The sequence below is a fragment of the Onychomys torridus genome, unplaced genomic scaffold, assembly GCF_903995425.1.
Source record: "Onychomys torridus unplaced genomic scaffold, mOncTor1.1, whole genome shotgun sequence".
NCBI lineage: Eukaryota > Metazoa > Chordata > Mammalia > Rodentia > Cricetidae > Onychomys > Onychomys torridus.
The window spans coordinates 1-63,594 of record NW_023412932.1 but is presented as its reverse complement, the minus strand read 5'-3'; the positions used below and the strand labels follow the sequence as shown (position 1 = coordinate 63,594).

The window sequence follows — 63,594 nt, the reverse complement described above, 5'->3', positions numbered from 1 at the left end:
GTAGTCAAGAGTATGTTCCCCTCGGCTATTTTAGTTCCCAGGAATGGAAAGTTGAGTTTTGGGACTTTTCCTAAAGGCTAGTGTGCTTCTTTTAAAGATAACTGCTCCCTATCACGTTGTTCTTTTTGTCTCACCCCTTTCTCTGTCTCTCTCTTCTGTGGTGTGGTTGTGTGTGTGTGTGTGTGTGTGTGTGTGTGTGTGTGTGTGTGGGTATGTGTAAAATAGAGACATGTGGAGTCCAATGCATATTGCATGTGGATGACATTTAGAGGAGACCACTGGGTTTCTATCTTTTTCAGGCTCGCCATATGAACTTGAAGCAGGCTTTCTATATCCCATGAGCTTGACATTTGGTGAGATTGACTGACCAGCAAGCTCTTGGAATTTTTCTGAGTGTACTTGCACTTGTGTGAGATTAGATTGACTATACTATACTCAACCCTCCACTAGGACACAATCTTCTAATAACAGGAGAAGCAAAGAATGGAAGAGAGACTTCAGAGCATGCTGAAGCAGAGGAGCTGGTCACACAGCAAAAACACTTGGCAATAAAGCTGGAGCATCATTTGAGTGTCTCACAGATGAGGTATGAACCCAGACTGAATTTGGGGTATTGGAGCCAATGGGTCCCCTGCACCAGGGCTCTCTGTCCTTTTGTGGATTTGCTTATCTGAAAGACTCTCTGCTCCAAGCAGTGGTAGACCAGCTCAGAACTCAGTGTATTATGCTGGTCCTCACAATAAGAACTTCTGTCCAGCAAACAATATGTCTGATACTCCCGGGTCTGCAGAATTATGTCCCATCCCTCTCTTCTGATCTCTCTGGTATAGTCTCAGCATGCTTTACTTGAACTCACAGAGCTCTACCTGCTTATGCTCACAAGTGATAGGATTTAAAGTTGTGTCTCACTATATTTGAAATTAACATTTATTTAGAATATCACCTATAGGGATGATAGTCACACCCTTGTCACTATTTGATGTGTGTGTATTAAGTCTATGTATAAAAATGAGGGGTCTTTCTAAAATTAATTTTCATTATTATACATACTGACCAAAGATCCCCCTTTCTTCCCTCCTCCCACACCTCACTCACCTTCTCCCCTAACCCTTCATCCCCTCTTCCAACAGGGAAGTTTTTCCATGGTAGGACAGCTAAGACTGGTACATTCTGTAAAGGCAGGACCAAGTCCCTCCCAACTTTATCAAGCAAGAGCAAGTGTCTGACCATAGGTAATGGGATCTAAAAAGACAGCTCATGCACCAGGAATAGATCCAGATCACCACTGCCAGGAGCCCTCAAATAGACCCAGCTATACAAAGCGGCCCCATATGCAGAGGTTCTGGTGCAGTGCCATGCTGATTCTACAACTTTCGTTCTTAAATTTCCTGAGTACTTTTGAGTTAGGTCAGTTGTTCTTGTAGATATCCCCATCATGATCTCTACCACTCTGGTTCATGTAATCCCTCTAAGAAAGACAAGAAGGAACACAGCTTGAAATTTAAGGTTTTCTATATCAAACAAGTGATTAAGCATTATACAACATGGAGAGAAAAATAAAATAATATCAATTAAAAATCAGAAATAAGGGCAGGTGTGTGTGATGGTGCATGTCTTTAATCTCAGCTCTTGAGAGCACATGCAGGTAATCTGTGGCCCCTTGTAGCCATCCTACAATATATATCAAGACATCCAGAAATGCATATTGTAACCCTTGAACTAGTGGAGATGGTTAGAGAATTTTTTACTCTTGAACTCAAAGTCTGTGTATAGCAATCCTCCCATCACAATGACATGTAGCTGTGTGATAAGTGATTGACCTGTTTCCCCCTTTTGACTACAGCTTCAAGAAGAACATCAGGAATTACATGCCAATGACCAAGATTCTCAGAGGAGACTCACTTCCCAGAAATACTAATGCACAGACACAGAATTAACAATTTTATGTCATTAAGTGGGTGGATTGCTGTGTGGATGGATGAGGAAAGTGATGAGATAGAGCACAGGTGTCTAGAGGGATAGACTTGGTAAGGTTACCTAATTAAATGATGCTGGAACTAACTGTGATCCAGATGCCAGTCCTACATGCTGTTGCTGTTTCTGGAGGTCACTGGTCTATTCTTGGTTCTTACTGAGCATGTGCAAGTCACTCAAGTGGTGCTTTACCAGGACCCAATACTCCAGTAGTTTCTCCCTGTCTTGCCTCAGCATCTTCAACTTCTTTTTCAACTGACTCTGCTCCACCAGGAGCCGGCTTTGGAGATCACTGGAAACATCTTCTGCATAGTAAGATCTTGCCAGCCTCCTCTGGGAACCCCTGACTCCATGCCTCAGCAACCCAACCCTATCCCAGGTTCACAGGAAGATATAAACAAAAACCTTTGACAACAATGAGAGTGGCACTCGGTCCAAAAGCAGAGAAGAGTTATTTCCTGCAAGAATCAAACTATTTCTGAAAACCCCCAAAATTACCCCTTAATGCACCTCAAAAAACAAGAGGAATACCCCACCTGTCCTAATCGGTCCACTGTCATGAGGAAACACCAGCAGGTAATGTGCAAGTACACTTGGGGAAGTAGGAGACCCAGAGGGTGCATAGATCCCATAGCAGTCAGCTCCTGCCTAACAACCCTCTTGTGATGTCCATTACTCTTCTAACAAGTGGTTCTCAGTATGTGGGTTGTGAACCCTTTGAGATCTAAGGAGCCTTTCTCAAGGGACACATATTAGATGTCCTATGTAGAGATTTATATTAAAATTATTGACAATAGCAAAATAAAATTAAGACAACTCTACAAATTAATTTTATGGCTTGGGGTCATCAAAACAATGAAGGAATGTATTGAAGTGTCACAGCATTAGGAAGGTTTATGACCACTGATCTAGAGGCTACAGGATATGACAACATGGTGCTTGGAAGAGCTAATAGTCTCTTTAACCCTTAGCAAAACTGAGTAAAGAGGCATAAGTCTGAAAGCTGCTTGCTAATGCTGCTGCCTAAGAAGCAGATAAACTAGAAGCAGATCTAATGACCCAGCAGTCCAGAGACAAAGAAATCAGAGTGGGCAATTGTACAACAGTTGGCATCCCTGCCAAGACAAACACTTACTACAGGAAGACTTTGTCCTTGGTCATCTCACTGAGCTTCTGGGAGGCCTCCATATTCTCATTCTCAAAATTCTGCAGGTCTAACAACACATACTGGGAAAACTAACTAGGAAGAAGAACTGATTATTTTTATTATTTGGACCATTTTGTGACCAGAAGTTTCTGTATGGCTAGACTTCAAAATGTACAAACAAATTGGAGCATTGCTTATTTTATTAAATATTTTTTAAATAAGACTTTTCAGGAAAAGGATTTCAGTGAATTACTTTAGAATATGAGGATTAAACAAACAAAGGTGTTGAAAAATGTTGTCAGTAGGATAAAAGCTGCAGCATAGAAGGTGGAATGGATGCATTCATAAACACCAACCATGATACAAGAAACATTTCAAAGACTACATCCCAAAACCTTTCACCCATCTCAACAGCTCACATCACCAAACTGTGTAAACCAGAATGGTCAGGTGACACTGACTGAACTGATCATGGACTGAGTGGATTTGGTGTGTGGGTAAAGCCTGAGGTAGATGGGTGTGCCCTTTTGTTTTAAAACACTGCTGAATGGGCTTAGGATGAGGTCAGATGACTTCTCAGCTATGATGCCGCAGTTTCATCTCTAGCACTGGGGAAAAAAGAAAATTAAAATGCATAAAAGCAATCAGCAGATTCTTTTGCAGATATAAAAATGCTTTCTTTTTTCTTTTGCAGCTATCTCTAACTGACAGCAATATGGTAAGAGCTGGTGAAATGGCTCATTGATTTGGTAAAAGCACTTGCCAGCAGGTTTGAGGACCTAAGCTCCATCACTGGAACTCACTGTGGGAAGAACTGACTCCTGAAATTTGTCCTTTGACCTCCACATGCACACTCTAAGACATGTGCATTCACACTCATGCATGTGTGCACACACATACACTAAATATAAGAACAGAATACAGACAGTAACTTATGTACTTTATCCATCACACCTTTAAAAACTTAAAAAGTTGAGCCAGGCATGGTGGCACAGGCCTTTAATCCCAGTACTTGACAGGCAGAGGCAGGAGGAGCTCTGTCAGTTCAAAGTCATCTCAGTCAACATAGTGTAGTGGATAGCCATCTCAGCATTGGCCTGGAAGTTCCAACCCCCATTGAGGCTTCGGTAATGGTCACGCCCACAAGGCAAGGCGCAGGAGGAAGCAGAAGATCAAGGATCGGGAAGAGGTTTCACGCTTGGTTGCCGGGCTCTGGATGCTGGAGGTAGACCAAGCAGAGTTCTCCAGAGAACACTGACGGACTGCGCTATACCTTTGCCAGACCCTGCAACCTACCCCTTCATTTGTAAGTTAGCCCACAAAATAAACCTCCCTTTTAACTACGTGGAGTGGCCTTAATAATTTCACCAATATCTGGCGCTCATGTGGGGCAAATTCCAAAGGCCTAGGCGGCTCCCTCCCTCAGCCTCCTCCCCGGCTGGCGGATACCTAAACCCGCCTGCAAAGTTCCATTTAACCAGGGGACGCCTACACGGTTCTATTCCCGAAAAAGGGAGCAGCTAGTCCGGTCTCAGTTCCCTAGCTTAGCCCCTAGACCAGCGAAAACCTCTGTGAGTGAGGCATTCCCACTCCTCCCTGAGTGCTGGCTCCCCGCCATCTTGGCTCCTGCCTTCAGCTGCCGCCAGCCAAGGTCGCCAGCAGGCCTTGCTTTGGAGCTATACCAACGCCTCCTGCTGGGTGAAAAGTGCTACTGCACCACCCAAAACCACGGAAAGGTAAGCTTCATTCAAGTAAAAGTACTTGGTCATTTTACACCTTAAAACTGACTAACAAATTTTGAGTAATTCTTGTAATATGGCTGACAACATTACCTCACAAGAATTTAATAACCTTTTTGCCTGTATGATGAATGACATTTTCCTGGAAATATACGACCTCCGTAAGACATATCTGGCCTGTACCATTTTGACATTCATTGTAATAATTCACAGAGTTTTCAAACACTGGTTTAATAATAAGAACAAAGATGAGTCATTATTGGGACTGATACAGGCTTTAAAAGATAACAATGAAGGCTTACAGAAAAAGATTCTGTCTATGGAATCTGCTGACCAGGACTTACATAAAAAGATTCTCTTTCTGGAATCTGCTAACCAGGATTTACAGGTTTTAAAAGATAGCAATGAAGGCTTACAGAAAAAGATTCACTTTCTGGAATCTGCTAACCAGGATTTACAGGCTTTAAAAGTTAGCAATGAAGGCTTACAGAAAAAGATTCTGTCTATGGAATGTGCTGACCAGGACTTACATAAAAAGATTCTCTTTCTGGAATCTGCTAACCAGGAATTACAGGTTTTAAAAGATAGCAATGAAGGCTTACATAAAAAGATTCTCTCTCTGGAATCTGCTAACCAGGATTTACAGGTTTTAAAAGATAGCAATGAAGGCTTACAGAAAAAGATTCTTTCTCTGGAATCTGCTGGCCAGGACTTTCATAAAAAGATTCTCTCTCTGGAATCTGCTAACCAGAATTTACAAAACAAGCTTGTACCCAAATTTGCTTTTATTGATAATAAATATGAGTATTTAAGGGATAGAACACTAACTCTCCAGAGTGAAGTTGTAGCTACTCAGACAATATATAAGGAAGAAAAATTATCATTACTTGATAAGATAAGGTCCATGGAATCATGTGTTTCAGAAGAACATAAAAACTTCCATGATTCCATGAAAAATCTGGAATCCCTTACAAGAGAGGAGGTTTACTCCCTGGAACAGACCCTAGGTGCTCGTTTACAAGCCCTGGAGGAAACTCTAAATAAACATGACAAGGGACCTAATAAGCAGAAGGGCAAGACCATACAGGTTGTAACATCTCCAAATGGCTCTCATACAATGGCTTATCCTGTTATCATCCATGAGAAGCCAGCAGATGACACACACCCTGAGCCATATACGACATATACATTACAACCAATTTCAACAAGGGACTTTAAAAATATAAAGGAAGCAGTAGTTACATATGGGATACACTCCACATATGTAAAACAGATGTTAAATTCGTGGTCTACCTCACATAGAATCATTCCAGATGACTGGCATCAGTTAATTTCAGCTGTTCTAGAATATAGCCAGCAGTTACAGTGGAAAAGCTGGTTGAGAGAAGAGGCAAGAAATTTAGAACAACAAGGTAAACTCAGAGGTTTTGAGATCTCCCAAGATCAAATACTTGGTGAGGGATGTTTCGCTGACAGGAATGTACAAGCCATTTATGATGAGCATACAATATCCCTATGCCGTACAGCAGCTCTAAATGCTTGGGAAAAAATTCCAGAACCTGGAAAAGCAACTGAGGTATACACAAAGATATTTCAGGGACCACATGAACCCTTCACGGATTTTTTACAAAGGCTGAACACAGCTATAACAAAAGCTGTATCAGATAAAGAATTAAGAAAAGTATTAACTGAGTCCTTGGCATTTGACAATGCTAATGCAGAATGCAAAAGAATACTTACACCATTAAAGATCAGATCAGCTCCTTTGGAAGAATGGATTCAGTATACTAATAGTGTTGAATGTCTTAACTACAGTAATGATGCTTGGATAGGAGAGACAAATCCCAGAGGTGAAAGAAGACCCCGTTGTACCAAATGTTTTAAATGTGGTACAACAGGTCATATAAGTAAAAACTGTACATGGGGTAATCCTAGAAGTAATACTCCTTCTAGGAATAGCCTAAACAGAAGACCCCAACCACCTCCTGGATTATGTAGAAGATGTGGCAAAGGCCGACATTGGACCAGTGAGTGCAGATCAAAAATAGATATACGAGGCAACCCTTTAGTAGCGGGAAATGCCTTAGGGGGCCTCTTGCAGGCCCCCAAATCAAATGTGGTAAAAACATTCCCAGCCACTGTGGAAGACATTCCTCTCCAGGACAACTGAATAAACCAATGCCTAATGTAAAAACCGATACTGCAATGGATGATAAAACAGCTCTGATAGATGAATCACAGTTTACAAAGAACACAATAAAACAAATATTTTGGCAAATTTCCATAAATGAACAAAGACCAAAGCTTAGAATTCGAATTAATGGCTTGGTTCTGGAGGGCCTGGTAGACACAGGTGCGGATGTGACTGTAATTACGCCAAAATCATGGCATCCAAATTGGCCTCTTCAAGAGGTAGATGTCCAACTTTTAGGAATTGGCACCCTATCTCAGATAAAACAGAGTTTGAGATGGGTTGAATGCATAGGGCCAGAAGGACAGAGAGGAAGGCTGAAGCCATATGTAGCAAATGTAGCAGTAAATCTATGGGGCTGAGATCTGTTACAATAGTGGAATACCCAGATTAAAATTCCTACACTCTCAGAAAAGGAATACAGGCCAATGCATGTTTCTAGGAATAATATCATAACATGCTATAAAAAACAGTCACCAACCATTCAGGCTGTACACAAACAGAGCACAATTGCTGTTGAACTCTCAGAAGTACCAACTGCCTTACCTTTAAAATGGCTAACTAATAAACCTGTCTGGGTTGGACAGTGGCCTTTGACAAAAGAGAAGCTACAAGCTTTAGAACAGCTGGTTCAAGAGCAGTTAAATGCTCAACACATTGAAGAATCTACCAGCCCTTGAAATTCTCCTGTATTTGTTATTAAAAAAAAGTCTGGTAATTGGAGAATGCTGACAGATCTGAGAGCTATTAATAAAGTAATTCAGCCAATGGACTCCCTACAGACTGGGATGCCCTTGCCATCTCTGCTATCCAAAGAATGGCCTATAATAGTTATTGACTTAAAAGACTGTTTCTTTACCATACCCTTACAAGAAAATGATAGAGAAAAATTTGCCTTCACAGTTCCTAATTATAACAATTCCCAGCTAGTCAAGAGATATCAATGGAAGGTCCTCCCACAGGGAATGTTAAACAGCCCTACCTTATGCCAATACTTTGTGCAAAAACCATTGGAGTTAATTCGTGTAAAGTTTCCACAATCCATAATTTATCACTATATGGATGATAGCCTATTAGCTGATCCAAAGTTAGACTCATTAGAAAGTATGTTTGAAGAAGTAAAAAAAGTTTTGCCTCACTGGGGACTGCAAATTGCTCCTGAAAAAATACAAAGAGGAGATTCTATTAATTACTTAGGATATAAGATAGAGTTACAAAAAATTAGACCCCAAAAGGTACAACTGAGGAGAGATCGATTAAAGACTCTTAATGATTTTCAAAAGTTGTTAGGAAGCATTTCCAACTTATTGGGTATCATGGGAATACCCAAACATGGACTACAAAATTTGGCTAATACTCTAGAAGGGGACAAAGAATTAAATAGTCCAAGAGAATTATCAGACGAAGCTGAGAAGGAATTGGCTCTAGTAGAAAAGACAATTCGAGAAGCACATGTGGATCGTGTGGATCCAGAACTTAAATGTATTCTTGTCATATTCCCCTCCAGACATTCCCCCACAGGTATTTTGATGCAGAGGGAAGATATTATATTGGAATGGATATTCCTACCATGTAAACCAAATAAGAAATTAAAGACTTATATAGAAAAGATCTCTGATTTGATTCAAAAAGGTAAATTAAGACTTCGTCAGTTGACAGGAATGGACCCAGCAGAAATTGTAGTACCTTTAACTAATGAGGAAATTTCGTCACTATGGAAAGATAATGAATACTGGCAGAGAGCCTGCAGTAACTTTTTGGGAGAGATTAACAACCATTATCCCAAAAGCAGGAGAATAGAATTCATAAAGAAGACTGAATGGGTCCTTCCTCACATTGTATGACACAAGCCAATTTCTGGAGTCCTCACATTCTATACAGATGCAAATAAATCAGGGAAAGCAGGATACAAATCAGGAGACTTAAGTAAAGTGCTACAAAGTCCATACAGCTTTGTACAAAAGACAGAACTGTATGCTGTTCTTATGGTACTGATGGACTTCACAGAACCCCTCAATATAGTCACTGACTCTCAATATGCAGAGAGAGTTGTTTTACACATTGAAACTGCTGAATTTATTCCTGATAATACAGAATTAACTTCATTATTCATACAATTGCAGGAAAACATCAGAAAAAGGGAACATCCTATATATATATATCACATATCAAATCCCATACAGGTCTGCCAGGACCTCTAGCACAAGGTAATGATGAGATTGATCAGTTACTAATAGGTAATGTGCTAGAAGCCTCAGAACTTCATAAGAAACACCATGTAAATAGCAAAGTTTTGAAGAAGGATTTCTCCATTACTTGGCAACAAGCTAAGGATATTGTGAAAAAATGTCCTACTTGTTCCTTCTATAACCAAACTCCATTACCTGCAGGAAGCAATCCAAAGGGTATACAAAGAAATGAAATTTGGCAGATGGATGTGTTTCATTTTGCAGAATTTGGAAGATTAATGTATGTACACCATACCATTGACACCTATTGAGGATTTCAGTGGGCAACTCCTATGAGTTCTGAAAAGGCTGATTCTGTGATTACACACCTATTAGAAGTTATGGCCATCATGGGAATACCTGTACAAATTAAGACAGACAATGCCCCAGCATATGTCTCCAATAAAATGAGACAGTTCTTTGCTTATTACAATATAAAGCATGTTACAGGTATACCACACAATCCCACAGGCCAAGCAGTCATAGAAAGATCCAATTGAACTTTAAAGGATATGCTAAATAAACAGCAGCAGGTAACAATGACTCCTAGAAATAGATTGCATAGTGCTTTATTAACCTTGAATTTTCTTAATGCTGATGAGAAAGGAACAACAGCTGCGGAGAGACATTGGACGACAGACAAAACTCCTGAGCTAAACCAACCGGTTTATTTCAAAGATGTGTTGACCTCAGAATGGAAACTTGGATATGTCCTACGTTGGGGAAGGGGTTTTGCTTTTGTTTCTACAGGAGAAGAAAAGGTATGGATACCAACAAAATTAATAAAAATTCGATTCGAACAGGAGAAACCCCTTGATGAGGAGAAGTAAAAGATCATCCACCAATGTTACATCTCTTCAGGTTGTAAGAAAAATTTAACAATCAAAGGTTGGGGTAGGGTTCTGTTTTTGTCTTTCCAGGATAATGAAAATACCCATCTTCCAGAAATCATAAGGCCTTGGATATCCGGATGTTTACAGCAGAAAGAAAGAATCTATTGGTACCAATCTACACAGGGTAAGAGATCACTGTCTAACATCTATATCTCTATCAATCTAGAATAGTTGTGGTTCCAATTTAATTATAAACCAAGCTGGCTTTGGAGATGGAATTAGCTCACTCCTTCTCTAAACCCAAGCATATTGATAAAAGAAAAGGTTGAGAGATTCTTCAGTCCCATATCAGAAGAGCCCTCTGATGTGAGACAGAAGGAAACCAATTATAAGGGACCATTATCTTCAAGATTCTAATTCTCTCCATGCTTACTCTTGATTTCTTGGAATCCTTTCTTACGTGTCATGACATCTTTAAATCCAAACCTTCCATTCTGATAAAAAATAAGTTTTTTCCAATAGCAATCTCTGAAGTCTCCAGAAGGAAGATGGGGCCCCAAAATCGACAACTCTACCCAATCCAGAATGATGCAATGGTAATCATCATCATACTACACTTCTTGCCAAAATTTCAGACAATCTTACCCATTAATCTGAGAGTTGCTGCAGAATCTACAGTTAGTCTAACTGAGATTTAACTATCTGAGCTTTCTCACAATACCCAACAGAGATACCATCGCTCCCTAAACAGCAGGAAGCAATTCTAAGAAAACGACGCCCCTTCTCCCTAAGGTTTCATATTTTTCAGGGTTATGGATAATGGTTCTAGGGTTGGGGGTGGAAGAAACTGTTAAACTCAGTACTCTCTTTAAGGAAAGAAAATATGTCTCAAAAAAATGGAAAAGAAGAAATGGAATGGATAGGTATAAGATATTATGGTAGACTATCCTATACATTAGTAAACAAATTTAGTAATATAGCAGCCTTTGCACTATTATGAATTCTTATATGTTGATACAAATATAAACTTTTTACATTCCTATTTAAGATAATTTGTATATTGATACAAATACAGAACTATGTTTGTTATATTGTACACATATTTTTACTCTTATGTGAAATATTTGTATATTGATACAAATGTGAATTTATATCTGTCATACTGTATGTATGTTCTACTTCTGTTTAAGATATTCTGTATACTGATATATATTTAGGATTATTATCATATTGCATATTGCACTATACATTCCTACCTCTGTTAAAGATATTTTGTGTATTGTCACAATTTAAAGTCATTGTCCTTTTACTGTACATTTGCTTACAGACTGTTTGCCTTATTTGTAGGAAGCTTAGTCCTTAGGTTGTTTAGGTAGATAAGACTTACATAGTTATTGTCACCTATGCTTGTCATCTCTATAATTATGTTAGTTAGCTTATCCAGATTTATAAATACATAGGTCAGATGGACAGGTAATCTTCAAACACTTCATGGACCTAGAGAACATGGCATTTAAATAACTTAGAATTCTGTTGACATGAGACATAATTGCTCCTGGCAGCACCAATTTGATCCCGAGAGAATGTTGGGCTTCTAAGACATTTCCATTTGGAAGTTTGTCGTTTTGGCACAAAATGGCCTACTGGGCAGAGAACTGCCCTTGCCTCAACTGCTGACAGTACAAATGCTGTCCTTTCTGGACAAGCGGGACACAAGGAAAGCAACCACTATACTTTGCCAAGACAGGGTAAGATGGTCTTTCAGAATTCCTGCTTCTGAAAATGGTCTGTCAGATACTCTAGGCCTGTAGCCAATTTGAATGCACCAATGATGCTGAGAAACATTAGGTGACTGTCCAGGCTGCTAGCTGTCTGTGTCTACTCTTGCAAGACTCCCGAAAGTTGCTTGTGTCCTTCTCCCATTTCTCAGGTATTATTATATCCCTTCTCAGGTCTTTGATGAGGTTGGAGATTTGCAGTTATAGTTCCAACTTAGTATATATACATATATAATATCTTAGATAGGATATATTAAGTATTAGACTCAGGTTCTTTAGGATAGGACACCTTTTGGAATGATCTTTGTAACATACCACCTACCCATGCCCTAGACTTCCCTGGATTTTACTATGTGTTTTTTGCTTGATATTGTTTGCACTTATTGTAATTCCAACTTATCTAGGTCATTATCCCTCATTACTCCTGGACAATATTTGATAACCATCTCTTTGTATATAGTCTTGTATTAGGTTAGAACTTTCTTATTTAGACAAAAGGGGGAGATGTAGTGGATAGCCATCCCAGCATTGGCCTGGAAGTTCCAACCCCCATTGAGGCTTCGGTAATGGTCACGCCCACAAGGCAGGGCACAGGAGGAAGCAGAAGACCAAGGATCGGGAAGAGGTCTCGCGCTTGGTTCCTGGGCTCTAGACGCTGGAGGTAGACCAAGTAGAGTTCTCCAGAGAACACCTTCGGACTGTGCTATACCTTTGCCAGACCCTGCAACCTACCCCTTCATTTGTAAGTTAGCCCACAAAATAAACCTCCCTTTTAACTACGTGGAGTGGCCTTCATAATTTCACCAATAACATAGTAAGTTCCAGGACAGACAGCTACATAGAGAGTATCTCTGTCTCAAAAAAACCAAACTAAAACCAAACCAAAACCAAGAACACTTAAAAATAGAGAATTTTCAACATAGGAAGGTCAAATGGCTTAAAGACATTTAAGGAATTGCTCAACATCCTTAATTATCCAGGAAATGCAAATCTATCCGGGAAATGCAAATCAAAAGGACTCTGAGATACCATCTTACACCTGTCAGAATGGCTAAGATCAAAAATACAGAAGACAACTTATGCTGGAGAGGATGTGGAGCAAGGGGAACTCTCCTCCACTGCTGGTGGGAATGCAAACTTGTACAGCCACTTTGGAAATCAATATGGCGCTTCCTTAGAAAATTGCGAATCCATCTCCCCCAAGACCTTGCTGTAGCACTCTTGAGCATATACCCAAGGAATGCTCAATCATACCACAAGGGCATTTGTTCAGCTATGTTCATATCAGCATTGTTTGTAATAGCCAGAACCTGGAAACAACCTAGATGCCTTATAACTGAAGAATGGATTAGGAAAATATGGTACATATACACAATGGAGTACTACTCAGCAGAGAAAAACAATGACATCATGAGGTTTGCAGGCAAATGGATGGATCTAGAAAAAATCATCCTGAGTGAGTTAATCCAGACTCAGAAGGACAAACATGGTATCTACTCACTCATAGCACGATAATAGATGTAAAACAAAGATGACTAGACTGCTACACAACTCCAGGGAGGCTACCTAGAAAACGGGATGCTAGGAAAGATTCAGGGATCACACAATAACAGAGAAATGGATGAGATCTACATGAACAACCTGGACGAGGGTGGGAGTAATGAAGGGCAAGGTTTGAGGGAAAGAAAGCTTAGGGGAGCAGGAGATCCCAGCTGGATCAAGAACAGAAAGGGAGAACAAAGAATAACAGACCATGATAAATGAAGACCACATGATAACAGGAACAGGCAGAGTGCTGGAGAGGTTCCCTTAAATCCACAATGATACATCCTCTGTAGACTGCTGACAATGGTCAAGAGAAAGCCTGATCTGACCTAGTCTGGTGATCAGATGGCCAAACACCCTACCAGTTGAGCTGGAACTCTCATCCAATAACTGATGGAAGTGGATGCAGAGATCCTCAGCCAGGCCCCAGGTGGAGCTCCAGGAGTCCAATTGTCGAGAAAGAGGAGGGATTGTAAGAATGTAAATTGTTGAGACCAAGATTGGAAAAAGCACAGGGACAAATAGCCAAACGAATGGAAGCACATGAATTATGAACCAAAGGCTGTGGATCCCCCAGCTGGATCAGGCCCTCTGGATAAGTGAGACAATTGAATAGCTTGAACTGTTTGGGAGGCATCCAGGCTGTGGGACCAGGACCTGTCCTTATTGCATGAGCTGGCTGTTTGGAACCTTGGGCTTACACATGGACACTTTGCTCAGCCTGGAAGGAGGGGACTGGACCTGCCTGTACTGAATCCACCAGGTTTAAATGAATCCCCAGGGGAGTCTTGGCCCTGGAGTAGATGGGAATGGAGGGGAGGGTTTTGCGGAGAGCTGTGGGCAGGGTCTGATACACAAGGGAGGCACCAAAAGTCAGGTGAGAATCAAATTAGAGGGCTTTCCAGCTTCTTGGTTCATCAGAAGTAAAGGGACATCTTCAGCGGAGATGAGCTTAAACAAACTCAGAACGACTAAGGGCTTCATGTTCTCCTATAGGAAGTAGGAAGGAAGGGAGGGAGATGAGAGGTTAGTTTCTTAGGGTTTGGTAAAGTTATCTGTTGTGTCTTGAATTGCATTGAGAAATGGTAGGAAGTGAACAAAGGCCAGACCTCAAGTGAGGATCTGTCAGAGCTGGACAGAACACTGGCATGCCAGGAAACTGAACAGCCAGAGGACCGCAAAGTCTAGAAACCAATTACTAGCAAGAACAGTTCTCCAAGAGAACAACAGCCTGCCAAGGGGCACTGGGTCATGTACAGGCTTTCTACCTTTCATTTTTCCCCCAAAAAACCAACCAACAACAAACAAAAACAAACCAACAGGGGCTGGAGAGAGGGCTCAGAGGTTAAGAGCACTGACTGTACTTCCAGAGGACCTGAGTTCAATTCCCAGCAACCACATGGTGGCTCACAACCATCTGTAATGAGATCTGGTGCCCTCTTCTGGCCTGCAGTCATACATGCTGTATACATAATAAATAAATAAATCTTAAAAAATACCAACAAACAAATAAAAACAGAGTAAAACTATTTAAAAGGCCATATAGATTATCTAGCAATACCATGCCACTTTGCATAAAGGACTTAACATCCTCAAGTTTAGTATCTGTTTATGAGTGCTGGGGTATTGGAACCAATGTTCCATGGAGTGATGACTGTGCATAACCCATGTAGAGAATCAAAATGACAAGGAATGGTGTAGTCTGAGGGCACAATGGGGTCTGTGTAGAAAGATTATCTGCAAAACTGAACTTCAAGTTGATTTCCAAGTAGGAAAGGAGCCCACACACAAAGTAATTAGAAGAATAAACATTGGAAGCAGAACAGATCCCTGGGCCCACACACTCTGGGCATCATCAAGCAACCACATTCAAGCAGCATAATGGGGCACAGACAGCTAGCTAAGGGTGCATGATGGCTCTAGTGAGGCCTGCAGAGGGGCCAAAGCTTGGTAATCAGGTATGAAGTGTCAGTGTCATAAAGAGCTACTGGAAGATCCAAGTGACATAGGTCTAGTTTTCTTTTGAAATGAAGGGTCTTGCTATGTAGGTCCAACTAGCCTCAAATTTATGATCCTCCTGCCTTGGCCCAAGTGCTGGGATTATGGGCCTGTGCCATCACAATTGATGTCATCTGCATTCTAACAGTATCCCGGAGCTGCTATGAGAGAAAGTATTTTAAGTATAGGGTGGATGTGAAATACTGAGAACAGCTGGGGGTCACCCAGGTTAGACATCTGTTCTAGTGAATGTCAACCACACACATGACAATGTCCATCTCATTTCTCTCTTACCTCCATCTCTACTCTGTTTGTTTTCGACTTTACACACTAAACCTCTTTGAATCCCCTTCTCTCCATGTCCCTACACCCATCCTCAGGGTCCCACCCCCAGTTCAGGACATCATCATTATCAGTCTGAAACGAGGAATCTTACTCAAATGCTGTCCTGGTCAAACACTTTAAGAGTCTGACCCTCCTTGCAAGACTCTCGTAATGTAAGTCCCCTGCTTCACTTCTATTAGCCCAGCCTGTCCCTCCAACAGCGTTTTGAAAAAGGCTTGGACTGTGGTGAGCCCAGACTTATTATGACTTGTGCTCCCGTGATCCCCTCTGTGTGTGGTTGCATTTGCAGCAACCATGGCTGATTTGACTACTCTCCACTAGACCAAGCAGCAAATGCTGCATTCATGCGGAATCTTTAGTGCTCTACACTGACCTCAGGACTCTTTCCTGCTCCTTAAAAATGAACGAATCTGCCTTAAAAACAAACAAACTGAAAACTCATAAGGAAGGTCTAATTATGGTTTAATTAAATAATCTGTGAAGCCCAGGGCCCAGAATAGCAGCTTGGACCTCACCTGCCACCTAGCTGCTGTGAACCCACTTTCTAGCTGACAACCTTGGGTCAGCACACACTGTCTCCTCGAGCCAGGGGAAGTTCCCTGAGAGGAGTCAGCGCGGGGCTTCGGGAGGTGGCACCTTGGCTCAGGACACTGGTTCAGACACTGCTCGGCCCATCTCACTTTCTCCGCTGCAGTTCAGGGACCCCGTAAGATCTGAAATCCCATCCTGAAGCTTCTTCTCTCCTCGCTCTCTTCCCAACTGTCCCTCATGTGGAACCCTCTGGGACCCGGGACCCCAGTCTCCGCCGCCGGCCCGTCTTACATTTTCTTATCTACATCCGTCTCCAGGAACTGCTCCTTCACCATGGTGCCGGCTGCAGGGCGCCCTTCTCCAGGATCCGACTACAGAAACACTGTCGCTGCAGCTTCCCGGCGCTTCTGGATTTAGAGCTCAGAGAGCAGCAGCTGTCCCTCAGCCACCATAGAGCACCGCATGTGCCGCTTCCTCTTCTGCCACAGGGGTCTGTCCAGAGAGGCTTCGCACATGCGCTTTGAGACCTCCCGCTACACCGCCACCTACTGGAGCCTGCATATAATGCACCAGGGTGCACTAATCAAAAAAAAAAATCTCCTTTCTGGTGGGTTTCTCGAAAAGACAGTGAAATGCTACACTTTTTTATCTCAAGGCAGAAAGATGATTGATAGATAGATAGATGATAGATAGATAGATAGATAGATAGATAGATAGATAGATAGATAGATAGATAGATAGAAAATAAATAAATACATCAAATGAAAAACACAAAATCAATATTTTGTGAATGAAGAACATAGGAAACTAAAATCCACCTGCCAAAGAAAATAGATTGCGACTTCACTAAATCTATTACTGAAAATTCTCATTTGTCTTCTTTTATATTTTTGTATTATCTCTTTATTAAGAGTTTTTTATTCACTTATATAACATCCACAGATTCCCCCTCTTATTCCTCCTCTTGCTCCATCCCATCCTCCACCCCCATGGAGCCCCCCCCAATTCCACCTCCAAATAGGTAAGGCCTCCCATGGGGAGTCAACCAAGCCTGGTACATTCAGTTGAAGGAGGTCCAAGCCCCTCCCCCTCCATCAAGGCTGTACAAGGTGTCCCACCATGGGTAATGGGCTCCAAAAAGCCAGCTCACACCAGGGATGGATCTGGATCCTACTGCCAGGAGCCCCATAAGCCAAACAAGCTACACAACCATCTTGCTTGTAGAGAGGGCATAGTCCAGTCCCATGCAGGCTCCACAGCTGTTGGTTTAAAGTTCATATGGAAAAACAAAAACCCAGGATAGCTAAAACAATTCTGTACAATAAATCAACCTCTGGAGGCATCACCACCCTGGACCTCAACCTCTACTTTAGAGCTATAGTAATAGAAACAGCTTGCTATCAGCATAAAATGGAAATGTAGACAAATGGAATCAAATTAAAGACCATGACATTAATATGCACACCTATGAACACCTGATTTTTGACAAAGAAGGCAAAACTATACAATGGAAAAAAAGAAAGCATCTTCAACAAATGGTTCTGGCATAACTGAATGGCAACATGTAGAAGATTGCAAAGAGATCCATATCTGTCACTAATCAAAAGACTCAAGTCCAAGTGGATCAATGACTTCAATAAAAACCCAGTTACACTGAAGCTGATAGAAGAGGAAGTGGGAGGTAGCCTGGAACACATTGGCACAGGAGACTGCTTCCTAAATATAACACCATTAGCACAGACACTAAGAGCAACAATTAATAAATGGGACCTCCTAAAACTGAGAAGCTTCTGTAAGGCAAAGGACACAGTAAATAAGACAAAAAGACAACCTACAGAATGGGAAAAGGTTCTTCACCAATCCCACATCTGACAGAGAGCTGATTTCCAAAATATATAAAGAACTCAAGAAAGTAGACATCAAAATACTAAACAATCCAATTAGAAATCCAATTTAAAAATGAACTTTCATTTATTAACATTAATTTGGTCAAAGCACCTTCAAACTCTGGAACTCAGCCACATTACCAATCATTCTGTCCAAAAGACTTAAACTGCTACCACCCAGTCAAACCAAAGCTCAGTCTTCTATGATTTAGAGACAAGCACTTAAAGAAATGAAGAGCTTCTATGAAATTACAACCACCAAAGACACGTTCTAGAGCCAAGCCCCTGGCAGGGTGTACTAACTGCCAAACCTGAGGGCTTAGCTCACCCCTGGGGCCAGTGAGTGGGCTGTTGCTCTTATCCAACTCTTAGAGGCAGGTACTGCCAAGGTGATTCTGGAATCACTGATGCCTCCTTCAGGATCAGGGTCTCAGGAAAGGGACAGAGGAGGGAAGAATATGAGGTGCCAGGCTCTGGCTCTGCAGATAACAAACCTTCAATCCTACATTTATAGAAAATTGGAGAACATTTCATCAGGATGTCAGATTTTCCTGAGCTAAGACAATGGAAAAGCCCAAGCTGTTAGTCTCTTTTCTGCTCCTTCTCCAAGCTGACTGTAGGTTGGGGCACAGTCCTCTGAACCATTTTCCCCTAACCCCAAGCAGTACCTAGGCACTCCTAGAGCACACACACTGCTGGTGATAAATGGGCTGAGAATGGCATGAACTAGGTTACCAGCCAATTCTTCAGGCCTGTTTCTGAGCCTCTCAGTAGGGACCTAGAGGCTGAGCATCTTAAGGATTCTGTGTTGAATGTGGGTGGTGGTATAGAGCATTCTGGGGTGTCCAGAGCTATCATCCATATCCACAAACACAGGAGAAAGGAGAAGTTCAAGATTCTGGTAGAAGGCGACAACCTGCAGGCAGTCCTGGCCACCAATAGCGTGAAAGACACCCAAAACACTTCCAATAACACTTAAGAAGTGCCATTGCATCTGGACCCTCAGTCAATACCCAGATGTTTCCTATCCCTGGTATTTGCTTCCCCAACAATTACAAAACAAGCAACTTGGGCAAATCGAGCAGTTTTTGCTTTGTGCTTGTCGATTGGGAGAAGTAGAGTGAGAGAGAGAAAAGGAGAGAAAGAAAGAAGAAGAAGAAAGGAAGGAAGGAAGGGAGGCAGGGAGGGAGGGAGAGAGGAAGGAAGGAAGGAAGGAAGGAAGGAAGGAAGGGAAGGAAGGAAGGAAGGAAGGAAGGGAAGGAGGAGGAGAAAAAAGATATAAAATAACCCCCTATCTTACAAAATTGTAATGGAGCCTTATGAAAAGTTCAAGGACAAGAGGCTTCGCTTGCTTAGTCCCTGATTAGGGGGATTATGCAGCAAAGTGCCCCCCCCTGGCTCCAGGTCAGATGAGGGACAATGTCACAGGGACATCGGAGAATTATGCAGGGATTCCAGGCAGGTCTGCTTGGCTCCAGGACCCTCAACTTGAAGCTAAATTCAGGGAAAATTGGAACTTGAATTCACATAATTAGTGTGTTTTATTTTTGGTGCCAAAAATAGAAATAGGCCCTTCCATGTACTCTATCACAGAGCCATACCTCCAATCTGATTTGACAGTTCTTTTCTATACCTTTTTGAAAATTTCTTTTCTCTTTTATATTTTTACAAATTTTTATTCTGTGTATGAGCAAATGTGGAGGTCACAAGACAACTTTGCTCAGTCTCATTTTTATTTTCATTCCACATTTAAGAAAATGCTGGGGATTGAACTTATGTGTCCAGGTCTGTACAATAAGCCTTTACCAGCTGAGCCATTTCAGAAGCCCCTGACTTGCATTTGAATTTTATTTTAATTATTGTTTTTCCCCTTTTAATTTTTATTTCATTATTTATGTATATGTGTGTTTTTCCTGCAGGAATGTTTGAGCACTGCATATGTTCCTGGTGCCTGAGGAGGCTGGAAGAGTGTGTTTGAGCCTCAGTATGGTGGCTGGGACTTAAACCCTCATCCTCCACAAAAGAAGCCAGTGCTCTTAACTCCTGATCCAACTCTCAAACCTACTTTTTCTTTGTTTGTTTTTGGAGATAGTGTCTTACTGTGAGGCTCTTGATGTCCTGGACTCAGTAGACAAGGAGGCCTCAAACTCACACACATCTACCTACCTCTGCCTTCTGAGAGCTGGGATCAAAGGCATGGGCCACCATGTCCTACTTCTGACTTGCATGTTTAAAGTGCTTACTGAACAGTGGTCCTGTGTTAGAATTGAGGATGAACACTATACAACAAATCAAACCTCACATTTCTTATATCTCCCTGGGGAGACAGACAGTAAGGGAAATGAAACAAACCCAGCGTAGATGGAGACCCCAGTGTCAGAAGGGCTGAAGATGGTCAGATCAGCTGCAGGCCACAATGACACCAGTGCTGTGATCCTTCAGTATTGTCATAGCCATGATCATGGGGCTCAAGTCAATTCTAGAATGGGAGAAGGTAAAGGGATGAGGTAAGAATTGACCAAGACTTGATACAAAGAAATGGTGACCAGTATGCGTTCTGCTAAATCCTACACACAGATTTACAGCTCTGGATGACTCCCAGGGCATGCAGAGTGATGACTAGAACTTGAGACTTGGACATTCTCGTCTAGGTCCATTTCTGCTGGGCCACTGGATTGAATGTCAAAATTGAAAATTCGTATGTCTACCAGGTAGTATTTTAAAATGCCTGAATGAGTTGTGACACAGTGCAGGCTAGCTCAGGAATTTTGCTGTTGTTTAAACAGTCATGTGCATATGTGTTTGTGTGAGTGTGAGCATGGGTGTTATGGTCAGTGGATGGTCTCAGGTATCTGTGATTACCTTCTACCAAGAGACAGGGTCTCTTTGGATTGTATTTTAGTCTGTATAGGGGGAGATGTGTGCATGCCATTGCTTGCATATTGAGATCAGAGGAGAACTTTGGTAGTCTATCCTCTCCTTCCAGCTTTACAAGAGTTCCAAGGAACAAACTTAGGTCATCAGGCTTCATGGCAAGTTCTTTCACCAGCTGAGCCATCTTAGTTGGTTGTCTTTATTGTTTTTGCCACTGTGTGTGCGTGGAAAACTGGGCTTTGTTTCTATTGGTCCTCTTGTTTCTGTCTCTGAGCTCACAATAGGAACACTAGGATTAGAGATACAACAGCTTCCACACTCAGCTTTACACAGGTTCTGGGATTCAAATGTTGGATTCATGCTTGTGTGGAAAGCAATTTACATAGTGAGCCATTTTCCCAGCCTGGCTTGTTTTCTCCTCCTCCTCTCCTTCCTCCTTCTCCTCCTCTTGTACAGTTTTTCAAGACACAGTTTCTCTTTGTTGCCCTGGCTGTGCTGGAAATTGCTCTACAGATCAGGCTACTCTCCAGTTCTCAGAGATCTTCCTGCCACTGCCTCTGAGTAGTGGGATCAAAAGTGTGCAACACTACTGCCCAGAATTTTTTGTTTGAACATTTATTTATTTTTATTTTCATTTTTTAATTTTTAAATATATTTATTTTTCATAGGGATATTTGTGTTTTAATTTTACATATCAGTCATGGTTTCCCCTATCCTCCCTACTTCCGGCCCCCCTGCATTTCCCACAGACCCTTCCCCCATTCCCTTCTCTTCCAGGGCAAAGATTCAGCTCAACATGGAAGATTCAGTACAGGCAGGTCCAGTATCCTCCTTCCAGGCTGAGGAACATGTCCCCACATAAGCCCCAGCTTCCAAACACCCAGCTCATGCACTAAGGATAGGTACCTTATGCCTTGGTGCCTCCCAAACAGATCAAGCTATTCAATTGTCTCACTTATCTATAAGGCCTGAACCAGTTGGGGGCTCCACAACTTTTGGTTTATAATTCATGTGTTTCCATTAGATTGGCTATTTGTCCCTGTGCTTTTTCCAATCTTGGTCTCAACAATTCACACACTTACAATCCCTCCTCTTTCTCGACAATTGGTCTCCTGGAGCTCCACCTGGGGCATTATGTTGGCATTTTGCCTGAATATATAGCTGTGTGAAGGTGTCAGATATCTGGGAACTGGAATTAAAGACTATATTGAGCTCCAATGTGGGGGACAGGGATTAAATCTGGGCTCTCTGGAAAGCACCAGTTACTTAATGTCTGATCCTTATGTGCAGCCCTGGTTTATTTCTATTGTAAACCCCAGCTGATGATATCCATATCCTATTAGAGTCCAGTTATGGCTAATGTATGAGATGAATAAGTCAGCCAGGTCTGTTTGGCATGGGACAGCCAGAATAGCATGGGAACATTGTGAGTTAAAAAAAAATGACTGAGCAATGTCTAATAAAAACTGATGGAATATATTAAGTTTTGACCGTTGAGCTGTACAGTCAGGGAAAGGTTCTATCCATTTTGTGGAATGTGGGAAATTGGTGTATAAAATATATGCTCCTTCTCTTTTTGAAGAACAGTGTGTAAAATCTCTACGAGCAAACTCTATAGGATTTTTAGATGTAATTTTAGGTCAAAACCATTGAGTATCTTCAAAAACTCATAACAGGTGATGTACTGGGTAGTGATTATCTATAGATTCTGTGTAACATGCTAATGCAGTCTGCCAGTGGTCATCAATTCAAATCAAATAAGCTGCATAATATCTTCTGGAAGTAATTTCTCTAGGCTCCATACTATGAAGTTGTTTACTTTTTATTTTATTAAATTTTCTATTCCTTTTGCATAACAACCACAGATTCCTCCTCTTCTCCCTCCTCCATACCCCAGTTTTAGTCCCAACAACTTACCTTCCCTTCCCTCCTCCTCCAAGGCAAAGTCTCCCATGGGGAGTCAGCACAGTCTGGTACATTCAGTTGAGGCAGTCTAAGAAGCTCCTCCTTGCTCCAAGGCTGCAAAAATGTCCCACCATAGGCACTAGGTTCCAAACTCTGACTCAGGAAACAGGGATGGATCCTGATCACACTTCCTTGTGGCCCACCAGCCAGTTCAAGCCAAATGACTATCTCAGATATCCAGAGGGCCTATTCCTGTAACATGGGGGCTCCATAACTATTGGTTCACAGTTCATGTTTTTCCACTAGTTTGGCTGTCTGTGTCTATACATTTTCCCACCATGATTTCAATGTCCCTTGCTCATAGAATCTCTCCTCTCTCTCATTGATTGGACTCCTGGAGCTTGGCCTGGCCACCAGCTATTGATCTTTGCAATGCTTGCATCAGTCACTGGGTGAAGGTTAATGGGGGCTCCACAGCTACTGGTCCACAATTCTTGCATTTCCACAACTTGGCTGATTATCTCTGTACATTTTCCCATCAGGACCTCGATGTCCCTTGCTCAGAAAAACTGTCCTTACCATTATCATGAAGTCCATTACTTCTTGGTAATAAGGAGATGCAGGTACTTGTGGAGTACATAAATTTCTATGCTTCAGTAGGAGGTGAACACTCACTTTCCAACATGGAAGTACTGAGGCATTTCCAAACATTCAAAGAATTCAAGGGTGCTGAAGGATTTCCCTTGAGTCCCATGAGAGATTCCAGGAAAGGGAAACCTTACTTCTGGTGAGTTATGAGGAGAGCTGGTTAGCAAGTAGGCAATGTCAGTTCCTCATGACATGAAGGGTCTCTTCCCTGGAAATTCTAATGTATCCTGGAGACTTAGAATGTTTTCTGATGTCATCTGTGTTGTAGCAACACCAACTGCCTTTGGACAGTTGGTTCACTGCCCTTGCAGTTCAGCCATGGACATGTTGAGAAGACTCAGGACTTTGCTGGGTAGAGAGAAAGGAGAGGGAAATGAGACTGGAGAGAGGCAGACAGAAGCAGACCTTCAGCCTCCATGTAAAATGTCAAGAAAGAGATGGTCTAGAAGATGGCACAGTAAGTTTCTGGCAGAAAATTGCCATCTTCCTGAAGGACATGGGCTCGTAGTGCATCTTCCAGTAACAGGAGATAGGAATCTCTGGGAACCAACAAAACTTCTCTGCTTGTCATGGCTCCTGAAATTCAAGGATTCCAGATAAGTAATTTGTCTGTCCCAGAAGTCAGGAGTAATTAAGGCCAAAGCTGTTGTGCAGGGAGCTCTTGCCTTTCCATCCTACAAATGTTACGGGTTGAGAGGGGACCAAAAAGACCAGAATTATGGTAGGAGGTTCAAGTGAACTGTGCCCAGAAAAAGGCATGTCATCAATGTACTTTGTTCTCTGGGCTTCATTTATTTACTGCCCACCAGCTTTGTGCATTCTCTGTTGTCACTGAGGAGTCTTGGAGAGGATGGTGACCATTTTCTGTCATTGTGTGGCTTCTCCATTTTTACTATGTGCTTAGAGTTACCTGTCAGTATATTTATGGACCTTGAATGACCTGAGTACTTGTGGAATGTGTCAATTTTATGTTGGCTTTGATAGCAACAGACCAGTGAACTTTGCAGCCAAGTTGAATGCAGTGTTCAGAATTATTTATAAGCCTGAGGAGGCTCTCTCCTTCCTTACCTGAAGCAGATGCTAAAGGCACAGAGGAAGTCAGCTGGCAGAGACAACTATCTGCCATTCTGTTAGCCCGTGTCTTTTTATAGGTGAATTAAGTCGATTGATATTAAGGATATGAATGACCTGTTAACTTTTGGTGCGTACTGTGTATGTACTTCTCTTTGGGGTTTACTGCTGTGGGGTTATCTGTTTGCTTGTGTTTTCTTGGGTGTATCTGACATCCTTAGGTTGGAATTTTCCTTCTAGTACTTTCTGTAGGGCTGGGTTTGTAAGTAAGTATTGTTTGAATTAGGTTTTGTCTTGGAATGTCTTCTTCACTCTGTCTATGATAATTGAAAGTTTTGCTTGGCATATTGGTCTAGGCTGGCATCCCTGGTCTCCTAGTGTCTGCATTACATCTGTCTATATCCTTCTGGCTTTCAAATTCTCCATTGAGAAATTGGGTGTAATTCTGATGGGTTTGCCTTCATAAGTCACTTGGCATTTTTCCTTTGCTGTTCTTAATATTCTTTCTTTATTCAGTACATTTAGTTGTGTAATTATTATGTGGCTAGGGGACTTCTTTTGGGGGGGCCTAGTCTGTTTTGTGTTCCATAGGCTTCTTTTATCTTCATAGGCATTTCGAAAGTTTTCTTCTGTGAACTCGTTGAATATATTTTCCTGGGCCTGTTGGTATTTCTGTGCCAGTTGGTATTTTTCTCTTTCCTCTATCCCTATTGTTCTTAGATTTGGTCTTCTCATGGCTCCCAGATTTCTTGGACATTTTGCATTATGACTTTTTGGCTTTGGTATTTTCTTTGAAATACATATACACTTTCAATAGATGATCATTGTATTAGTTCTGGAAAATGCTGGCTCAGACACCAGACATATAAAGAGGATATTCTAGATCAGTTAGTGTCTCATAACAGTCTCATTTCACTTACACATTCTGAGTAGTGACATTTCCTTAACCTTAGCCTTCCCCAGGTGGTTGCTTTTTACACAGAATTCAACCCTCCTCTTCAGTGATCATTACTAAATCTGAATGACATTCCCTGAGTCACAGGAGAGAATCCTGGAAAGGAAACGATAACTTCTGGTCAGCTAAGAAGAACTAATTAGCAAGGAGGCAAAGGCTGTGCCCCATGAAATCAGCAGACCCTTTGCTGGGCATTCTATTGTATCCTGGACAGCTCTTGGAATCCCCAGTGATGTCATTAGTGTTGTAGCAACACTGACTACCTTGAGGACATTTGTTCAGTGACCACAAGCTTTGACTGTAGACATGTTATGCAGACTCAGAGGTCTGTTTGGGAGAGGGAATGGACTGCATGGAGAGACCAGAGTGAGGCAGAAGGAAGCTGGTCCTAGGTCTCTCTGGAATACATGGAGGAATAAATGCTCCTGGGGAAGACACAGTGAGTTTTGGGAAGGGGCTGGGAAACTTTCTGGATGCGGTGGGTTTCAGCTTTTCAGAGACAGGACTCAAGAACTGGGAACTTCTCAGAAGGAGGCACAGAGGAATTAATGAAATTTCTGTACCATAACTGTGTTTTACATCCACTGGAGTCCTTTAGTTATGTGCCAGTGATAATTGGAAAAGGAGAGTACCCTGGAAAACCCTGAGGTTCTTACTCTTGACAACACAGCCACTAGAAGTGTAGGAGCCCCCAAGTGCTGCTGTCTTCCAATGACCCCTGAGGTTTCTGAGTTACCAGACATTGATGGCACACAGGTCTCCTGTTCAGCCTGACAGCTGTGAGATTCAGTGGACCTGAATTGAGACTGTCTCCTTTCTGCTAGCTCTGGGTGTTCTGGTATGTCAGTGTAGATGGCTTGTGAATCTGATGACTATGTTTTGTCCCTTCATGGCTTTTCCATTAAGATGAGACTCTAAAGCATAGAACAAGGGACTTGGGCAACCCCATACTCCCAACGTAATTATAACTGTAACATTTATATCTATGCATCTGACAGCACATGGCTGAGGGCTCTGGAGCCAAGGTGCATCCTCTACAGTGTCAGTAATCCTTAAGAGGCTGTCCACTGGGTCCCCTTGTGCAGAGAGACAGAGGAAACCAACTGACTTCTAAGATATCCACCTTCCCTATAGAGAGATGGGGACACTGACATCCACAGTGGGGGAGAGTCAAGTCTGAGCTTTCAGAACCTGCCTGGGCAAATTCTCATCTGTCAGTCACTTTCTGTGTGTCCTGTAGTGTGTAGGATTAACTGAGATGAGGTAGGGTGTAGGGCAGGTGTGTGCTTTTAGTTCTAGAATTGGGTATTACTGAGATAGCTAACCTTTTGAATCATGACTTAGTGTGAAAAAAACATCTGAAAAGACATAGTTTGCCTCACATCACTCATTTGTTCTGGGATCCATCAAATACACTTCTGAAGCCAAAGTCTAGACTTCTGATGAATTTTAAATCCAGACCAAACATGGTGCCAGTTCTTCATTTCAGGACAGTCAGTAAATTCAAAAGATGGGGTTCCGGGAATGGTCTATGGTAAAGGACTCCTAATAATCCATCCTCTTGTGTTCTTTGCCCACCTCTCTCATGCTCTGATGGATGTTGTAATTTAATCTGGCTGTGTCACCTTACCTAAGGGCATGTGCATTGTCATAGGAGGCTCGAGATCAAGGAATTTAGATTTCATGTGGCTCTAGGTGAAGTACCACAGCAGTGACACAGTACATACTGTTCCCATAACTGTGACACATTAGATTTTCTGTAAATGCCTTTGCATATCTCTGTGTGGCCTCTCAATAGCCATTCATCTTTCTTCAAACTTTAATGAAGGAATGTCCCATCATTCTTATTAGGAGTTTATGCTCTTGTGTCTGAGGACTACCCTGGGGAACACTGGTTCTTATAACTGCAGCCTGACATGTCACTAGTTTATCACACTTTTGGTATCTATAATGGCTGGAATGAATTCTGCTTAAGTTCAGGTATAATTTTCATCAACTGTGGGAATTACCTTTGTTCTGACAAGACACTCACAATCTCCCACCATACTAAGAGCCTTATGCATCCTCCACAATGTGCTTGTTGCTTTCAGGGGACTGAACTTTCCTCCCTACCATCCTTACTTAGTTACCTAGAAACCTTTATTTTTTCTTGTGCTATTGACTAGAGGTTTCACGAGTTGGATAAGCCAGTTCCTGAAATGTGTTTGTGTTCAACTTCGTGTACATGACGTAGTGAATAAATTTTAATGAAGCAAAGATAAATCCCTGGGTTTGTAATGAGGAGGTGATGAAGGTCTTTGTGTTTTTGAGAAGGACTCTGGGAAGGGCAGTATGGCACTACTGAATTGCAGATGATGTAATTTGTAGGTAGGTGAGGGCTACTGCTGGTGAACCCAATAGTCCCTTCTCATTACTAGCTATTATATTCTGGGGAGTCCTTGGCATTCTCTTGATGTCACCAGTGTTTTAGGGACATCAAGTGACTGTAGGGTATTCTTTCACTGCCCATACATGTCGGCAAGACTGAGAAGGCTGCTTGAGAGGGAGAATGGAGAACATGGGGAGACCAGAGAGAGGTGGAAGGAAGCTGGGCTTCAGTCTCAGTATAAAATATGGAAAAATAAATGGTTCTGGGGAGGGCACAGTGAATCCTAGGAAGGGGGTGTTGAGTTTCCTGGAGGAGTGGAGCTTGGACCTTTCAGTACTGGGGCTCAGCATCTGGGAACTTGTGGGAAGCAATGGACAAATCCTCCTTGTCTGGGTGCCCTAAGAGCAGACTCAGAGTATACAATTTCTGATTGTTAGTTTGGGAGAGCCATGCATTTTTAAGCCTGCAGCTGCTTTTCAGGGACATCCCTAATCTAGTTCTGAGTGGAATGAAGGCCAGCAGGCAAAAAGTGGTAACTAATTAGGTGTCCTTCTCTGGGAAGGATGTTGCTGTACTTTATCCCAATGGATTCCTTAAGTTTTGATGGGAATCTGATGGCAATAAGAAGGGAGTGAAACTCCCCTGACCATCCACCAAAGTCTCATACATTCAGATACTTTGAACCTGGATACATGCTATGAGACAGTATTGCTAAGCTCTAAGAACACTAGGATTTACCTGCACTACATCAGATATGAGCTGATGCTGTCCTCCAAATCTAAATTGCTGGGTTATTTTATGCCTTCCAGGGCAAGAGGACTGCATTAGAGAGGGAGACACATGCCTAGCCATGGCAGATGAGGACAGATACATAGCTCATGAGTTCCAATAGGGAATAGCTGCCCTACTCATTGGGGCTCTAATATTTTCTCTTCCTTGGGCTTCCTCTTGGGACTAGCATGGATTCTTATGGCCCTATGCCATTAAAGTATACAAGTCACTTTACTTTATCTTCCTGCAGGGACTACTGGGAAGGCACCAACCCAAACCTCCAACTCCACTGAGAAGGAGCAACAGATGACAAAGTGGAGAAACTCACCCTTCAGCTACAGAGCATAACATATGAGCTAATTGAACTGTATGAAATCCTGGCCATTTATACTGACAAGGATTTGCAGAACAGGTAGTCATTATGTGCAGTTCTCTGCTGACCGCCTTGACCCCACAGTGTGTAGCTAAGCTTTCATGGGGTTGTCCTGGTGCCTAAATTAATTTTCCTGAGTACATAGGAGAGGCAGAATTTGGAACCTGGGTAGGTGTCAGATGGAGACACAGGCTTTTCCTATTCATCCAAATGAAAAGCAGAGTCTGTGCTCTGAATTACACTCTGAGGATAGGGAGTGTAGTGTGTGAGCCCTCAACATGCATTTTAAGAGGCTTTGTGTTAGCTTGGCATGTTTTAGCTTGTGAGAACTGTTAGGTTATGTAAGTTTGTGGTGAGTCTTTGTACTTGACCAGCAGATGATTGTGTGCTGAAAGCTCCTGGCAGCAGCTGGAGGGGCCTGGTCCCATTCATCCAACTTCCTTTGTGGCTGGAAGGCCTGATGCTTATCACTGCTTCTCTCTTGTGCTCCTAGTTATACTCTGAGGCAGTTCCAGCTCTCTGCATTTCATGGGAATTCTCAATGTATGTGGTCTCTCTCTCTCTCTCTCTCTCTCTCTCGTCTCTGTGTGTGTGTGTGTGTGTGTGTGTGTGTGTGTGTGTGTGTGTGTGTGTTCCTGTGCATGCGCGTGCATGCTCAGGCATATGGGACCCACACACATTAGGCTACAATGGGTGTGTGTGTGTACTCCTGAGAGTCTAGGGACTGTGGCATGGCCTGAGGATTTGCCATTTTCACATTTTCCAGGGGATGCCAGTGATGATGCCAGGGAGCTCCACTTTGAAAAGAACATGTCTTGGCCACTGTTCTTACTTTGATGGAACATTGGAATCCTCTGTGGAGTTTATAAAGCCTTCCTGAAGTTGAGACTCCTCCCTGGAAATGCTCAATGTATGCTCTGGTTCTCTGTGTAGCAAAAGAAAGCCAGACATGGGAGTTGCTGTTGTAAAGACAGGAAAAATGTCAGAATAGGTTTCTGGAGGCACCAGATATGTGGCAAAGACTCCTGGGATCTTCTTAGAGAGATACTCTATAGCTCCAAGTCCAGTGAGGGTGCTCATGAAGTCCTGGATAACTCTCTTGGACAACCTTCTTCTTCTGGCCTGAGGACATGATAGGAAGTTTAATAAGCACATGGAGGTCCCAGTGTATAAGTGCCATGCTGCAGCTTCCATGGGGCTGAGGATTCCAGAACATAGCCTGATTCCATATGATCCTTGTGTTCATGGGGTCCTTTTCTCCTGGGGCCATGCCCTACCACAGGCTGAATTCTTTTGAGATGCTGAAAAAGGAGCATAAGCAGATGATGTTGGACTTGCAGAAATTGCCCATGGAGATCAGTGATGGTGTGAACAAGGTCAAACAGCTGATTGAGGAGAATGTATCCTACAGGTATGTGCCTGATTTACCTTGGGAGAGACTCATTTGGCCATCTTTCTCTTTCACCCAGAATGAGGGCTCTAGTTCTTGCCTGTCTGCCTCTAGGCATGCAGCCTGACATATGGTCCTTGGCCTTGTGCCTCTTGGACTCAGTTTTGCTAAGTGTGAAAAGTCACTGACCCCTCCAATCCTTGTCCTGTCCTCCTCAGGAGCCCCTTGGTAGAAAAATGGTTTGCACCATGAAGAGAGTGTCAGGTAACCTAATACATCTGGGGCTCTGTCCAAGGATTCACAGAGCTGGTTTCCATGATAGAAATAGACAGAATTGATTCTGGTTGGGACTTCTTCACTCCTTCCCAGAGTTTTTTCCCTCTACCTGCTGATGCTTTCCCAATACCATGATCAGTTAAGCACAGGTGTGGGCTGTACTCTGTTCTCATGGGGACAATATCCATTTTGGCATCAGGGTTTCCTGAAGTACTTTGAATCTTTCTGGAATTTGGTTATTCTCTGTATTTGGCCTGCATCTAAGTGATGCTGGATTGGCTACTGAAAGCTCTATTCTTGGGCTGTCTATGGGTCTGGGACTTTTCAGCGCTGGTGGTACTTTGAGATAGGAATAGTGAAGGAGACTGGTTGGGACTCAACATGTTTTTGTGGTTGTTCAGTTACCTACACAGCCAGGCCCTCCAAGATTGTACTCAGCTGAAGGAGAATGTACATGTGTTGAGACTGAAAAACAGACTGCTGTGGAAGGAACAGATTGAACTGCAGGAGTCCTGTGAGGAGCTGAAGAGGTGCTTGATGGAAGCCCATGAGATGATCTTTGAACCCTCTGCTGAGCAGCAGCAGGTAGGCTGAGGTAGCGGGGGCAAGTGCTCCCCTGTCCAACTATAAACGGAGACATCCATATAACCCCCACCCATCCATACAGACTCCCATTTACATACCATCCAATTGTTGATTTTTGTGATCATTCACAAGTCTTTCTGGAGAGTTAGCCTCTTGCAAGAATCTGGATAATTGGCAAGAAAACCCTCCTGCTCTCCTAGAAGCTGCAGTACATTCAGAGAACTGTGTCTGTGATATATCACACTCCTACATGTCTTGAAGATCAGAGGGCTGCTATGCAGGGAGCTACTTAGGGAACAGCCCATAACTTTCATTGATGATGTCCCATGTTGTTATCTGTTGCTCACTCCCTTTTTCCCTGGAGCTCAGCTCTTTTTCTGAACCTGAAATTTTCTGTTTGAGCTAATGTTTCTGGCCAGCACTCTTTGGATACCCGGTTTTCCAAGGAATACTTTCAGTCCTGTTTTGGCTCATCATCATCTTTGGGTGGCATGTGGTCCTCTCCTTTCTTCCTGTATCCCAATGTCTTCTCTTCCTTTTTGCAAGTGCTTGGTTCATAGTGACAGATGTCTGAGTAGCACCTTATCTGCCCTTTTTCTGGGTATGGTGCTAGACAGTTCTCCCATCCTGGAGATTCCAGTCTGGATTTGCCTGAATGACCATGCATGTGGGAGGACTTTGACAGGCTGAGGGTTGTGGTGACAGAGTTGAGGCTTCAAGAAAATATTTTCTCCTATCAACTAAACAGAGTCTGACTAATTTGTGTGCTCTCCTAGGAATTTTTAGTCCCCAAGGGATGGATAGCCATGTTGTGGGTCTCAGTTGAAACACCTGATATGCATATTTTAAATTCAACTGTTCATTCAGCATGATGTCCTCTTTATTGTTTTCTGCTCACTTCTGATTTCTAAGGTCTGTGTGTGATCTATGCAGGCATGTGTAAATGTGTACATTAGTGGGTGTGTTAAGAGGCTGCATAGTGAAATCCCATGTTGTCATCTGTTGCTCACTCCCTTATTCCCTGGTGCTCAGGACTTTCTGTGTACCTGAAATTTTCTGTTTGGGCTAATCTAGCTGGCCAGCACTCTTTGGATACCCTGTCTTCCAAGGAAGACTTTCAGTCTTGTTTTGTGTCATCCAATATCACAAGTTTAAATTGCTCACAAAGAGGGAGGATACATTTGCTCTCTCTTTTGTTTATTTACTTTTGTTGTTTTGATACTAATGTGTTTTCTAATAAATCACAAAAATCAAACAATACAGCTGTTTTAAAAATAAACAGTAGACTTCTCTCCTTTCATTGCACAGAGCTAACACCACAGGAAATGTCTGGTTTGTCTCTTACTTCCCAACAGAGAATCCCACAGTGCATCTCCTTGCTGACATTGTGTTGCTGACTATATCATGTACATGGCTGTGTCTCAGAACAGATTCACTCTCTTACTTGTGTAGAGTGCTACATTCCTGAAAACCACTGCAGGTGATGTCTCTGGCATCCTTCTGACTAACATTGGGCTGAATTCATATTCTGTGCACTGTCATCTGTTGAGAACTTCCTGGGTGTTGACCATGTGTCACTTTATTTCTCTTGGGTATCAAGGTCATCTGTGGAGGAGTCAGGGTAAGTTTAGTGAAGAGACTGTGATGGGTGAACTTGGAACCTGTAGTGTCAGTGGGTTTTGTGATGGGTTAAGTTCATTCAAGGAAAAGTAAGTGCAGACTTTGTAGCAGAGCCTTCCTGAGTCTAAGAGCCATACAGAGATCATAGAGGACCTACTACATGATATACATCAGCAAAGGTTCAGCAGTCCTCTCACTTTCCTTTCTAAGTTCAGTAACTATTTGAAACAGAGAGAGAGAGAGAGAGAGAGAGAGAGAGAGAGAGAGAGAGAGAGAGAGAATATATGTGCTGGGGATGTTTTGTGGTTTGTTGTGCTTTTCTGTGCAACTCTGTGTGTATGTGTAAACCTCTGTGTGCGTTTTTGTGAATACTGTCTATTGCATGTGCAGTAGTGTTCTTCCGTGTGTGTATGTGACCATGTGTGGATGAATACATATGTGTGTGTGTGTGTGTGTGTGTGTGTGTGTGTGTGTGTGTGTGTGTGTTTATGTTTTCTGTATGTATAGGGGTAAGTATTTGTGATGTCTGTGAGTACAGGTGCTTATAGGTGCAAGTGTGTGTTTGTATGTGTGGATTTTTACATCTCATGTTGTGTTTCTTCATATTTGTATGTTCACTTACTCATCTTTATTGATGATGGAATCAACTTTGTTGAAAAAGTACTGTGCCCCTCACTTGGCATCCGTCAAATATTTTACGCTGATGCCCATCTTCCTGCATGTCCACCCAGCTCACAGGAACAAAGGGACACAAAAGTACTCTAACCAAATGCTTTTCCAGTATTTATAGAGACAAAAATATTTATCTGCACAGAAATCCTTGAAGCAAACCAAAGGAATGTGGTACATAAAGTTTAGAAGGAGGTGACTGTGGCAAATCAAGGTGTCGGAGAGGTAGGATAGGCTGCCTGAGGGTTGTGTCCTTGTCTGCTCTGGGTGAATGGGGACTGCAAACTCAGTGGTCAGGTGGCTTGCTGTGTCTTCTCTGTATCCTATTTTGTCCTCATCCACACTGCCTGCTACCACTTACTTTCCCCATTTGTCTAACCAAGGCTCAGTTAACCTTGTCCTTGGATCTTGGGCTGGATGTCATTCCTTGAGAGATACGAACTTGCAGTGTGCTTCCAGCTGCATGAGAGTCTAGCAGACATTCCTGAGCCATTCTGTGGTGTGAAAATGGGGCTGTCTCAGTGCACCTCATTCAGGCTCCAGAGGGTCTACAGTATACACAATGTGCTGTGTCTGTAGCACTCAGTAACTGCTTTGCTCCAAAGTGGTTTACTCTGAGTGAAAGTCAGCCTCATGGAGGGTTTGAAAGAATGAGAAAGCTAGACATTGCTGGTAGTGTAAAATGGTATAGCACAGTGAGAAGCCACTTGCATATCTTCAGAAATTTGAACTGTAATCCCCATGTGACCCAGTGATTCCAGAACATGAAGTAGGTGTCCACATAGAAGCTAGGGACACCAATGTTTTATCAGCATTCCTGGGAACAGCCTCCTGATGCCCATCAGTCAAAAGTAAAAAAGTACAATGTTCTTGGTGTCTTCCATGGAATATTGTTGAGTGTAAAATAATACATAAAATTATTTGGCACTGGCTTGGTCGCCATTTGTTACTCAAACTAATCCCTAGCACAATCACCTCACAGGAAGGAATTGTTTCTTTTGGATCCTGGTTATGGAGACTTTCTAGTTTCTTGAGATCTTTGCTTTGGATTCAAAATGAGGCAACCTGTGGTAAAGGGAGCTCATTTTGTAGGATCATCCTCAATTTGCTGGCCACTGGGAAACAGTAAACAGGACCAGTGGGCTAGTCCAACACCATCAAGTAGTCCTTTGCTGGGGAATACTTTTATACTCTACCGTCTAGAGAACTTCCTAAACAGAGTTAGTTAAGGGGCCAGGACCACAGAGAGCCTCCTGTCTGTGCATTAGATTACAGGATAGCACCTTCAATGTATGAACCGCCTATCTCTCGTGCCCTCTGTGTTCTTCTCTCATTCAACAGGCTTACCTTCTTTTCATTAGTGTCCCTGGTGGTTGCTAGTTATTTTAGCTGTGTCTGTGAAGCTAAACATGGACTGCATTACAATGTGCTTGTATGTGTGCAGACTTGTACTTGTGTGTGTTCCTGAATTGGTGTGTGTGCATGTGAGAGAGCAACCCTCCACTTAGAGCACAATCTTTTAATGAACAGGCCCAAGAGCACCTGGATGAAAGATCAAAGGATCTGCTGAAGCAGAAGGACCTGATCACCCAGCAAGAGGACTTGGTAGACAGGCTCCAACATCACTTCAATGTCTCTGAGATGAGGTAGGAGACCAATGGGGAGTAGCGGTTAGAACCATGTAGGTGACCTGTCCCTGGATCTCTGTCCTTTTGGGATTCCAACCATCTGAAAAGCTCCCAGACATGGCAAAGGAAAGAACTTCTCAGGATATTGTCCTGGCCTGGTCAACAAGAACTTCTCCAGAAAAAACTATATTTGGTCTATAGTGGTTCTGGGGTTGTGTACCCCTTATTCCTTCCTGAGCTCTCTGGAATCTTCTCTGTGTCCCCTGTGTATCTTCACAAATCTCCCTATGGCAGTCCTCAACCTAGCAGGAGGATGCTTGGTTCTGTGTGTTTCTGCCTGTTTATTTTCCTTCCAGAATATCACCTTTAGAGAGAAGTTCCTACCTTTGAGCAGATCTGCATGCCACACACTATTGAAGTTTACAGGTTCCCTACAGTATGCATCTGTTTCCTGTGTAAAGATGTTTCTATTAAAAAAAAGATTTAGGAGTTCAGGAGTTGAATGGAGGTTGGTTTCTGTTCTTTATCAATAATCAGATCCTTCACTGCTTTTATTTTGTATCCTCCCCTAGAGTGTCTATATTTAATTTCCATGGTTTCTCATATTCACCTGTATCTAATCAAGGCACATCTATTTCTGCCCTGAACTGTTACTCAGTCTTTACTACATTGCTATTTTTCCTCTCAAAATAATGTATATAGACACCTGGAGAAATGTGCTAAATTTTCTTGCCCAGAACACTGTATTTTTCAGCTCATCTCCTAGCAGATTTTAAAGGCTGAGAAAAAAATCAAGGTCCAGGTACACTCTGAACCTTCTTCCTTGGGGAATACTAGAGATGATAGCAGCTGAAAAGTCACTATGGATTGCCCAGCTGAGTAGAGCTGGTTCAGGCTCTATATCTGACATAGCAGTTCCCCCCAGGGCTGTTCCCTAACTGCCTTCCTCCTCTAGGTCAGAAAATCTCCATTCTGAGTTTGAACAGACCACAACTCAGGTTGAGAGCCTCCTGCAGACCAAGCAGCTACAGTAGGAGCACTAAGTCTCACAGGCAAGTGAACCATGATTGCATCCCATACCTAGCAAACATGGTAATGGTTGGGGATGGGGGCTCTTGACCTTGGCTTCCAGGGGGAATAGGTCTTGATTTTTTTCTGCCCAGTGGCCTAGCCAAGCTGTTTCTGTTTCTGATTGCCTTTCATTCTCATATAGCAGATCTTCAGAGAACTGAGGAGGCCAAAGAAGCCACAGATGCCTTGAATCCATGACATTCTCTACTCACAGATCAAGACTTCCTCCTCAGAAGACACTCCTTTAGAGCTGTGAACTCACCAGTGAGGAAAATACCAGCTGTCTTCCAGGTGATCCAGGCACAATCACATCTATTGGTCTGCTGACTTAGTCCTCCTAAAGAAAAGAAAGTTTCAAAAATGAGCTTGAGACACAGAAAACCTGATCCAAGAATTAATGAGAACCCTGGCATTCAACAGCAAGAGGCCCCTGTGAAGGGTACTACAACATGGAGGGAAGAGATGTAGTGAGCAAGAATATTTCTGTCAGTTTAATGTGGATGGCTTTGCCAAGCTGACTGAGTTCTCATCCTTCCTTTTGTGGTATGAAATCTGTCATGGAAGATTGGGTTGATGTGATACTTTTCCAGACAGACCACACCCAAAAGCATATTTCCTTCTCCAGTTGAGTGTTGAACCTGACTCCATGTCATGCACCAGTGTTGCTGAAGAGAATGCACCAAAGAGATCTCCACATTCCATCATTATTTATGTTAGTCATTGTTTTCCTATTTAAAATGAGTGAGTATTCTTTGGTTTGCCAGCCTGGCCTGAAGTGACTGTTCCTGAGAAAGAATTTACAGAAGACATCTGAGTCACCTTTGATGTTCTGGGCACTCAGATGCTGCCCATGGACATGTTGGGTCTCCAGAAAACACAGAAGTGTCTGGGAGATTCACATAGTGAACAAGACATTGCAGGATCAGCAGTGTGTGATAATTTATCAAAAGCTTCTCAAGGGTCACAAGGTTTGCTCTAGGAAATATCTCACTCTTAGTGTTAGTGATGGCTTGACCTACAATGCCTGTAGGAGGCCTTGCTATACTAGTTTTGAAGAGGTTTTTTTTTTACATTTGCTTACTGCCTTCCAAGTCCAGCCACAGCCTGTAGGTTTGTGCTGCTATATGTGATGCAAGAGAATGCTTCTGAACTAATTTTTTTGTATAGTGTTTGGTTGGGTTTTGTTTGCTTTGTTTTTTTTTTTGGTTGTTTTTGTTATGGTTTGAGCTTTTGCTATTTATTTTTCTTTCTTTTGTTGTTTTTGTTGTTTTGATATTTGCTAAAGATATTCACTGTTCATGTTAACTGATCTATTTAAGCCCCTATTGAGTAAAATAACTGTATTTTTATTAATAATAAAGTGATTTAGTACTTTTTTGTCTTAGAACCAATTTCTTTGGTCAGGAGTGTTATCTCAATCCAGTAGCCCCAGAAACTCCTGGAACATCAGAACTCTTATGGGCTCAGCTTGCACTATATATTGAGGTCCCTGTCAGCCAGGTCTACACAGGGATATGATGTGGACACCATTTAATTTTGGGAAAAGTACTGATAATGTATCTCTGTGTCCATATATTTAGTTCTCCCTAAAAAATATTATTTTAGATACACATTTCCTGAAATTATCATGAGCATTCAATTAATGAGAATCACAACAGCATTGTTCTAAAGCCTCTCAAGAAATGAAAACATTGATTAAGGGAGCTTTTAATAAATCCATGGCCTACTTGATATCTGGGGTAATGATAATGTCCCTTTCTGGGCTGCTACCAAAGGCCATGTCCTGTCCATGTCCCTGAGGAAGCTATGGGGGTCTGTGTTGATATCCATATCTCCTCTTTCCAGTGAGGGCCTTGCTACAACCTGCAGTCTGGGTCAACACCTATGACCATGTTGGTGTCAAAAGGATATGCTCCCTAAAAGAACAGGTGTGTCTTAGAAGCTTGCGTTGCCAACTAGGACCAAATGGCATCTGGGCTAGGGCTGTTGCTGAGGGTTTTGTCAGGGTCAATGACTCTGTTGCAGCCAGTTTCTGTGTTGATGTTTCAGGCACCTATGGCCATCAAAGTCAGTGCAGATGCCTGGAATCTAGGCCACTACCTGTGCACATGATGCTACTGGTTCCAATCCAATCTGAGTGACCTACACTGCCAACTAGGCCCAAGGTCAAATCCAGGCCTGGGCTGCAGTCTAGGACCATGTCGCAGTCAATGTTGCAAACACAGCCAGGATCTGGGTTCATGTCCATGGCCTATGTTGCCAACAACGGCCACCCAGAAGTAGGTAGGGGTCCAAGCTTCCATCTAGGTCCATGTTAGTGTCCAAGGACTATGCTTCTGCTGTGGGCATACAGATCTGAGTGGCCAATGCTGCCAAGAGGGGCCCTGGTATCCTCTGGGCCTAGATTGCTTACAGAAGATATGTCTGTATCTGTTGCACTGCAACTTCCTCGATCTATGTTGAGGTCAGTGGCCCCTGTTACCTCCAAAATCAGGGTAGCTTAACAAGAATTAACATTACCCTTCACAGGCTGAAGCACTGGGGGAGCTGAACCTGCCCCTTACCAATTGTATCAGTTGGGTGGGTGGTTCCTGTTCATGGACTGAGCAGCACATTAGAGAGTACCTTATAAGTGGTGGTCCAGGTGAGCTGTCTCTGAGGCTGTGAGAGCAAATGAACTGAGTCCACCTCCTCCTTCTGCATTGTGTTGTTCATGGTGAGAGAAAGATGCCTGCCCCACCTAAGAACATGCTACCTACAACTGGAGGGAGAGTTGGATTCTGGGGTGTAAGAATAGAAGAGCTGGGGCAGCCACTCACCAACTGCATTAATTGGGATTGTGGGCATGGCACCTCACCTGGACTAAACAGCAGAGCTTTCTCTTGTGGCCCGAGGGTGAGTAAGTTAGAAGCAAGGGCATGAGAGCAGGAAAACTGGCCTCTCTCCATTCTGCCTGCTGCACAGGGTGTGCTAGGTGTACAAGCTGGAGAGATTGCCTGGGTAGTGAGGTAAGGAAAGGTGGAGGGTTATCCAAACTGCTACCATCCAGGCCAGAACCAGGGCTGAATCAGCCCATCTTAACATCATCTTTGTCTATGAACTGCTAGAGCTAGTGAAAGGCTGGGACATTCCTATCCACAGCTGCAGGATCTGCATGACACAAGGCATCAATAGGATTTCCATGAAGAGTACAGGAGCAGGTCCATCATCTATAGTGTAGAGAAGCCAGAGAGTTCTGGAACACTCACAAGCAAAGATCTCTGGACTAAAGGGTATACTACGTGACTTACTGGTCCTCACTACAGCCTCCTCTCCAAGACTTTTGTATGTTTTTGTTTAATTTCGGGTTTTCAATGTTCATTTTCATTTTGTTTTGTTTTGTGGGGGAGGGTTCAATGGCAGAGCTCATGTGAGTGAATGAGTTGGGGGGATAGTGAGATTTGGATGCATGATATAAACCCAACAGAATCAATAAAACATTTAAAATAAAAAAGAAATTAGGTAAACCAGACCTGTATTCTGTAGACAGACTAAACTCTCCTGCCCACCTGTTCATAAATAACCTGTCAGAGGCTTAATATTAATTACAAACTGTTTGATGTATAGCTCAGGCTTCTTGCTAGTTAGCTCTCTAAACTTAAATGAACCCTTTTCTATTAATCTGTCTTTTGCCACATGGCTGTGGATAGAACTAGAAAATACTATCCTGAGTGAGATATCCCAGGTTTGGAAAGACAAACATGGTATGTTCTCACTCATAAGTATCCACTTATATACTAGTTATAAAGCAAAGGATAACCAGACTACAACCCACAGCTCCAGAGAAGCTAGGAACCCGGGAGGACCCTAAGAGGAATGCATGGATCACCATTGGAAGAGGAAACAGAGGAGATCTGCATGAGTAAACTGGGTTTTGGGGGATGGTACAGGATAGGGGATGAGAGATGAGGACATAGTGAAAAAGGATGGTCAAGCTGAAACAGGGATGGAGTGGGAGAGCAATGAAAGAGATACCTTGATAGAGGGAACATCATTGGGGTAGGGAGAAATCAGTTACTAGGGAAACTCCCAGGAATCTAAATTGATGACTCCAGCTTAGACTATTAGCAACAGTGGAGTGGGGACTGAGCTGTCTTACCCAGGTAACTGACTTACCCAGGCAATCAGATTGGCAAAACCCCTAACTGTCATCATAGTGCCTTCATCCAGTAACTGATGGAAGCAGATGCAGAGATCCACAGTCAAGCACCAGGCCAAGCTCCAGGAGTCCAGTAGAAGAGAGGGCTCAGGGATTCTATGAGCAAGGGGTATCAAGATCATGATAGGGACACCCACAGAGACAAACAAATCAAGCTAGTGGGTACTCATGAACTTTAGACCAAGAGCTATGGAGCCTCCATGGGACTGGACTAGGCCCTCTGCATAAGTGAGACAGCTGGGTAGCTTGATATTCTTAAGAGCTCCCCTGGCAATAGCATCAGGATCCATTTCTTGGTGCATGAGCTGGCTTATTGAAGCCCATTGCCTATCATGAGACACCTTGCACAGCCTTGATGCAGGGAGAGGGGCTTGGATCTGCCTCATCTGAACGTACCAGGCTTTGCTGATTCCCCATGTGAGGCCTTACCTTTTTGCAAGAGGGAATGGGTGGGTTGGGTTGGTGGGGATGTTGGGGGCGTGGGAGGAAAGAAGTGAGGGGGATCTGTGTTTGGTATGTAAAAAGAATAAGAAATTTGATTTTATGTTTGTGGTTTTTCAAGACAGGGTTTCTCTGTGTAGTTTTGGTGCTTGTTCTGGATTGCTCTACAGACCAGGCTGGCGTGAAACTCACAAAGATCTGCATGGCTCTGCCTTATGAGTACTGGGATTAAAGGCATGCCGCACCACCACAGAAAAGAAATTACTTAATAAAGAAAAACAATAAGTTTAAAAAAAAGCAAAAAAAAAAATATCTGTGCAACATATCTGGTTTTTTAAAAAAGTTTTATACCAGGGGTTGGTGGCACATGCTGTTAATCCCAGCACTTGGGAGGCAGAGTCAGGTGGATCTTTGTGAGTTTAAGGTCAGCATAGTCTATAGAGCAAGTTCTAGGACAGCCAAAGCTACAGAAACCCCACCTCAAAAAACAAACAAAACAATGTTCTATAGTTAATTTGTAAAGAGTATATGTCTTATAAAATATTTCTAGATAAATTTTAGGCAAAATTCTAGTAAGAAATAAACATACAATGCTTTAGGAAGGAAAGTTTGATGTCATTGATTTGGATAGCAAATATAGTAATAAATCTACCAAGTGATGTACATGTTTAAGGCAAGAGAATAAAGGAAGGGATATAATATGTTTGAGAGTAGTACATAAACTAGCTACCACCACTATATGCATAAAGGGGAATATGATTATAGTATAAATGAAGTGCAGGAATTTTTAAGTGTTGGATTCAAAACCACTGTCTCATACTAGGGAAGGTTTCCAACACTGGCCATATGAGACTGAAAAGCTTCTGAACAGTAAAGGACACCATCATTGGATAAAGTGGCAGTCTACAGAATGGGAAATATCTATACTAGCTATACAGTTGACCGAAGGCTGCTACCTAGAATATTAAAATTAACTAGCTAACTAACTATCTAGATAAACAAACATCAAGCAAAAGAAAAACTCAGCTGGACAGTGGTGGTACACACCTTTCATTCCAGCATATGGGAGGCAGAGGCAGGCAGATCTCTGTGAGTTCAAAGTCAGCCTCCTCCCAGAGCAAGTTCCTGGATAGCCAGGACTACACAAAGAAACTGTGTCAAAAAAAGTTCCAACAACAACAACAGGCAACCAAATTTAAAAAATGGGGCAAGAAATGTATCCAGAAGGTTTCCTGTGTCCACTTGGCTCCTGCAGCTGCTCAGACCCAAATAAACACACAGATGTTTATACTAATAAAAACTGTTTGGTTCATAATTCATGTGCTTCCATTTGTTTGGCTATTTGTCCCTCTGCTTTTTAAATCTGGTCTCAACAATTCACACTCTTACTGTCCTTAGTGCATGAGCTGGCTGTTTGGAACCTTGGCCTTACACAGGGACACTTTGCTCACCCTGGAAAGAGGGGACTGTATCTGCCTGTACTGAAGCTACCAGGTTTAAATGAATCCCCAGGGGAGTCTTGGCCCTGGAGGAGATGTGAATGGAGGGGAGGGGCTGGGAGGAAGGTGTGGGCGGGGGCAGGAGGGGGGAGTACTGGGGAACCCATGGCTGATGTGTAAAATTAAAACACAAATACAATAAATATAAAAAATAAAATAAAAATGTAAAGAACCCCCCCCCAACACACACACACACACACAAACTGTTTGGCCTAATGGCTCAGACTTCTTGCTAACTATACCTTGCTCTTAAATTAACCCATTTCCATAAATCTATACCTTGCCATGGGTATATGTAGCCCCAATAGTAGACCAAATACAGTTGGTGGCAACACAAATTTGACTGGATGGAATTTAAAGAAAAATGAGGACACAAAATTGAGTAGGCAGGGAAGGAGGATTTGATTAGGGAAGAGCAGTAGGATATGATCAAAATGCATTGTATGAAATTCCCAATGCATTAAATAAATATGCAAACATATACAGATTTCTGAAACATTTAAAGTAAAATTGGAAGAGACAACAACATCCAAGATTCAGTTGTTCTCTTACATACATCTTTAGCTACAGAAATATGTCATCTTTTTTATTTCAGTCACCTGAATTCCTGCTTTGTGGTATGTAAACACTGAATTTTGAGTTTAAAAGATTTAGGCGTATGACTAATAGCAAATTTCTAAATACTTATATTTTAGTTTACATGCATCAAATATTATTTCCACCCTAAGGATGCCCTGCTCCCTCATTACTACTGTTGTTGTTATTATAATTTTGTGTCAGGGACAGAATTCTCATTCATGTTAAAACCATGCATGGTTTAAGGTCTGTTATTTCCATAGTATAAATTATTTGTGTGTGAAGCTGGGAAGGCTATCAAGGGTATTCCTGAGACTAAGAGAACAGGGAGGTGCACAGGCATGTTCAAGGCTGGGTTCTTCTGTCTGGAAACTCTTGACATCACCAGAGAGAGACCTTCCATGTTCTTCATTCTCCTCATCATGACATAAGCCCCAGCTAATAAACAGCCAGCTCATGCACTAAGGAGAGGTCCAGGTCCCACTGCTTGGGTGCCTCCCAAACAGTTCAAGCTATTCTATTGTCTCACTTATTCAGAGGGCATGATCTAGTTGGGAGTTCCACAGCTTTTGATTCATAATTCATGTGTTTCTATTAGTTTGGCTCTTTGTCCCTGTGCTTTTTCCAGTATTGATCACAACAATTCTTGCTCTTACATTCCCTCCTCTTTCTCGACAATTGGACTCCAGGAGCTCCACCTGGGGCCTGGCTGAGGATCTCTGCATCCACTTCCATCAGTTTTTGGATGAGAGTTCTAGGATGACAGTTAGGGTGTTTGGCCATCCAATTACTAGACTAGGTCAGTTTGGGTTTTTGCTCGGCCATTGCCAGTAGTCAACAGTGGAGGTATCATTGTGGATTTCTGGGGACCTCTCTAGCATTTTGCTTCTTCCTATTCTCATGTGGTCTTCATTTATCATGGCCTGTTATTCCTTGTTCTCCCTTTCTGTTCTTGATCCTGCTGGGAACTCCTGCTCCCATAAGCTCTCTACTGAGAGAATCAATCAAACAATTGGACCTTTTGAAACTGAGAATCTTTCATAGAGCAAAGGCTGTGGTCAACAAGACAAAGCCACAGCCTACAGAATGGGAAAAGGTCTTCACCAACTCCACATCTGAAAGAGGGCTGATATCCAGAATATATAAAGAACTCCAGAAATTAGACTTCAAAATGCCCAACAGTCCAATTCAGAAACTAAATAGATAATTCTCAACAGAGGAAGCTCAAATGGCTGAAAGACATTTAAGGAATTTCTCACCATCCTTAATTATCAGGGAAATGCAAATCAAAATGACTCTGAGATACCACCTTACACCTGTCAGAATGGCTAAGATCAAAAACACTCAAGACAGCTTATGCTTGAGAGGATTTGGAGCAAGGGGGAACTCTCCTCCACTGCTGGTGGGAATGCAAGCTTGTATAGCCACTTTGGAAATCAATATGGCGCTTCCTTAGAAAATTGGGAATCCATCTCCCCCAAGACCCAGCTGTAGCACTCTTGGGCATATACCCAAGGAATGCTAAATCATACTACAAGGGCATTTGCTCAGCTATGTTCATATCAGAATTGTTCATAGCCAGAACCTGTAAACAACCTAGATGCCCTTCAAATGAAGAATGGATAAATAAGAGAAATACATATACACAATGGAGAACTACTCAGGAGAGAAAAACAATGACATCATGAGGTTTGCAGGCAAATGGGTGGATCTGGAAGAAATCATCCTGAGTGAGGTAACCAAGACTCACAAAGACTAACATGGTATGTACCACTCATAGTAGGATACTAGATGTAAAACAAATTTGACTAGACTGCTACTCACAACTCCATGGAGGCCACCTAGAAAACAGGACCCTAGGAAAGACACAGGAATCACCCAGTGACAGAGAAATGGATGAGATCTACAGAAACAACTTGAATGTGAGTGGGGGTAATGAATGTCAGGGTTTGAGGGAAAATTATTCTTAAAACCACTACTCCATTAAGGTGTAAAATCTAAAGAAAATGAATCAATTCTAAGATTCATCCAAACTCCCAAAATTTTAAACCAAAATGAGATCAACAACCTAAAAGGACTCATAACAAATAAAAAGTTTCAAACAATGATAAAAAGCTTTCTGACTAAATAAAGTCCAGGCTCAGATGGAGTAACAGCAGAATATCACTACAATTCAAAAGATTTACAGTCAATTCTAATAAAATAAATAAAAAAAACAGACACAGAAGAAGCCCTTTAAAATTGTTTCTGTGAAACCAGTATTACTATTATACTAAAAAGCATGAAAAAATGCAACAAAAATATAATAAGATAATAGAAATACGACAAATAGTAATCTTAGCAAATGAGAAGTGTTTTTACAAGCATGCTCAGAAAGACATCATGGAAACACTCCCACTCACAACAACCTCAAGAAAATGTATCTAGGAACAAACCTAACCAAGAGGCTTTGTTAATGAAAACATTAAGACACTGAAGGAAGAAAATGAGAAAGATGTTAGAACACACAAAGATCTCTCACGGTCAAGGATGGAAAGAATTCATTATTGTGAGAAATGTCTCTTTTACCAAAAGCAATCTAGAGATTCAATGCAATTCCAGTTGAAATTCCAGTGGCATTCCTCACAGAAATGGGTGAGGGGGTCTGAAGACTCATATAGAAGCACAAAAAACTCAGGATAGCAAATACAATCCCAAGTAAAAAGCACAATGCTCAGCTGTCACCATACATGATTCCAAGTGATAGTGCAGAGGTATAGTAAAAAAGCCTGCATGTTACTGTCACAACAGCAAGCTCACAGATAACTGGAATGGAAGAGATAACCTGGTTTTAAGGCCATGTAACTAAAGACACATGTCTTTAAAAAGACATCAAAACTACACATTGATGTAAAATTGGTGTAAAGGTTAATGACTTAACCTGCCACTTTTTGATTGGTTTTGAACCCTGTTCCATAGGTGAGATTTCATACCTGAAACTGTAAATTGAATTGGGCTTAAAAGAAAGAACATTTGAAGTTGTATTATGACAATATGAAAGTCACAGTTAGTAATGGTTTTGTTCATTAGGTGGGATAACTGTGTCTAACTGCCCCTTTCCCTCCTAATGTTCAAGTGAGATGCTTCGAGGCAATGAGCTAGTTGCAGTGGAGATCAGAAACTGGTGTAAGGAAGGTCTGCAAACAAGCCTATCTCTCCTGCTTGTTTTACACCTTCTGAGCAGAGTTTAAGACATAAAATACAGCTGTTTCTTTTCTAGTTGCTGTGACAAAAATATGACAGAAATTAGCTAAGGGAGGAAGGCTGATGGCTGCAGGGAATGTCAGTCAATTACAGAGTGGGGGGCAAACAGGGTAGCTTCGTCTGTGGTAGTGAACTGTTGTTTCTCGTACTGTGGTAGACCAGGAAGCAGACAAACTCAAAACTGGTTCCAGAAGTGGTGATGGCCATTAAGACCCATCACAGGCAACCTTCTTCTGTTAGCTAGGCCATGTCTTAAAGGTCAAACAATCTCCCAAAGTCAGAACCAATTGTTAAAGCATATGAGAACCAAGCCCATGTGTGTTAGTGAAAATTTTTTTCGTCAAAGTGTGTATCAGAGGGCTAGTGAGATGGCTAAGTGAGTAAAAGCACTTGCCAGGAAGACTGACATCCTGATTTTGATACCTGAGACTGTCATGATGGGAGGAAAAAATTGACTCTCAAAAATTAACCTTTGATATCTACACTTCTTCAATGGTGTACATGTACATTGCCTTCCCCCATCTCCCAAATCAATTGAGATCAGGATAGACTTGGACTCCCAAAGACCCATCATATCTCCCGAATAATGAGATTAGCATGCCCAACCTCCTTATTGCTGTTCTTAATACCTACATAGTTCTGGATTTCAGTTGTAAAACTAGCAAGCTGAGGATGCCTGGGACCCAGAAACTTAGCAAGCATCCTGAGACTGGCTACTCATTTCCACATAAAATACATTGGTTTTCAACCTAATCATTTGCATCTCCAGCATTCATTCTAGGAGCTGGAAGGATGCTTCAGCAATTGAGAGCACTTGTTCTTGCAGAGGACATGGGATCGATTCAGAGCACCCACATGGTAACTGACAACCATCTATAAGTCCAGTTCCAGGAGATCTGATATCCTCTCCTGACCTCTGTGGGCAGTGGACACACACATGGTGCACAGACAGAATACAGGTAAAAATTCATCCACATAAAATAAACAAGTCTCAAAAAACACAAGCATGTTGGTCATTTTCATGTTGACTGTAATTCCTCCAGGAGTCTAATTGTTTATTCTCTCTATTTTGATGAGTTCTCCTGACTTGTGTTAAAAGCATGTTTCCTTTCTGAGTTTTATTTCTTTTTTTAAAAAAAATTATAATTAATTTAATTGTACATGTCCGTCATGGATTGCCCTGTCCTACCTTATTCCACACCCCCACTCTCCCCTCAATACACCCCCCATTCCCACCTCCTCCAAGGCAAGGACTTCCCTGGGGATTCAGCTCTGCCTGGTAGATTCAGTTGAGGCAGGTCCAGTCCCCTCCTACCTTTACCTAGGATGAACAAAGTATCCCTGAATAGGCCCTAAGTTCCAAAAGGCCAGCGCATGCACTAAAAACAGTTCCCAGTCTTACTGCCTGGGGTCCTTCTAAATAGCTCATGCTAATTGACTTTCTCACTTGTCCAGAGAGCGTGGACCAGTTCCAAAGGGGCTCCTCAGGTATTGGTTCATAGTTCATGTGTTTCCACCAGTTTGGCTATTTGTCTCTGAGCATTTTCCAATCATTGTCTCAATACTCTTGCTCATATAATCCCTCCTCTTTCTTGCTGATTGGACTCCCAGAGCTCCACCTGGGGCCAGACCATGGATCTCTGCATCTGCTTCCATCAGTCAGTGGATGAGAGTTCTATGGGGTTTTCAGCCATCCTATCACCAGAGTAGATCAGCTCAGGCACTCTCTTGACCATTGCCAGTAGTCTATAGTGGAGGTATCTTTGTGGGTTTCTGGGGACCTCTCTAGCACTTTGCTTCTTCCTATTCCCATGGGGTCTTCATTTATCATGGTCTCTCTTTCCTTGTTCTCCCTGTTTGTTCTTGATCTAGCCGGGATATCCCGCTCCCCTAAGCTCTCTTGCACCCGAACCTGGCCCTTTCCACATGAGCAGAATAAAGGGCTGAGTATTTATTTCTATGGTCTAATATATTTTTCACTTACACCATAGATGGTGACAGGCAAGAGTGTCCCTGGAAGTGAGGGTGTGAAGGAGGGTCAGGATATGTTTGAGGCTGGACTCCTCTTTTTTGACCCCATCTGCAATACTGCAGACATGGGCCACACAGATGCATCTTTCCTCTCCCAAGCAAACAGGTTACTTTTCAAGTTGGTGGGAATTACCTGTAGAGGTGTTGGTTCTTCAGAGGTGTTAGGTGGCGGCTCTCCCTGAGGACAAACATTAACATCTGGACTTCCAAAAATGTTTTCTATTGCTCCTCTTCATCCACTTCTGGCAAGCTTGCTCTGATCAATGTGAATACTGTGATGTAGTTTGGTCAAGAAACAGACACTGTTTATTGTCCACAGAGATATATTCTCTGTCATTTATCTTCATTTCTGGGTCTACATATTTTCTGCAATGGAAAGGGAGAGGATTAACTTTTTTGGTTTGGTTCTTAAATTAAAACTATAGTTTTAGGGTGCATGTTCAAAACTATTTTATTCTTAGTAGTCACAGGGTATTGACATGTAAACAGTAGAACCCAATAATTAACAGTGAAATATTTTCAAATATGCTTATCTATTCACAAATTACTAGGATATCAAGAAGTAAAAAATGGTAACCTAGAATAAGGGAAAGTCATAAACTAAAAATCTTGGCCTTGCTATTGTCATTTGGACTAAAATTGATTCCTTATGTTTTAACAATTTTTAATTTGTATGAGGTGATTATTAATATTAATAGTACCCTTCATCAATCTTTCCCTTCTTCCAAGGTTGGGAAGTAAAAATGCACATTATTTTCCACTATTATTTTCCTTTTATAAATAAACACTGATTGAATTACTAGTGTTATCTATATCATAGTACCTGTGAAACTTGTTTACAGAAAGTCATTTGTTCATTTATTCACATTCAAAATTAAAATGCAGCTTATAATTCATGCACACCTTCATGCTAGGACTCCAGGTTATACACATCAGATATCCTGACCTTAATCAACTCATGGCTTTTAAGTAGCTTTAATATGCATACACATGTATCCAATTAAATGCCTTCTATTGGGCCAAGTACTAGAATATGTACATAAACGACATGCAAGTATATATTATTTTAAAATGTAAAAATCAGAAATCAAAATTTTATGATATGATACTTGAATCTTCATTTCCAGAACTAATGGCAGAGGGAAACACACACTGTTTAACTAGATGAAGAATTTTAAACATACACTTAGGGAAATCATATAAAAACCACCGTGCCACCTCTTGATATTGTAAATTTTAATGAACAGATGACATGTGTCTAAATTTTCACAACAGAAGTAGAAGAGATACTGTCATTTATGATCATAAAATAGGAGTGTCCAAGGGAAGATAAACGTTACCTGCTTTGAAGCTGAAGACAAAGGCACCTGGGAGATTCCCTGAACACTGAATTAATTAGAACATGTCACCCTCATTAGGGGAGTCTATCAGTGCAAGTGACTCATAGGCAAGCCATAGAGACCATCTTGACATTCACCACAACGTATGGGCTCTTGGAGAGAATAACAAAGAGACAATAAATGATAGTTAACCAGGCATCTATAGAAGATGTGCTGGGGATGGAACAAAGGTCTTAGCAAATCTTCAAATTCAAGATGACCACATTCTCTTAATCTGGTGTTGTTGTTGTTTTTCATTTTAATCTGATATTGGCCTTATTTCTATGGTTCCTTGTCACCAAACTAAAGTAAGAAAAAGCCCAAATTCACTCATATGTAACATGGAGTAATATATTGATATGAGTGCAATTGATGGAGATATTCTAGTATAAATGAGAAATAGGAAGACAGTTGTCTAAGTTTCAGAGGGTTAAGACCTGACACACTCAACTACATACCTCTCAGAGTACAATATATATACATCCTTCATTGGAAATATTCTTCTTCAAAATAAATGTTTGCCACAGTTAACAAAAGGCAAGAAATGGAGATGGGAGAATTTTAAAAGCTTCCATGATAACTACAGTTTGCTGTTATTTCACTTCATAGGATGTAACAGGGTTAATTTTCCATCCCCATCATCCATAATGTACTAATTTTGAACCTAATACATTGCACATGCCAGGGAAGTATTCTGTCTCTGAGTTATATTCCTGGTTTGTAACTACATTCATCTGCTACAACTACTACAGGGAAGACATCAAGAGGAGCTTTAACTGTCAATTTAGCCCTAATAAGATTGGCCATGTGAGTAGCTGACAGAATGCTTTGAAGACTAGGCATGCGTATCTGAGACAGAAGAGGCACCCCAGTCCAATAACACACTCTATAAAGTTTAGTCTGAGAAAGGTTGATAGTAAACTCTTATCTATCTGCACAAATGCAAGGAGAAGATGCCATGTTAATCTTCTGCGGCGAGCTCCTCGACCAGCGTGGAAGAACGACCACCACTTGAGGATTCTTCTCAGATCACACTTTATTGGAGCGCCTCTTGATTAAGGGAGAGCGGGAGGTGAGGGGCCCCGAGAACAAAAGAGCAGCTGTTTATATGGGAAACTAAGGGAACGGGTTACTCTGTGATTGGATTCCACCAGAATTCAAGCACGGGGAGCCACGGGATAGGCTTGGGGACACAAGGTCATGATATCAACACTCATGCAGGTGAAGTGTAAATCAGCCACAGAGCTCTGCAATTGCCTTACATGGAGTTATTTATGAACTGGTGATTCAAGGCCAGTGCCATCTCGGAATGGCGGTTGGCGGCTCCTAACAATCTTCCTGGTAGCATTTATCAAAAGAACCAAAGCTATGCTGAGGATTCACATGGAAGTAAGGCATGACTGAACATAGGCTTCTTCCCAATAATGGAAAGATGGACAAGGAGACACATGCCACAAGTTGGTGACTGGTGGTGTAGGATGAATGAAGTCTCAACTGGTTCCAGTGTGTCTACAGGTATTGTATCAGAATTAGTTCAGAATGAGAAAGTGACCAATGAAAGGGATGAACTTAAATGAACCACCTACTTCTCTGACCTTAGAGATCTTAAAAGCTTACATTTGAGAGAAAGAGACTGGAACTTAACAAGGATAATTCCTTCACACATTAACTCTCTGTGAGTCTCAGGTCAGATCTATTCCAGAAGAACTGCAGAAGAATAAAGGCCTCATCTGAAAGAAACCTTTCCTCAATACACTGTGACTTCATCTGTGGTAAAAAAGAGTAGCATCAACCATTCCTCTCCCTTTCAAGCCTTGCAGAGACACACTCTCAGGTTCCATTCACCCAGACAAAAGTGAAGTTTCCACTTAACACTGCTTAGCAGGTGCATCACAGGTATAACTTACCCCATCTCCATCCCCAGGGGTGTCTTAAAATTGCATTTTATGTGATGGGCCACTTCTGCATTGTCATCTAGACGAGAGGTGACATAACTGCTCCAACTCTGACAGTAAGAGATGCTGAGTGATGATCCTGAACACAGGAGCACTCTGCTTGAATGACTGGCATCCCAAGCATTTTCCCATGCCTACCTCATGATCCTGTCCCTACAATTCTCCAGAAACATCTCTCTTCAGTTAGGTGTAATCCAGTCCACCTAATACACTAGAGAGGCTGGAAGGAAGAATGTCAATTGCAGGGGATGGAGAGATCACTCATCCTTTAAGAGGATGTATAGCTCTCCCAGAGGACCCAGAAATCAGCTAACAATCTCCTTGATTCCAGTTTCAGGTGGAATCCATTGCCCTTTCTGGCTTCAGTGCAAACTGCTTGCTTGTGGTGCATAAAAAACAGGCAAAATCCCCATATACATAAACAGAAGTAAATGAAACTCAAAGAAATTCCATGCAAAATGGATAGATATGGCAATAGCACATTAACAAGACCACATCTCAATATGTCTCAGAAGGTTACTGGCCCTGCATTGCCAGTGTCACTGGTGGTGTATTTCAGGAAAAGAAAGGCAGAGAGCTATAGGTTTCCTCATTTATTCTATACTCCTGTAACCAATGGTCTCACTTCCTGAGATGCATTAGAAAACACAGGTGCATTTCTGAAAAATCTCATATGTATGAACATGTGTGTATCTATTTTCCATTTTTCGGAGTACATAGACATGTGAAGGCAAGTGTTTAATATGGATCTTTTCCCATCATGAAGTGGATATTCATGGAGTAGGCCATGTAATTCAAACTCAAGACATCATTCTGGTTTGTAACCCTGTCTGGCTGGGAACTCACAATGTAGCCTAAGCCTCCTAGAACTTGCAGAACTACATCTCTGCCTGTTGAGTTCTATGGTTACAGAAGTGTGACATCACACCCAACTACAAACCGAATTTTAAGAATGAAGAGTTGGAAATTGTCCTTTTATTCATGAAATTATGGAAATTTGACTGAATAGGGGCTTTAAGAAGGCATTTAGTATATTCAGTGTAGAGCCTTACCAAAATATAAAATCAAAGAAAGAACAAAAGAACCAAAAATACCAAAACATCAAAACAAAACAAAGAACATCAAAACCTCAATTCAAGCAAACCTGAAAATAAACCAAAACTATTTTCACTGAGAAGCATTCTCATCATGCATATTAGTGCATGGTCTAACATCCTGTGGCTGGCTTTATACATAAGTTGGAAGGCAACCATGAATTGAAGTAACCTCTTCAAGACAAGTATTGTCATGCCACTTTGGGGCTTTTAGGTTAAGACCTTGCCAAAGTTGATCTTATGCTCTGTTGGCCACTAAAGAATTATGTCTGCCAGCATGTGTCTCAGTGCCGATTCAAGACCAAAAAAACACATGGGAGCATCTGCTACCCAAAGACATAAAAGCTCATGGTGTCATCCTTTCTAAATCATCTCTCAGAACAATTCACTTCACCATCACATGTGCATGAAATTGAGTAACTCCAGTACTGGACTGGAGTGAGAATATGATGCATCTGTTGTGTGGTCTTTCTGGATAGCAGAATGACATCAACACAGTCTCCATTGACATATCTCTCTCCACATATGAAGGGCCGAGGGCTCAGTCAGTTACCAAAAGTTCGTAGCAATAAACTTTCAGAATAACAGTGAGCAGAAACATATTTTCCCTCCATATTGTTGTGGCCCTCACTGGGAACACTTGCTGGTTGATGTCAGTTTTTCTGCATACTTCTTTTTTTTTATCTCAAGCATCTTATGACAGTTAGTGTTCCTGCTGCACCAGCTCTGGGGGCAGGAGGCTCTCATCCTGAGCTGTGGACTGTTCCAGATCATGTAGGAGTTTTTCTGACCTAGAGGAGAAAGTTAGTAAGGGCAAAGTCCTGGTGGGGGTCCACCATTTCACATATCATTCAGTGATATCACAAAAACTCAATTGTACTGGACAGTCAACATTGATCTTTGGCAGCAGTCATTGTATGTACCCCTAATGAACAAGTGTCACAGATTAGCGGGGCCTTGAATTATTTTCTGCCCTTAACTAGTATCAGATGTTGATATGAGTACTGTATGCACTGGGCTCTATGGCAAAGAACAGGACTTTTTCCTACAGTATATAAACAAAAGGAGTAGCATACTAAAGTCATACATAACAGCATAGTAGAGATACAGAGACTGTTCATGATGAGTTCCTCATCAACAACCTCATTTTTTTCCTCGTCCATTTTATGTTTATTATTTTCTAGGAAGGGTAACAATATGCATTTCTGGATGACTTGATATATATTGTAGGAATGCTACAAGAGGCCAGAGATTATCTGTAGGTGCTCTCAAAAGAGTTTAGATTAAAGACATGCACCATCACACACACCTGCCCTTATTTCTGATTTTATTTTATTTTTCTCTCCATGTTGTACAATGCTGTCACTGGTTTGATATAGAAAACCTTAAAATTTCAAGCTGTGTTCCTTCTTGTCTTTTTTAGAGGGATTACATGAGCAAGAGTGGTAGAGATCAGGATGTGGATATCTACAGAAACAACTGAACTAAGCTCAAAAGAACTCAGGAAATTTAGAATGGCAGTTGTGGAATCAGCATGGGACTGGAGCAGACCCTCTGCAAATGGGGGCCAGTTGTATAGCTGGGTGTGTTTGAAGGCCCCTGGCAGTGTGATCTGGATCTATTTCTGGTACATGAGCTATCTTTCTCGATCCCAATACCTATGGTCAGACACCTTGCTCTTGCTTGATAAAGTCGGGAGGGACTTGGTCTTGCCTTAACAGAATTTCAGATATGGTGAGACACACCTTTAAATCCCATCACTTGTGAGGCATAAGCAGGCAGAGCTCTGCAAGTTCGAGGAAAGCCTGCTGAGAACATATTAGAGAGATCAGAAGAGAGGGATGGGACATAATTCTGCAGACCCAAAAAGTATCAGACATATTGTTTGCTGGACAGAAGTTCTTATTGACGGTACCAGCATAATACCCTGAGTTCTGAGCTGGTCTACCCTTGCTTGGAACAGAGTCTTTCAGATAAGCAAAAGCCCACAAATGACAGAGATCCCTAGTACAGGGGACCCAATTGGCTCCATACCCCAACTTCAGCCTGGGTTTATACCTCATCTGGGAGACAGTCAAATGATGCTGCAGCTTTATTGCCAAGTGTTTTTGCTGTGTAACCAGCTCCCTCTGCTTCAGCATGCTCTGAAGTCTCTCTTCCATTCTTTGCTGCTCCTGTTCATTAGAAGATTGTGTCCTTAGTGGAGGGTTGAGTATAGTATAGTCAATCTAATCTCACACAAGTGCAAGCACACACAGAAAATCCCAAGAGCTTGCTGGTCAGTCAATCTCACCAAATGTCAAGCTCATGGGGACATAGAAAGCCTGCTTCAAGTTGATAAGATTGAGACTGAAAAAGAGAAATGCAGTGGTCTCCTCTAGCTGTCATCCACATGCAATATGCATTGGACTCCCACATGCCTCAATTGTACACACACACACACACACACACACACACACACACACACACACACAACCACAGAGAGAGAGACAGAGAAAGGGGTGAGAAAAAAACAATAAAGTGTTAGAGGGGCAGTTATCTTTAAAACAAGCACACCAGCCTTTAAGAGAAGTCCCAAAACTCACCTTTCCATTCCTGGGAACTAAACTAGCCTAGGGGAACATACTCTTGAACTAGTGGAGATGGTTAGAGAATTTTTTACTCTTGAACTCAAATCTGTGTATAGCAATCCTCCCATCCACAATGACATGTAGCTGTGTGATAAGTGATTGACCTGTTTCCCCCTTTTGACTACAGCTTCAAAAGAGCATCAGGGATTGCATGCCAATGACCAAGATTCTCAGAGGAGACTCACTTCCCAGAAATACTAATGCACTAGACACAGAATTAACAATTTTATGTCATGAAGTGGGTGGATTGCTGGGTGGATGGATGAGGAAAGTGATGAGATAGAGCACAGGTGTCTGGAGGGGTAGACTTGGTAAGGTTACCTAAGTAAATGATGCTGGAACTAACTGTGACCCAGCTGCCAGTCCTACCTGCTGTTGCTGGTTCTGGAGGTCACTGGTCTCTTCTTGGTTCTTACTGAGCACCCTCAATTCACCCAAGTGGTGCTTCAGCAGGACCCAAACCTCCAGTAGGTTCTCCTTCTGTTCCCTCAGCATGTCCAACTTTTTTTTCAATTGACTCTGCTCTATCAGAAGCCAGCTTTGCAGATCACTGGAAACATCTTCTGCATAGTAAGACCTTGCCAGCCTCCTCTGGGAACCCCTGACTCCATGCCTCAGCAAACCAACCCTATCCCAGGTTCACAGGAAGATATAAACAAAAACCTTTAACAATTATGAGAGTGGCACTCAAGACCAAAAGCAGAGAACAGTTATTTCCTGCAAGAATCAAACTATTTCTGAAACCCCCCCAAAATATCCCCTCAATGCACCTCAAAAAACAAGAGGAGTACACCACCTGTCCTAATCGGTCCACTGTCATGAGGAAACACCAGCAGGTAATGTGCAAGTACACTTGGGGAAGTAGGAGACCCAGAGAGTGCATAGATCCCATAGCAGTCAGCTCCTACCTGACAACCCTATTGTGATGTCCATTGGTCTTCTAACAAGTGGTTCTCAGTATGTGGGTTGTGATCCCTTTGGGATGTAAGGAGCCTTTCACAAGGGACACATATTAGATGTCCTATGTAGACATTTATATTAAAATTATTAACAGTAGCAAAATAAAATTAAGACAACTCTACAAAATAATTTTATGCTTTGGGGTCATAAAAACAATGCAGGGATGTATTGAAGTGTCACAGCATTAGGAAAGTTGATGACCACTGATCTACAGGCTACTGAGTATGACAATATTGGGCTTGGAAGAGCTAATAGTCACTTTAAACCTTAGCAAAACTGGGTAAAGAAGAATAAGTCTGAAAGCTGCTTGCTAATGCTGCTGGCTAAGAATCAGATCTACAGACCCTGCAGTCCAGAGACAAAGAAAATCAGAGTGGGCCATTGTACAACAGTTGGGGTCCCTGCCAAGACAAACACTTACTAAGGGAAGACTTTGTCCTTGGTCAGCTCACTGAGCTTCTGTGAGGCCTCCATATTCTCATTCTCAAAATTCTGCAGGTCTAACAACCCATACTGGGAAAACTAACTAGGAAGAAGAACTGATTATTTTTATTATTTGGACAATTTTGGGACCAGAAGTTTCTGGATGGCTAGACTACAAAATGTACAAACAAATTGGAGCACTGCTTATTTTATTAAATATTTTTAAATAAGACTTTTCAGGAAAATGATTTCAGTGAATTACTTTAGAATGTGAGGATTAAACTAACAAAGGTGTTGAAAGTGTTGTCAGTAGGAAAAAAGCTGCAGCACAGAAGGTGGAATGGATGCATTCATAAACACCAAGCATGATACAAGAGACATTTCAAAGACAACATCCCAAAAACTGTCACTCATCTCTACTGCTCACATCACCAAACTGTGAAAACCAGAAATGGTCAGGTGACACTGACTGAACTGATCATGGACTGAGTGGATTTGGTGTGTGGGGAAAGCCTGAGGTAGATGGGCGTGCCCTTCTGTTTTAAAATACTGCTGAATGGGCTTAGGATGAGGTCAGTTGAACTCCCAGCTATGAGGTCCCAGTTTCTTCTCTAGCACTGGGGAAAAAAGAAAATTAAAATGCATAAAAGCAAACAGCAGATTCTTTTGCAGATATAAAAATGCTTTCTTTTTTCTTTTACAGCTGTCTCTAACTGACAGTAATATGGTAAGAGCTGGTGAGATGGCTCATTGGTTTGGTAAATGCACTTGCCAGCAGGTTTGAGGACCTAAGCTCCATCACTGGAACTCAGTGTGGGAAGAACTGACTCCTGAAATTTGTCCTTTGACCTCCACATGCACACTCTAGGACATGTGCACTCACACTCATGCATGTGTGCACACACATACACTAAAAATAAGAACAGATTACAGACAGTAACTTATGTACTTTATCCATCATCCCTTTAAAAACTTAAAAAGTTGAGCCAGGCATGGAGGCACAGGCCTTTAATCCCAGTACTTGAGAGGCAGAGGCAGGAAGAGCTCTGTAGGTTCAAAGTCACCTCAGTCTACATAGTAAGTTCCAGGACAGACAGCTACATAGAGAGAGACTCTGTCTCAAAAAACCAAACTACAACCAAACCAAAACCAAGACCACTTAAAAATAAACCTATTAGGTTGGGGATTTAGCTCAGTGGTAGAGTGCTTGCCTAGCAAGCACAAGGCCTTGGGTTCGATCCTCAGCTCAAAAAAAATAAATAAATACATAGATAGATAGATAGATAGATAGATAGATAAGCAAAATAAAATAAAAATAAATAAACCTATTATTGAATATAGCTATTTTACAAGAACTGTCTTCTTAGAGTCAGTGAGATTACATTCATGATCTGTGTAGCAGGGTCTAGGTCAGTGGTCCAGTGATTACATGGTTGGCACACATGGTCCCAGGCTGGATTTCTACCTCTTTAACAAATAAACAAATGAAAACACAACAACCTCCAGCTACAACTATGACTGTACCCTTGAATATGTTACAGAAGTTATGTGTGTTTAACAAAGTGGGATTAGTTGGAGAGATGGTTCAGAAGTTAAGAGTACTGGCTGATCTTCCAGAGGTCAAAGTTCAATTCCCAGCAGCCACAGTGTAGCTCACAACCATCTATAATGGGTTCTAATGTCCCCTTCTGGCATGAAGATGTACATGCAGACAGAGCACTCAGTTCAAAAACCATAAACAAAGTGAAATGAGATATTTTCAAAAAGCTTTGTGGGTTTCTGGGGACTTGCCTCTCTATATATGTAGCATGAACTATCAAAATGGAAACGCTGGATAGGAAACAAAGAACAGGAAAGTTGAAATGTATTTACCTTCTCAGCTGCAGGAAGTCCAGTCCTCCATGATCATCTGCATCTTGGCTCCCAAGATCCAGTGCAGATGTACAGAAAGATCAGAAACAAACCTGCTCTGAGTTTTCTTGCATTCTAGTGAGTCATCAACTCTAGATGCATGAAGTGCAGAATGCACAAGTTAATGGGAAACACTGATATTTTTGATCACATCATTTAGGAAATTGATCTCTGTCAGTTTCATTGGCTGGTCTTCTTCATTGGATCCAGACTTCAAATCACTCACAACAGAGGGTCTGATAAACAAGGGAGGCACCAAAAGTAGGGTGAGAATCAAATCAGAGGGCTTTCCAGCTTCTGGGTTCATCAGATGTAAAGGGACATCTTCAGTGGAGAAGAGCTTAAACAAACTCAGAGCAACTAAAGGCTTCACATTCTCCTATAGGAAGTAGGAAGGAAGGGAGGGAAATGACAGGTTAGTTTCTTAGGGGTTGGTAAAGTTATCTGTTGTGTCATGTGTTGGCTCCACACTGTCCTTAGAAGAAGCAGGTGCACTCTAGGATGAATTTTAGCCTGCAGGGAAGTCAGCCTCTGTCCAACTGACACACTGTAGCTTTGCAAAGGGCTTTTTATGGTACACAATTCACATTTTTAGCAAGTTAATTTCTGCATACCAAAACCTCAGCCTGCCACCTAGCTGCTGTGAACCCACTTTCTAGCTGACAACCTTGGGTCAGCACACACTGTCTCCTCGAGCCAGGGGAAGTCCCTGAGAGGAGTCAGCGCGGGGCTTCGGGAGGTGGCATCTTGGCTCAGGACACTGGTTCAGACACTGCTCGGCCCATCTCACTTTCTCCGCTGCAGTTCAGGGACCCCGTAAGATCTGAAATCCCATCCTGAAGCTTCTTCTCTCCTCGCTCTCTCCCCAACTGTCCCTCATGTGGAACCCTCTGGGACCCGGGACCCCAGTCTCCGCCGCCGGCCGTGTCTTACATTTTCTTAGCTACATCTGTCTCCGGGAACTGCTCCTTCACCATGGTGCCGGCTGCAGGGCGCCCTTCTCCAGGATCCGACTACAGAAACACTGTCGCTGCAGCTTCCCGGCGCTTCTGGATTTAGAGCTCAGAGAGCAGCAGCTGTCCCTTGTCCACCATAGAGCACCGCATGTGCCGCTTCCTCTTCTGCCACAGGGGTCTGTCCAGAGAGGCTTCGCACATGCGCTTTGAGACCTCCCGCTACACCGCCACCTACTGGAGCCTGCATATAATGCAACAGCGCGCGCTAATGGAAAAAAAAAGAAAGAAAATCTCCTTTCTGGTGGGTTTCTCTAAACAACAGTGAATGCTGCACTTTCTTATCTCAAGGCAGATAGATAGATAGATAGATGATAGATAGATAGATAGATAGATAGGATAGATAGATAGATAGATAGATAGATAGATAGATGGATAGATGATAGATAGATAGATGATAGATAATAAATAAATACATCAAATGAAAACACAAAATCAATATTTTGTGAATGAAGAACATAGGATAGGAGACTAAAATCTGCCTGCCAAAGAAAATAGATTGTTACTTCACTAAATCTATTACTGAATATTCTCAGTTGTTTTATATATTTTTTTGTTTTATCTCTTTATTAAGAGTTTTTATTCACTTATATACCATCCACAGATCCCTCCTTTTATTCCTCCTCTTGCTCCATCCCATCCTTCCCGCCATGGAACCCCCCACATTTCCACCTCCAAATAGGTAAGGCCTCCCATGGGGAGTCAACAAAGCCTGGTACATTCAGTTGAAGGAGGTCCAAGCCTTTCCCCCTGCATCAAGGCTGTGCAAGGTGTCCCACCATGGATAATGGGCTCCAAAAAGCCAGTTCACACCAGGGATGGATCCTGATCCTACTGCCAGGAGCCCCATAAGCAGAACAAGCTACACAACCATCTTGCTTGTATAGCGGGCATAATACAGTCCCATGCTGGCCCCACAGCTGTTGGTTTAAAGTTCATATGGACAAAGAAAACCCAGGATAGCTAAAACAATTCTGTACAATAAATCAACCTCTGGAGGCATCACCACCCTGGAACTCAACCTCTACTTTAGAGCTATACTAATAGAAACAGCTTGGTATTAGTATAAAATGGAAATGTAGACCAATGGAGTCAAATTAAAGACCCTGATATAATATGCACACCTATGAGCACCTGATTTTTGACAAAGAAGACAACAATATACAATGGAAAAAAAGAAAGCATCTTCAACAAATGGTTCTGGCATAACTGAATGGCAACATGTAGAAGATTGCAAAGAGATCCATATCTGTCACCATTCACAAGACTCAAGTCCAAGTGGATCAAAGACCTCAATATAAACTCAGTTACACTGAAGCTGATAGAAGAGAAAGTGGGAGGTAGCCTGGAACACATTGGCACAGGAGACCGCTTCCTAAATATAACACCAGTAGCACAAACACTAAGAGCAACAATTAATAAATGGGACCTCCTAAAACTGAGAAACTTCTGAAAGGCAAAGGACACAGTAAATACGACAAAAAGACAGCCTACAGAATGGGAAAAGATCTTCACCAACCCCACATCTGACAGAGAGCTGATCTCCAAAATATATAAAGAACTTAAGAAACTAGACATCAAAATACTGAACAATCCAATTAGAAATCCAATTTAAAATGAGCTTTCATTTATTAACATTAATTTGGTCAAATCACCTTCAAACTCTGGAACTCAGCCACATTGCAAATCATTCTGTCCAAAAGACTTAAACTGCTACCACCCAGTCAAACCAAAGCTCAGTCTTCTATGATTTAGAGACAAGCACTTAAAGAAATGAAGAACTTCTATGAAATTACAACCACCAAAGACACGTTCTAGAGCCAAGCACCTGGCAGGGTTCACAAACAGCCAACCCTGAGGGCTTAGCTCACCCCTGGGGCCAGTGTGTGGGCTGTTGCTCTTATCCAACTCTTAGAGGCAGGTACTGCCAAGGTGGTTCTGGATCACTGATGCCTCCTTCAGGATCAGGAACTAGGGAGAGGGACAGAGGAGGGAAGAATATGTAGTCTATGAGGTGCCAGGCTCTGGCTCTGCAGATAACAAACCTTCAATCCTATATTTATAGAAAACTGGAAAACATTTCATCAGGATGTCAGATTTCTAATCTATAAAGTTTGCTGAGCTAAGACAATCAAAAAGCCCAAGCTGTTAGTCTCTTTTCTGCTCCTTCTCCAAGCTGACTGTAGGTTGGGGCACAGTCCTCTGAACCATCTTCCCCTAACCCCAAGCAGTACCTAGGCACTCCTAGAGCACACACACTGCTGGTGATAAATGGGCTGAGAATGGCATGAACTAGGTTACCAGCCAATTCTTCAGGCCTGTTTCTGAGCCTCTCAGTAGGGACCTAGAGGCTGAGCATCTTCAGGATTCTGTGTTGAATGTGGGTGGTGGTATAGAGCATTCTGGGATGTCCAGAGCTGTCATCCATATCCACAAACACAGAGGAAAGAGAAGTTCAAGATTCTGGTAGAAGGCGACAACCTGCAGGCAGTCCTGGCCACCAATAGCGTGAAAGACACCCAAAACACTTCCAATAACATGGATGAGGTGCCATTGCATCTGGACCCCCAGTCAATACCCAGACGTTCCCTATCCCTGGTATTTGCTTCCACAACAATTACAAAACAATCTACTTGGGCAAATAGAGCAATTTTTGCTTTGTGCTTGTCGATTGGGAGAAGTAGAGTGAGACAGAAAGGAGTCTTGTGATAACAGCATTGAGTGATGTATATCTTATCTGTAATTATATTTGGTATATGAAGCCAGCCGAGAGGCCGACTTGAGGAGCTGATCGGCAGGAGACACAACTCACTAATAATAGCGTCGCACATGAAGTCACCTGTATATGTGGCGGGGATCTCATGTGTATATCATATTGACTAGGATAAAAGGAGTAGGGGCGAGCTTAGGTGGGAGACGAAAGTGAAGGAGGCAGGAAGGTAAGGGGGAAGGAAGGAAAGGAAGGAAGGAAGAAAGATTAAAATAGCCCTTCGTTTAACGTGCCGATGCGACTTGTGCCGCGTTAGGTTGATACTTGCAGCGCGTTATGTGCGGTAACAGGAGTGTGGAGAGGTTGTGCCTGCACTCGAATTAGCTCTATTGTCTGGCTCTCGTGGGTGAGGCCTGACAGGTTGAAGAATGAGGTGCACCATAGACGCTATGCCTTGAGCTCGCTGCTGTATGGTACATATGCTAGTCATTCGGCGACAGCGTTGAGGCATAAATCGCCGAGAATTCAGATGTATATATATGCACTGTCAGGTGGGCGACGAGCCGCGACTCTCTGTGTTAGGTTCAAGGACAAGAGGCTTTCCTTTCTTAGTCCTTGATTAGGGATTCCTGTAGCAAGTGGCCCCGTGACCAGCTCTCCAGGTCAGATAGGGACATGGTACGTGACCTTGGAGTTAAGAAGGGATTTCCAGCCAGGTCTGCTGGTCTTCAGACCTCTAACCTTGATGCGCTAATTCAGGTGGATAATTAGAACTTGAATTCCACTTAACTCATCCTCACATATTTAGTGTGTTTATTTTTGGTGCCAATAATAGAAATAGGCCTTCCATGTAACTCTTCACAGAGATAATAGGTCGTAGGAGCGCGCCTCCAATCTGATTGACAGTTCTTTTTCTATTCATTTTTGCATAATTCTTTAGAGTCGCGGAGCTTGTTTGTTTTATTTTACAAATTTTTTATTCTGTGTATGAACCATGTGGGTCACAAGACAGAACCTTGTAGCAGTATCATTTTTATTTTCCGCTCGTTTTCACATTAGAAATGCTGGGAGAAGTTATGTGTCCAGTCTGTACAATAAGCCCTTTACTCAGCTGAGCCATTTCATAAAGCCC

The 63,594-nt window shown here is 42.2% G+C and overlaps 1 long non-coding RNA gene across 3 annotated transcripts; it reads right to left on the bottom strand.

The window, feature by feature from the left end:
* Positions 1-35,754: 35,754 nt before the first annotated feature.
* LOC118576077 lies at positions 35,755-59,125 on the bottom strand. 3 transcript variants are annotated; one of them, XR_004943911.1, is made up of 5 exons: positions 58,701-59,125; positions 54,874-54,989; positions 48,521-48,753; positions 36,662-36,736; positions 35,755-35,795 (listed from the first exon to the last, which is right to left on the bottom strand). It is a non-coding gene; the product is annotated as an uncharacterized LOC118576077 (long non-coding RNA). The 3 variants fall into 3 exon arrangements; XR_004943909.1 differs by lacking the exon at positions 35,755-35,795 and having other exon boundaries at positions 36,623-36,736; XR_004943910.1 differs by lacking the exons at positions 35,755-35,795; positions 58,701-59,125 and adding an exon at positions 55,815-55,866 and having other exon boundaries at positions 36,623-36,736.
* Positions 59,126-63,594: the final 4,469 nt, after the last annotated feature.